The following is a 72,089-nucleotide window of genomic DNA, read 5'->3' as shown; positions in this document are numbered from 1 at the left end:
CCTAAAGGTAGTCTAGTGCGCTTTAGGTTGATTTATATTTTATGTTTAAGTGTAATTGTGTCACTTATAGTACAAAACAAGGCACACTAGAGGCTTTTACTGGTTATTATCCAAGGATTCTTAAAAGTAGACTAGTATTCTTTGCCGCTGCTTGGAGGTAAGTTAGAATAGGTTGATTTATATTTATGTTTTAGTGTAATTCTATCACTTCTATGTTTATTTACATTATTAGGATGAGAACCATCATTATTGTTTCTCACTAGCATTTTATGTAATTAGCGTAACTTTACATCTAGTAAGAAAAAGTTTGGTTAACTCCACAATCTTCTACAAATTTTATCCTCTCTTTCTTTTATTCTCCTTTTCTCGTTCTTCCTTCCTCTTCTTCCATATGAATTGCTTGTGGATGGATTATTAAAAACTCAACATGTTATCAGAACATGATTGATCTTGAACAAGATTTGAGAGGTAGGTTCATCAATCTTGTTAAAGTATAAAAGATAAATAACGCCTTTCTCCAATAGCTTAAGCTTTTGGAGAAGTTGGTAAGTTAACATGGTATCAGAGCCAAAGGTCTCGAGTTCAAACCTCCCAGATAGAAAAAAATCCACATGCGATGATCGTCCCAAAGTGGGACCACATGTGCCACGTGTTTGCTAAGTGGGCCACACGTGCGGGGGAGTGTTAAAGTATAAAAGATAAATAATGCCTTTCTCCAATAGCTTAAGCTTTTGGAGAAGTTGGTAAGTTAACAAATCTAAAACTCTAGTTTTCCATCCTCTATTATTCTATGCTTGAACAAGTCTTGGACTTATATTACAATATGTCTTGTATCTTGCATCTAATCCCTAAACCCTAGTGTCATTCGCATAATTCCTACCCTAAATCTCATCACAAAACCGTATATCTATCTTTCAACCATTCAACTACCTAACCCTAGCCATATCCACCTTCCAATCCCAAACCCTATATATAAACCTATTTGAAACCCTAGCTCTAATACTTGTAACTCTAGTTGGTCCCCATCTCAAATTAGAAACCCTAATTTTATTCTTCAAACCTTTTTCTTCTAGAAACCCTAGCTCTGTTCCGATTCGTAACCCTAAATTCTAATCCCATTCGTATGTGAATTCCAACCCTAGACATATTGTAATTTCTAACCTAACCTTCCATCACGGCTATTCAAAACCTTAATTTCTTATTTCTCTGATTCCATATCATTTTTGCTGCTTAAACCCATAGGGATTTCCTCTTCCTTTGTATGGACACCCCATGGGGTGCTTTGTGTTGGTTGTGCTCTAGTTTGTTTTGGTCAATCTCGTCCTCTTTAGGTGCTAATTCGGAAATGATATAATTTCTACGTAGATGTTTCAATGAAGATTGGACTATGGTGCTTCCGTGCATGAAGTGTGGACTGTTCTTTGTGTAGATTTATGTATGTAATTGTGGATTGCTGTATCTATGTGCCTACTAGTGAAGGGATCTTTTTCATATGGACTGCTATCTCTTCATATGGAAATTGGAATTATGTGCCCAAATGGGAATTGTTATGTCTTCATGATATGTGGATTGCTCTGGCTTTTTGAGGGCAGTTGTGCCTACTCGTGGACTGCTGTGTTTTCTTGGGGATAGTTGTGGCTTCATAAGGAATTAAGGACCGTGTTGCCTCGTGTTGACTCTCTTGCTTTAGTGAAGTAGTAGTGCCTCTCTGTGAAGACCGTTGTGTCTTCATGTGACTGCTATGGTCATTGTGTGAACTGCTGCTTCCTTTTTATGGGCTGCTGTACCTTGTGCAAGTTGCTGTCAATTTGCTTGATCTGTGGTGCTCTCTATCGTGAGCTCTAGTACCTGGTGAAAACTGTTATACACTTGATTGGACATTTGGACTGCTGCTCCTTAGTGCGGATTATGTTTCTTTTCCTACACTTGATTGGACTGCTGCCCCTTAGTGTGGATTCTGTGCTCTTTTCACGAGCCAATGTGCTTTGCTTGGACTATTTTGCTTTGTTTGGACTGCTACAATTGGTAGCAGCAGCTCGACCCTTGTGTGAAGGTTGTTGTACACTTTCATGACTTGATGTACGTCTATTGTGTATCCTTTCGTGGGTTATTGTGTAGTCTTACTGTACGCTGTTGTTGCTTTCGTGAGGACTAATGTGCCTTCATGTGGACTGCTGTGCAATCTTTGCATGGACTTGTGGATTCTGGTAGTACACTTGTTGTCTAGCTGCTTCGGGTCACCTATTGTGTAACCTTGGTGTGGATTCCTGCTTTATGTGAGTGGACTGTCTTGTACTGTGGTGCAATCTTTGTGTGGGCTGCAAACTCCATGGGAATTGCTGAGCAAGCTTGTGTGGACTATGGTTTTAAATTTCCATCGAAACCGAAACGAAATGACCGGATCATTTCCGTTTCCATCCCTATCGAAACGATACCGAAACCAAAATGCATACCGAAATCAAAATGGAAGTGCATTAGTTATATACTATATTGGCATGTATTACATAATAATTATATTTAGATGAATTGCATGTGAAGTGTGGTGCATCCATTATGTATACATGTTTATATAAATTACATGTGAAATGTGGTTAATACTGAATTATCAGACATTCACTTGGTGTTCAATGTTATTAAACTATTACAGATTTCTATCTTTCTTATGTGGTGGTTACACAGTGTGTATTTGTGCTTATTGTAGCATTTCTTTAATTTCCTTCCTAACATTCTATCAGTTGCATATGTTTTCATGTTTTTACATGTTTTCCATTGAAATTTTCATCCGAAACCGAAACATGTCCTTTCCCATGATGTTTGAAACTGAAACCGAAATCGAAATTTAAAACCTTGGTGTGGACTGAAGTTCTGGTTCGTGTGGATTCTTTTGCAATGTTCTATTTAGTTATCAAGGCTTGGAGAATGTCACTATGTCCGTGAGCAGAGTTGATTCTGGTAGAGGACTTGGTCGGGAGTTCAAAGAAGGTGATAGATGTAGAAGATGTGAAAAATATTGTCTGATGGCTTAGGGGCCGTTTGGATACGCGAATTTTTAGAATCTTGGATTTCCTCAAAATCGTAAGAAAACGATTCTTCCTTCCAATTTGAATCATTTTACCCACGATTCGCTTTGAATCGTACGATTCAAATCGTGTGAATCATACGATTTTAACAATATTGGTGGACATAACAAAGATTCTTCTTCTGGAATATCCCTTGCAAATGTCGAATTAGCCATCGCTCCTTCCGATGACGCTGCCTGTCTATATCTTCTGGTCGACAGCTCATGAGGTCTGATGCCCTTTGATTTTGTATTTCAAAAATACTATCTTGCGCCAACGCCTCTTTGGAATTTCTATCGCGTTCCCCCATCTGCAATGGTTTGCCAGAAAAAGATGTCAGAGCGGGCAACGCGCCGGCACCTCACTCTCATCCGATGACTCATCCTCCTTGTGCTCATCTTTTTCAGAATCACATTCCGACCCATTCTCGAAGAGTTCATCATCAACGGGATAGCCTCCCTTCCCACCACTGCTATTGGAATCTATTTTCTCCACTTTTACCCACAAAACTTCATCATTAATGGCCGCCGGAGCAGATAAAGACCTCGGCAATCTCCTTTTGAGATGATTTGCAACATCTCTTGTTTACTTCCTCTACCTGGCTTACAAGAAAATACCGTTGAAATACCCTTTCTGATTCTTATTCCAATTCTCAGGAAGTTCTCCTCACATGAGACTTGCCACCGTGATGACGGTTTTCGGCTAGAAACTTTTGAGCTCCATGGGATTAATTCCACGAATGGGGAATTAGTGGCATTCGCCCGTAAATGGCGAATCCTTTGAATGCTTTCTTTCCCCCGCCGGAGGGAAAACCATCACCTCCAACACGCCAACCTTATACAAGGAGCAGTTCTCAAGATCCACACCACTGCCTAAACCACCTTTCCAACGCCGAGAGATTTCCTGACCAGCCCTCTCGAATCTTTCCCCACAAGCTCTTGGTTTGCATTGCTAATCGAGATGTGAAACCGTTTCACTATTATTAGGCCTTCCTTCATCTATCTGATGGTAAGTCATCAGTCCTAGCTGGGCTTCTGCACCTCCTACCTCCGGTCCTTCCCAGCTCTCTATACCTCCTATGCCAACTTCCAGGCCTCCGACCCCCTTCCAAGGGATATTCAGATCTGTCCCTGATCATATCTTACCACATTTCCAGCATTCGACCCACCATTGGAAGTTCCAGAACAAGCATTTCTGGTATTTCCAATCGCCCATTCCTCCTCTTCTGCCCAAATCAAAGACCAGAAAAAAAAAGATTGAAGCTTCAATCAGCTTCAGTTGTTTACTAATAAATTTGGATATGGTGACACCCTTTTCATTTATGTTACCGTTTAATATTGCGGGGATGAGGAACATTTCAAGAAATAAATCTGGCTCTTTTTTATCCTGTGGCGACTCTTGTTTTTCTCTTAAGCTGGGCTAGAACCAGCATGAGCTCATGGTTGTGGAACAAAGCACCATCAGATTATGATCAGTGTAGCATGTGACATGACAGTTCATTTCAGTTTCAATTGATTTCTTAATCCATCTTTTATTGACCAATATGCTGGTAATTGTACTTGTTTGATGGCTTCATTACTTGTAAAAATGATTTTCATTTTTCTTATGACAGGTAATTTGTAGAAGATCTGTGAGTTGAAGGACTTATCTTTTACTGACCCGCATCGTGAAATGCCTCTCACGCTCATATGTGAAGAGTTTGATAGGCACACTGTATGCTGTGATAGTGGGATCATGATAAACTTAAGGGTGACTAGTAGTACTTTGTCATTTAAGGATCCGATTTAACTGTAATAACTTATTCTTGTATTTGCAGATTTCATACTACAAATCCTTCGTATTTTAGACCTTTATTTTTGCTATATACTGCTTTGATCCTCTACCTACGTTTTCAAATGCTACTTTCCGTGTTAACCGTGGCCAGGTTACTCTATCATGGTGAACTTGTACTAACACAACACACACACACACAGTTTTGCTACTCCCTTTTGTTGTCTTTTTCTAAAAAAGAGGAGAGGGAAAACAAGGGGATGGAAGTGCCGGAGAAGGTGGTGGAAATATCATTTACATACACATATATATAATCACCTTTATTGGCTATTTCACCCCTTTATTATCGCCTTTTCTATCTCTAAAATGTGTGTTTTAAAAAAAAAGAAGGATCAATTACCAATGGGGGCAAAAAATTAGGTGCAATTATCAACAGGACCTTTGCTTTTCAGAAATTATCAACGAGGGACAAAAGAGGTCTTGTCATTAAAAGCTGGACGAAAATGCCCTTTTCTTAAGCATCATGTTTTGCTTTTTCACTTTTCCCTCTTCTCGCGTTCCCTCTTTTTTTTTTTTACTTTTTCATTTTCAACTTTGTTTTTTTTACCTTACCATCCATCTTCTCCATCATTTAGCCACCATTGGAGGTGGGAAAACTCGAAACTTTGAAACGTGAGTTCATTCCCATCTATCTCTCAATATCTAGGTTTTGTTTTTCATTTGTTTTAGGGTTTTGCATTTCTCCTTCTCTCTTTCAATGGAGGATAAGGAAGATGAATCGTACGGTAGAAAGAAAAAAACGTGAAAATGAATGAATGAAAAAACACAGGAAATAAAAACGTGTTCATAAGGGACTTAATAAGCCTATTTGGAATTTGGTAACCCCATTTTGATACTGGATAACCCCAACCCCAGAGACTTGAAAACCCCCTTCCAAAACTCCAGTACACTTGGGCAATTTTAAGGGACTTGATAAGCCCATTCGTAAATTGGTAACCCCATTTTGATACTAGATAACCCCAATACCAAATACTTGAAAACCCCCTTCCAAAACTCTAGTACCCTCGGCCAATTTTCAGGGACTTGATCAGCCCATTCGGAAATTGGTAACCCCATTTTGATGCTTGATAACCCCAATCTCAAAGACTTGAAAACCCCCTTCCAAAACTCCAGTACCCTCGGCCAATTTTCAAGGACTTGATAAGCCCATTCAGAAATTGGTAACCCCATTTTTTATACTAGATAACTCCAATCTGAGAGACTTGAAAACCCCCTTCCAAAAGTCTAGTACCCTTGGCCAATTTTCAGGGACTTAATCACCCCATTCGGAAATTGGTAACCCCATTTTTTATACTAGATAACCCCAATACTAGGGACTTGAAAGCCAAGCACTTGATAAGCCCATTCAAAAATTGGTAACCCTACTTTTGAGAGTTACTAATCCCCTTCCAGAGAGTTGATAAACCCCCTCTGCTACAAAACCCCATGGCTATAGCAACTCTTCTAATGGCATTACAATTCTGCTCATGATAGAAATAACAAAAGAAATGGATGCTATTTTCATTAAATGTGCTTCATGTTTACATCCCAATTTGTGTATTACAAAAAAAAAGATTTTAGTAAATAAAAAAATGTGTAGCCATGTATTACATCAACTTTTTCTTATACAACCACTTGTCTTCCAAAAAAGTGAGTGAAGCCATCCATGCATTATCTCCAGAACTCACCCTAAAATACAAATCGCTTAAACCCTAAACAAGATAAATCAGAAACAGAGGAATGAAAAATAGTGCAAAACCCTAAAAAAAGAAAGAAAAGCAAAACTTAAATACAAAGATATAGATGGTAAGAACTCAACATTCAAGGTTTCAAGATTTGCCAGCAACAATGGTGGCTGAACAAGGAGTAAGATGACCAGTAGGGTAAAAAATCAAAAAACTGATAATGGAAAAGTAAAAGAAGAGAGAAGAAGGAAAAAAGAGAGGTCAAAACGTGTTGTAAATGTCAAAGGGCATTTTGGTCCAGCTTTTATTGACAAGGCCTCTTTTGTTCCTCATTGATAATTTTTGAAAAGCATGGGTCTGTTGGTAATTTTGCCTAATGTTTGTCCCCCATTGGTAATTGTTCCTTAAAAAAAAGGGGTTTTTGCAAAAAGAGTCTTCCACTATAGACTATTTGCAAATAGAGACGTGTAGTTTGATATTTTGCAAAACGAGTCATGGCATTTGGCAACATTTTGCAAATCACATAATGCTAATTGTATCTGGACGGAATAAAAACGGGAGACTATTTTAAATTAGAAAAGGACAAAACTACCCTTTATTCTCAAACCGTAAACACGCTAATTTATTTTATAAATCCAAGTACGAGAGGGAGACAAAGAGCGACAAAGAGACGCGGGAAGAGTGAGAGGGAGAGGCTTTTCCCATTTCCTTCGAGATTACACATTCATTTTTTGGATTTGCAACTGTAGTTCATTCTCAATTTCTTGAGATGAGTAGATTTTTTATTTTATGATCTGGTTTCCGTCAAATCAACCCAAGTTCTACTCCCAGAACTAACAACAAACAATACACATTATTTGGATGTGGGAGTTACAAAGAATTGGCAAGCAAATGAATGTTTTGGTTGTGTTGCATACGGGGTGCCACGTTACATCAAAGAATGCCTCTCAATGGGTGCCATTATAAGAACAAAGTGGGTCACATAAGTTAAGAATGACGAATGAGGAAGATGATTTTTACCCCCAAGGATTAGGACCGTCAATTGGGCCGAGCTTGGGCGGGCCTGAGGTGCACAAGCTCAGCCCATGTCTATACAACGGGCTTCGGGCCGAGTTCGGGCCTGACTAAATTAGAAATTTGCTTGTCCAAACTCAGCCCAAACTCCACAACGGGCTTCCGGCCGAGTTTGGGCTTGCCCATCACCTCTTATTTTCTGCCCGAGAAAAGACTAAGCCAAGCACAGAAAAGCTAATTTCATAGAAAGCTATTAAACTTGTTGGCTTTGGCATGTGAGAAAAGCCACACCGATTGATTTTTTGCCAGATTTTGTCTTATTCATTTAATAAATCTGAGGTGGAACTATAGCCTATAGGATATGATGATCCAAACCGTTCATATGGAGTGGGCTGAAGAGGGGCAAAATTAAGAAAGAAAAAAAACCTATTTAATGTCGAACTATAGCCTATAGGATAATAATGTTTAAGTAACCTATTTAATTAATATCTACTGATTTTTAAGGGCATAAAAAATCTTGAAAAATTATATAGTAAATATATTATCGGGCCCGGGCCTATAACGGACTGGACGACCCTTGATCAAGCTCAGCCCAAATTAGAGTTCGGGCTTCAACTTTTGACCAAGCTTAGTTTGGCTTGTTCTCATTTTAATTATGGGCGGGCTTGTAGCGGGCCGAAAGGGCGGGCTTCGAGCTTGCCCATCCTGATTGAAAGTCCTACCAAGGATGATGCGCCCCACTTTTAAGTGAATTGTTGGCAGACTTTAACGCTTTTTGACATCACATCACGTTGGGGTGGCAGGGGGATTTACACTTGATGGGGCCGGACTACTTTACACTTGCCTGAATTGATTACTGGGGGGCCCATGGCCACTAAGCATGGCATGGCATGTTACATGTAGAGGCGTAGAGCCACTAAACTAGCTAAGCATGCATGTAGGGCCATAAAAGGGATTTTGCAATTCATCGGGAGGCCATGGCCCGCTCATGCTATTTGTGTCTCCGCCCCTTTGGGTGAAAAAATCATCGCCCAAGAATGAGAACTCCCAACAGCAAAATGAAAACAGTACCTCAAGGGACAAAATTATATTAATGAAAGAAATGGATTGCTGTGGCTTTGTTTGGATTGAAAGAAAAACTTCTCTGATGGAAAATTATTTTCTAGAATTTTTTTTTCTTCCCACAATTTAGAGGGAAATAATATGATTATGGTTAATTTAGAGGAATATCATCATAAAAATTGAACAAGGTGGGTTCAAGTTATTTTTTCCATGAGTAAAAAGTAGGCAATTTTATATATTTTTTCCTTTCCAAAATTTTCCACAAGATTCCAAAAATCCAAAGGACGGGTGGGAAGATCATAATGCCACCCATAGGACATACTACTGTTTAAATAAAGGGTATTCTTGTCTTTTTCCAACTTAAATTATCTGCCGTTTCAATTCCGTGAAGTGACGGTAGAATTTACTCCATTTCCAAAGCATGGCCAAATGCCACGACTCGTTTTGCAAAATATCAAACTACATGACTCTATTTGCAAATAGTCCATAGTGGAAAACTCTTTTTGCAAAAACCCCCCAAAAAAATGCTGTGACCTTGATTGTTGGTAGTCATTACTCTCTAAGTGCATGTACCCAAGGTTTGAAATTTCGGCGGCAATTTTGGTTTTTGTGGAAATTTCGGTGAAAATCTTATAATTTCAGCGGAAATTTTTAAATTTCGGTCGAGGCTGAAATCCGGATTTCGGCCGAAATTTAAAACCAATGCTTGTATTTGCAGAAAATTATGAAGCGGAGCTGCATCGTTTGTGATATACAATGGTGGTGTTATCATCATACTTATTTGACTTGCTGGGTTCACTTGGGAGGAGGGATTCATAGCAGAGAAAGCTGAGGAATCATTACACTATCTTATGATTCAATTGCCATTATTCTCACAAGCATGGGGGATGCGACTTTAAATTCGTTCAGAATTTCCTTTTGAAGATGTGGGAAGTGATATTTGGAAGCTTGTTCCACGTGCTTTTATTTAGCATCTATGGGAAGAAAACTAAAATAGAACAATGTAGTTAATAACTTAATAATCGATCTAATCCATTGGTCAAAATCCAAGGCCCTGTTTTGGATTTTGAGAACCGCTTAAGAGACCAGAATTGATTATGGACTCAAATAATCAGACTCGCAATTAGTTTTCAAAGTCCAAAGAAAACAGGGTCCGAACGCAGTGTGCCCGGAAGGATGATCCTAACCTTCCATTCTGTAGAGGACGATGATCCTAGCCCTCCGATCTATAGAGGTTTTAATAATTTGTAGTCTTCTACAGATTGGAGTTTTAGGATCATTTCCATAATACAACTTATTTACGTGGTGGCTCAAACAAGTTAACGGTTTGGATCATCCTATGTAGTGGGCCCCACTGTACATTTTTTAAAGGGAAAAAAATACACTTAGACCCCCTGTGGTTTCTGACACATTCAACTTAACCCCTAATGTTTAAAAAGTTACAAGTAGACCCCCTATGGTTTCAATTTGTAAGGTAAACCCCCTCAGTTGACGGTTCGTCCACAGATTGAAGGGTTAGGATGATCCGATGAAGCTGATTTTTTAGGCACACCCTATCTATGTCAGGGCCCATCAAATGAACGCTTTGGATCATCCAAAAAATGTGGGCCCACTGTGTTTTTGGTGGTGTTTGGATTCGGGTATGGGCCTACATTGTTTGGATGATCCAAAGTGTTCATTTGATGGGTCCTGACAAAGATAGGGTGTGCCCAAAAAATCAGCTCCATCGGATCATCCTAACCCTTCAATCTATGGATGAACCATCAACTGAGGGGGCCTACCTTATACAAATTGAAACCAAATTGAAACCACGGGGGGTCTACTTGTAACTTTTTAAACATTAGGGGTTAAGTTGAATGTGTCAGAAACCACAGGGGGGTCTAAGTGTATTTTTCCCTTCTTTAAAATTACTGGACTTCTTGCACCCAACGTATAATATCTCGTCCAGAGGGAAGTTAGTAACCACTTGTCCCTGAATAGTTTGGAGGAGAGATCACGGATTTGGAAATGTGATGGTTTTCGCTCCACGACCTACACAACTAGGATTATAGCCAACATCCAGATTAATTTGATATTAGTTATCAGCACAAATATAGGAGGTACCATCAAATTTACTTACTACATAATGAGCAAAAACCACCATCAAAAGTAAGTTTAATAAAATGCATAGAGTGGCAAAATAGTTTCTTTCCACACCCAATCTATCTTGCCTTCTTTACATCCCAACTCATTGAAAATCAACTTCTCTATATAAAAACAAATGTTGCTTGGTATACAAAATAGGTATGGGACTAAGAAAATTTCTCTATAGACGAAGCATATGAGAAAAGAGGAGGAAACAAAGGTCAAACATAATTTCCAAAAAAAATTAATTTTCTAATGTTTTAAGATAAATGCACCCCCTATTTTAACCATGGCCACCATTATGACCTCTTTCCATAGTTATGAAATCACTAAGGCTCCGTTCACTTCTTTTTCCCGAAAAGGAAATGAAAGGATTTCGTTTTCCTTCCCTTTCCAGGTGACGTGGCAGAAGGAAAAAGAATCCAGGGAAACTGTCAAGGAAAATGTTTCGTTTTCCTTGGACAGCCTCTTTCTGATATATTTAATCGGAAACCAAATCTTGAGTAACAGGGAAAAAGTCAATTTCCACGTCATTTTCAGCTTTTAAATAAGAAATTCCACATCTGATAATATTTCTCCCTGGAAAAGAAGTGAACACAGAAATTCTATCTTGTCAAGGTCTTGTCAGGGAAACAAAAGGCTATTTTCCAGGGAAAACAACATCAAGGAAAAGAAGTGAACAGAGCCTAAGGTGAACGATGGCCCTGATAAATAAAAGTTTAAATTTAGGGAGATGATAAATTCACACCCCCTTAAGGATAATTCGCCCCTCTATAGTTAAAAAGCGTTAGAGTCTGCCACATACTTTAACCTTAAAGGGGTGCGACATACCACAGGAGGTGCGAATTTATCACCGCCCTAAATTTATCATCTCCCTATTAAAAAACCATCTTTTTTAGTGTAATTAAATGTAAAATAATTTTAAAAAACATATTATAAAAATCAATAAAAGCTGATGAGTCTAGGACAATAGATGATATTGGGCCAATAAATACATTGTAATCTCGCAGGATTAGGATTGGGCCTTTCAAGTGTGGCCCAAACCCAGCCCATTTAATCCCTAATAGGGCCATGCAGAGATAGAAAAAAGAATGAAAAATGATTCCTTTCGTAAGGTGATGGCAAAAACACATGCAATGAGAAAAGAGTAAAAGGGAAGCAATTATAAAGTGTTGCATCATATCACTCCAACCCAATTCTCCATCAACGGGGTTATGCTATATCAATCATCATATCTGCACATAAGTATGGTGTGCTATAATTTTCCTGCCATCCTAAGCAAACTACCTGTAACACTTCTCCTCCCCTGTTTGTTTGGATTGCAAGAAAAACATTTCCTGTGATTTCTTTTTCTTAGGATTTTTTTTTTGTTTCCACAATTTTAGAGGGAATTGATATGGTTATGAATTTTTAGAGGAATACCATTATAAATTGAAGGTCTCAATGTACAAAATGTTGAACTGTGCAGCTCACATCATAGGATGATCCGAACCGTCCATTTCATGGGCCACAACTAAATAGGCCATGCCCCAAAAATCATTTCCACAGGATGATCCTAACCCTCCGATCTATGGAGGTTTCCATAATAAGCAGTTCCTCTATAGATCGGAGGTCAAGGATCATCCTATGGAAATGATTTTTGGGCACAACCTATATACGTTATGGTCCATCAAATGGACGGTTTGGATCATCCTATGGTATGGGCCATACAGTACTTTGTGAAAAATACTAGACTATATGGGTTTACAGCAGATAACAATTCCATTTTTCATGTGTAATTAAGCAATGAAAACGCAAGACATTTTGGAAAAGTTTTTCTTTTCAAAACTTTTCTAGAAAATTCCTACAATCTAAACTGGGCCATTAGTATCTGTTTGGCACAACATAAATATAATCTCTCTCTCTCTCTCTCTCTCTCTCTCTCTCTCTCTCTCTCTCTCTCTCCTTAGGTTGGTAGAAACATGATACCAACTCCAATCTTTTCATTTCCACCTGTGAATCTGTGATTGCAGCTTCCCACCTTTCTCCTTTTCCCCATAAAACCCTCTCATTCCTCACCACTCCCATCCAAAAAACAACAAGAACTCAACAAGCAAAACCCAACAAAAACCACAACAAACCAACCTCATTCCCAACAAAATCCACCCCAAAACAAAACCCAACCACAATGAAATATCTCTTCTTCTTCTCATTCATCCTCCTCTTAAACTTCACCCCCACAACCCTAGCCCAATCCTCCCCTTCCCCTACCCCTACCCCATCAGGCCCTCTCAACATCAGCGCCGTCCTCGAAAAAGCCGGCCAATTCGGAACCTTAATCCGCCTCCTAAAATCCACCCATGTCTCAGACCAAATCAACACCCAACTCAACAACTCAAACCAAGGTCTCACCCTCTTTGCCCCTACAGACAATGCTTTCTCAACTCTCAAATCAGGCACTCTCAACTCCCTCTCAGACCAACAAAAAGTTTCCCTCGTCCAATTCCACATCATTCCCACTTTCCTCTCAGTTTCCAATTTCCAAACCGTTAGTGATCCTGTCCTTACTCAAGCGGGTAACGGTAACGGTCGGTACCCTCTCAATGTCACAACTACCGGTAACAGTGTTAATATAACGACAGGTATCGTAAATACGACTGTGGGTGGTACTATTTACACCGACGGACAGCTGGCGGTTTACCAGGTGGATAGTGTTTTGCTTCCTATTGATATCTTTGGACCGCCGGCTCCGGCTCCGGCTCCGGCGAAGGCGAAGAAGAAGTCTGGGTCTTCTACGGTGTCCGAGTCGCCGGATTCCGGCAAATCTGATGCGTCTGGTGGGGTGGGTTTGGTGAACAGGCGGGGCGTGGTGGTGGCCGGGTTTTTGGTGGCGGTTATCGGGTTTTTGTAACCGGCCGGTTCCGGAGGACAGACGGGTTTTGTTTTGAATAATGGAGTCAGAAAGCAAGTCGTTTTGAATGTTGGTTGTTTTCTTTTCTTTTTTACTTTCTGAGATTAGAGATTTTTTTTGTAGGTGTTTTCTTTTTGAGGCACGATTTGTTTTAAGAGGTTGGTTTTTTTTTTTTTGTATTCTTTTGATATAAATGTGGTCTCAATGAAATAAAAGAACATTTCTATGTTGTTAATTTTCAAAATCTATACTAAGATGTTAAATCTCACAAAAATGAGTGGTATTTGTTGTATCTATCTATAGAGATTTTATATGGTGCACGAGGGTCAAGTCCCTTGTGCGGTACCACCCTTGATGTTTGATCCAACAATAGATCACGTTTTAAGCTACCATATAATTTCTACTATCTATCTTCTATAAAAGGAGAAATTATTTCGTGGCCGCGCTTTACATATAAAGGGCGGAGAGAGAAAACATCAACCCCCTTAATTTTTGATCAAGGTAAAAGTCAAAAAGGGGGTTTGACCTGGATAAAATTCAAAGGGGAGAGTTTTTTCTCTCTCTGCCCTTGTTGGTGGATGGTCGACCACCATATAAAAACTCCTATAAAAGGGACTTGCCAAGGACCAACGCATTTCATGGATGGGACCCTAGATAAATTAAATAAATAAGACAAAATCTGAGCCTATGTGGCTGGTCTCTCCTGCAACAGCTGGTCCACGAAGTGTTGTGATGGTCCTTAGTATATCCCCTATTATAATAGGGAGCTGATATTTCCGCTCCCCTTTTAGACTGATCCGCTCCAAGTTACTTTTTCACCTTAGCAAATGACAAGAACACCCTTGTGGCATGTTCTGTTATCTTTACATGCCAAATTTGCCCCTGATTGCCAAAGCAACGCTTTTATACCCGAGATTATACATAATAAGCACTTCCCTCAATAGGTATTTGGTTAATCTAAGCCGTTCATTTGTTGGTCCCACCGAAGGTTAGGATCATCCTATGGAAATGATTTTTGGAGCATAACTTATTTAGGCTATGGCCCATCTAATGGACGGTTTGGATCATCCTATGGTGTGGGCCATACCATTCTTTTAATAAAGTGAGAGTGCCCTCGTAAGAAAACAGTAGTGTTGATAACATTTCCTTCTTATTTTTTTATAGGAATTTGCTAGCAAACTTCTCCTATGCCACTTCTCGGCATGTGACTATCCTTCGTGCAAAGATGCGCGCACATGTGACCATCCTTCGTGCAAAGATGCACACATGTCAAAGGTTGCTAGGAAAAGCAAAAATAAGAAAAAAAAAGTTGAACTGTACAGCTCACATCATAGGATGATCCAAACCGTCCATTTGATGGGCCACAACTAAATAGGCCATGCCCCAAAAATCATTTCCACAGGATGATCCTAACCCTCCGATCCATAATAAGCAGTTCCTCTATAGATCAGAGGTCAAGGATCATCCTATGAAAATGATTTTTTGGGCATAACCTATATATGTTGTGGGCCATTCAGTACTTTGTGAAAAATACTAGACTATATAATATGGGCTTACAGCAGATAACAATTCCATTTTTCATGTGTAATTAAGCAATGAAAACGCAAGAAATTTTGGAAAAGTTTTTCTTTTCAAAACTTTTCTAGAAAATTCCTACAATCTAAACTGGGCCATTAGAATCTGGTTGGCACAACATAATCTCTCTCTCTCTCCTTAGGTTGGTAGAAACATGATACCACTCCAAGTTTTCCATTTCCACCTGTGATTGAAGCTTCCCACCCTTCTCCTTTTCCCCATAAAACCCTCTCATTCCTCACCACTCCCATCCAAAAAACAACAAGAACCCAACAAGCAAAACCCAACAAACCAACCTCATTCCCAACAAAATCCACCCCAAAACAAAACCCAACCACAATGAAACATCTCTTCTTCTTCTCATTCATCCTCCTCTTAAACTTCACCCCCACAACCCTAGCCCAATCCTCCCCTTCCCCTACCCCATCAGGCCCTCTCAACATCACCGCCGTCCTCGAAAAAGCCGGCCAATTCGGAACTTTAATCCGCCTCCTAAAATCCACCCAAGTCTCAGACCGAATCAACGCCCAACTCAACAACTCAAACCAAGGTCTCACACTCTTTGCCCCTACAGACAATGCTTTCTCAACTCTCAAACCAGGCACTCTCAACTCCCTCTCAGACCAACAAAAAGTTTCCCTCGTCCAATTCCACGTCATCCCCACTTTCCTCTCAGTTTCCAATTTCCAAACCGTTAGTGATCCTGTCCTTACTCAAGCGGGTAACGGTAACGGTCGGTACCCTCTCAATGTCACAACTACCGGTAACAGTGTTAATATAACGACAGGTATCGTAAATACGACTGTGGGTGGTACTATTTACACCGACGGACAGCTGGCGGTTTACCAGGTGGATAGTGTTTTGCTTCCTATTGATATCTTTGGACCGCCGGCTCCGGCTGCGGCTCCGGCTCCGGCGAAGGCGAAGAAGAAGTCTGGGTCTTCTACGGTGTCCGAGTCGCCGGATTCCGGCAAATCTGATGCGTCTGGTGGGGTGGGTTTGGTGAACAGGCGGGGAGTGGTGGTGGCCGGGTTTTTGGTGGCGGTTATCGGGTTTTTGTAACCGGCCGGTACCGGAGGACAGACGGGTTGACCCGGTTTTGTTTTGAATAATGGAGTCAGAAAGCAAGTCGTTTTGAATGTTGGTTGTTTTGTTTTCTTTTTTACTTTCTGAGATGAGGGATTTTTTTTTGTAGGTGTTTTCTTTTTGAGGCACGATTTGTTTTAAGAGGTTGGTTTTTTTTTTTTGTATTCTTTTGATATAAATGTGGTCTCAATGAAATAAAAGAACATTTCCATGTTGTTAATTGTCAAAATCTATACTATGATGTTAAATCTCACGAAAATGAGTGGTATTTGTTGTATCTATCTATCTATCTATCTATCGAGATTTTATATGGTGCACGAGGGTCAAGTCCCTTGTGCGGTGCCACCCTTGATGTTTGATCCAACATCAGATCACTTTTTAAGGTACCATATAATTTCTACTATCTATCTTCTATAAAAGGAGAAATTATATGGTGGTGCGCTTTACATATAAAAAGGGCGGAGAGAGAAAACATCAACCCCCTTAATTTTTGATCAAGGTAAAAGTCGAAAAGGAGGTTTGACCTGGATAAAAATCGAAGGGGAGTGTTTTTTCTCTCTCTGCCCTTGTTGGTGGACGGTCAACCACCATATAAAAACTCCTATAAAAGGGATTTGCTAGGGACCAATGCATTTCATGGACGGGACCCTAGATAAATTAAATGAATAAGACAAAATCTGAGCCTATGTGTCTGGTCTCTCCTGCAACACCCGGTCCACGAAGTGTTGCGATGGTCCTCAGCATATCCCCTGTTATAATATAGTAATAAGCTAAGGGGATGACGTGGACAAGTGATTGATGAGGTGTACAACATCTATCCTACGTGGCAAATCACTCTTTCCCTAAAAATATCCCCTCTCTTCCATGGTTTCCATCTCTTTTCTCAATTAAATTTCCTTTATTAAATGCCCTCCTAAAATCTCTCTCTCCCTCTCTCAATTTCGTCCAAATCTCTCTCAATTAAATTTCCTTTATTAGATGGCCTCTTAAAATCTCTCTCTTAATTGAAATTCTTTTAAATAGCCTTCTAAAAACACACTCTCTTTGCCTCAATTGAATTTCTACGGGGCTAAATTTGTTTCCCCATTAAGCAAACAAAGTTTTGAACAATGAATCTATTATTTCCTACATAATAAGCAACGTTTTCACCCTTGGTAAGTCCCCATAATGCTATTCTGGTGGGGGTCCTTTCCTAACCCCCAACTTACCTATAAAAAAAAATCCCCATAATGCAATGTTTCCAAAACCGCACTCAACGCCTTTCCTTCCTCTAATGTAGTAATCAACTTCTAATTGTTTCGAATAAATCATCAACAAGTGCAGAATGTTTCCAATAATGAACTCATTAATTCCTATAAAACAATATTTCCCATTCAATACAATAAATTCAACTTTTGTACCAACACCATTGTCAAGTTAACTACCTGAGGCTTTGTCTGTTCCAAGGGAGTCAATAGAAGAAGGTAATATGCTGGGTACAGTGACAAAAATGGAAGTATTAAGTGGGAGGGTGCAGTGGACCATTAACAACTTCTCTACAATGAAGAACTCTGGGTACTACTCCAAAAAATTTCTCGTCGGCGACCGTCAATGGTACACAAATCTCCTTCGCCTCCTACTTTTACATTTTTTTAGCAAGCGCTCTAATCCATCTAACTGTTTTTTTTTTCTTTTAGATAATCAGTGTTGATTTGCTAGATTTGCTTAAACTTCAATTCTCTTATATTTTCCAATAGGAAATTGTTGATTTATCCTAAGGGGGCCAAGGCGGACAGTTTATCGTTATATTTACTTGTTGCTGATAAAGAGAGTTTGCCAGATGGGTGGTGTCGAGCCGTGAAATATAGCCTTTGTGTGATTGATCAATTCACCAACTTGCCTACCGTAAAAAGAAGTAACTCTCTCTCTCTCTCTCTCTCTCTCTCTCTCTCTCTATAGGGATGGTTGGGTGAAAATGTTGGGACTTGTGTAGAACTCATTCTTAAAAGCTAGTTGTTATGGGGAGGGTGCACAAGTCCTCATAAGCCGTCAATGTGGGATCTTTGCCTTTGTGTTGAATTCAAACAATTACCCCCATCACGCGGAAGAAGCAACGTGGGAACCAATTAAAGTGATCATTATCCCAAGAGATTTTCTTTACCTTGGCTCTGATATTACTTGGGACCCACATAGAACTCACTCTTAAAAGTTAGCCGTTAAGGGGAGGGTTCCCAAGTCCTTATAAACCGTCTGCATCAGGTTCTATCTCCAGATGTGAGATCTTTGATTTCGCATGGAACTGCAACATGAAATCTAATTAGATCGTCGGAACTTTCACACAAATAACACACACACACACAATCCACTAGATTTCTAACCCTAACATTTCCTACATTGAATCGGGATATATAGGAGATTTGGGTTGGTTACTCAAACTAATTTTGAGTATTTGTAATGTCTTAAATTGGTTGTGATGATTCTAACTTCTTTCCTATTTTATGTAGAAATCGGATTCGAATTCAATGATAAGGAGACTGGTCGAGGTTTCTCATCGTTCATGCCTCTCACTAAACTTCATGACCCAGCTACAGGGTTTATTGTTAGTGATACATGCATAGTCGAACTTAAATTTAATGTTGTTCCAAAGAAGCAAGGAGCATCCGTCCAGTTAGTGAATAATGACAAGGCCTTGCTCCGCAGTTGCAACCAAAAGAGCGTCATAAAAAAAAAGAGCCTAACAAAAAAAAGAATAGAAAAGAGCGTCATCAAGTTGAAATTGAAGTCAAGCAAGCTGAGAGGCTGCTTGTTTTTTTAGGGTCTGATTCCTGCTTAGATGCATGAAATATTGATTTGTTTATTTAAAAAAATTTCTTATAGTTATTATATCCCCCGTCAGACCTTTTCTTATTAATGATCAAAATTTTCTTTTACTTTTAAACTAAATATACAATCCTACTTAAATTTGCTTAAGTCTAAAGTATATTTACATTCATTTTCTCCAAATGATGATTGAGACGAGATTCAGCATTTTTGAACCACGAAACGCTTGGTTTCCATTTGGGTTGGTTTTGTGAAATCTTCTAGGATGTTAATTGGTAAAAGTATTGGAGTTGGTTGAATGTATTTACCAAAATAGCCCAATCCCTTTTTAGTAAGACCCGCATAGAAATATGCCACTGATCCTTTCGATGACCTATGTTGTGTTGAAGGGATATCTATATGATCCGATCGATTGCGCAAGGCCCGCGGTAGCAACGGAACGGGGCAAAGTAAATTTTTAATAGGAAGACTACTTTTTCAATGGAAATTTTTAGGGAAAATTATTCAAAAAATTTAAAGTTTATGCTAAATTGTGAACAAAGAGTGGACATTTCAAATCTATAAAAAAAGGGCTATCATGTACGAAAATAGACCATTTAGGAAGAAAATACCCCCCCTTTGCTTTTTCCCACCAACTACGTAGGATCTAATTCCTAAGCAATTTCACCTACTACCTTTTCTTTTCTTTCTTCTTCCCCAAGCAAGTTCCAACGTGAGAAACAGTGGGTTGATGAAAAACAGCCATTGCCAACGTAAAAAACCATTGTTCTTTGGAAAAAAAATGGGAAATGTTATCCGCACTACCGTATTTTGATGAGGACACTCCTCACTTTATTAAAAGTATTGTATGGCCTGCACCATAGGATGATCCAAACCGTCCATTAGATGGGCCACAGCCTAAATAGGTTGTGCCCCAAAAAGCATTTCCATAGGTTGATCCTAACCCTCCGATCTATAGAGGGTTAGGATCAACCCTCTAACATTGTGATCGGAGGGTTAGGATCCACCCATGGAAATGATTTTTGGGACACAACCCATTTAGGCTGTGGCCCATCTAATGGACGGTTTGGATCATCCTATGTGGGGGCGATACCGTACTTTTAATTAAGTGAGGAGTGCCCTCATCAAAATACAGTAGTGTAGACATCATTTCCCAAAAAAAATACCATTACTTACTAAACTACTTGGGTGATAAACATAGCTTCAAGTATGTCTAAATTATGGTTCCAAGAGTGATACTTGTGATGGGGACATTCTAATAGTATGAAATTGGTTTTGAAACTGATCATGAGTGTTTTAAACCTTTGGAACCATTACATAGGCCCCGGAACCACTAGGGAACCAAATTATAGTTGTTCCGATGTGTTAAGTGGTTCGAAGAGTCTAAATTATGGTTCCAAGAGTGCTACTTGTGATTGGGACATTATAATAGTATTTAATTTGTTTTGAAACTGATCATGAGTGTTTTAAACATTTTGAAAAAATTACAGTCTCCAAAACCACTTGGGAACCATATTATAGTTGTTCCGAGGTGTTAAGTGGTTCCAAGAGTCTAAATTATGGTTCCAAGAGTGCTACTTGTGATGGGGACATTCTAATAGTATGAAATTGGTTTTGAAACTGATCATGAGTGTTTTAAACCTTTTGGAACCATTACATAGGTTCCGGAACCACTTGGGAACCATATTATAGTTGTTCTGAGGTGTTAAGTGGTTCCAAGAGTCTAAATGATGGTTTCAAGAGTGCTACTTGTGATTGGAACATTCTAATAGTATTTTGAAACTGATCATGAGTGTTTTAAACCTTTTGGAACCATTACATAGGCCCTGGAACCACTTGGGAACCATATTATAGTTGTTCCGAGGTAAGTGGTTCCAAGAGTCTAAATTATGGTACCAAGAGTGCTACTTGTGATTGTGACATTCTAATAGTATTTTAAAACTGATCATGAATGTTTTAAACCTTTTAGAATTATTACATAGGCTCCAGAACCACTTGGGAACCATATTATAGTTGTTCCGAGGTGTTAAGTGGTTCAAAGAGTCTAAATGATGGTTCCAAGAGTGCTACTTGTGATTGAGATATTCTAATAGTATTTTGAAACTGATCATGAGTGTTTTAAACCTTTGGAACCATTACATAGGCTCCGGAACCACTTGGGAACCATATTATAGTTGTTCCAAGGTGTTAAGTGGTTCCAAGAATCTAAATGATGGTTCCAAGAGTGCTACTTGTTATTGGGACATTCTAATAATATTTTGAAACTGATCATGAGTGTTTTAAACCTTTTGGAACCATTACATAGAATTCAGAATCACTTGGGAACCATATTATAGTTGTTCCGAGGTGTTAAGTGGTTCCAAGAGTCTAAATTATGGTTCCAAGAGTGCTACTTGTGATGGGAACATTCTAATAGTATGAAATTGGTCATGGGTGTTTTAAACCTTTTGGAACCATTGCATAGGTTCCGGAACCAGTTGGGAACCATATTATAGTTGATCCGAGGTGTTAAGTGGTTCCAAGAGTCTAAATGATGGTTTCAAGAGTGCTACTTGGGATTGGAACATTCTAATAGTATTTTGAAATTGATCATTAGTGTTTTAAACCTTTTGGAACTATTACATAGGCTTCGGAACCACTTGGGAACCATATTATAGTTGTTCCGAGGTGTTAAGTGGTTCCAAGAGTGGTTCCGAGTAGTTCCGAGGTATTAAATGTGGTTCCCTAGTGGTTCCAAGGTATAAAATGTGGTTCCGTAGTGGTTCCGGGGTATAAAATGTGGTTCCCTAGTGGTTCCAAGGTATAAAATGTGGTTCCCTAGTGGTTCCGAGGTACACAGTGGGCCCACATTGTTTGGATCATCCAAGGCGTTCATTTGATGGGCCCTCACATATATAGGGTGTGCCGAAAAAATCAGCTCCATCAGATCACCCTAACCCTTCAATTTGAGGACGTACCATCGGCTGCTAGCCCTACTCGGAAGTCCGAACAAAATTTTGGACTTCCGAATGGAGTCCAGTACAATCCCCATTCTACTGGACTCCATTCGGAAGTCTGAAACTTTTTTCGGACTTTCGACCAAATTTTCGGACTTCCGAATGGAGTCCAGTAGAATGGGCGTTCTATATATGTGAAGGCCCATCAAATAAACGCTTTGGATGATCCAAACAATGTGGGCCCACTATGTTTTTTGTAGTGTTTGGATTCGGGTATGGGGTTTGGAGGGTTGTATGGGGTCTTCATTAGCATTGACAGTGTTTCAAAAGAGGGGGCCTACCTTATACAAATTGAACCACAGGGGGTTTACTTGTAACTTTTTAAACATTAGGGGTTAAGTTGGATGTGTATAGTCCTTGTACAAAATGGAGGGTTAGGATCTTCATATGGAGATATGCGGGTACATCCTATATACGTCATGGTCCAACAAATGAACGGTTTGGATCATCCTTTGAAGTGAGCCCCACTGTTTGCAACATATAAAATTCCTGTAGAGAGAGAGAGAGAGAGAGAGAGAGAGAGATGGGTGAAAAGAAGGTTTTTAAAAGACAAGGGTATTCGTGTGACCCGACAAGAGAGAGATGGGTAAAAAGATGGTTTTTAAAAGAGAAGGGTATTCTTGTCATTTCCCATCCCTGACAAGACCTGACAGCCCCTCTTTCATTATTTTGAAATGTCTACCCCTGAACCACTACGGAACCACATTTTATACCTCGGAACCACTGGGGAACTACATTTTATACCCCGGAACCACTAGGGAAACACATTTTATACCCCGCAACCACTACGGAACCACATTTTATACCTCGTAACCACTAGGGAACCACATTTTATACCCCGGAACCACTAGGGAACCACATTTAATACTCCGCAACCATTACGGAACCACATTTTATACCTCGTAACCACTAGGGAAGCACATTTTATACCCTGGAATCACTAGGGAACCACATTTTCAACCTCGGAACCACTTGGGAACCACATTTTATACGCCGAAACCACTAGGGAATCACATTTCATACCCTAGAACCACTAGGGAACCACATTTTATACCCTTGAACCTAGTACGGAACCAAATTTTATACCTCGGAACCACTGGGGAACCACATTTTATATGCCAGAACCAGTACGGAGCGACATTTTCTACCCTGGAACCAGTACGAACCAAATTTGGTAGAAACAAGTAATAGTCTTTTTCTAACAGAGAAAATGGTGGTTCTAACTTTTTTTTTAAAACCCAAGAAAACAATGAAAACAATTATACAACCAACATAGAACAACTTGGGTAATTTCTCTATTTTTTCCAACACAAAACAATGAAAACAATGAAAACCTTCATAAAATGTTAAAACCCAACAAAACATGAAAACCTTCATAAAATGTTAAAACCCAACAAAATATGAAAACCTTCATAAAATGTTAAACCCTATTCAAGTAGAGGAGCATGGACCTACTTGGAGCTATGTTTATCACGCAAGTTCAAATTTGTCACAAGTCATGGTGTTTTTTTTTAAACAAAATACAATGGGATTGGAGCTTCCAAAGGATGACAATGGTTGCACTGGGTGTTTTTCACGTTGGATGGGTGGGGAAGAAGAAAGAAAAACGTGAAGTGGGTAGCTGAAAAAAACACAGGGATTAGAGCATAAAAAATGGTGGGAAAATGAAAGTGGGGGTATATTTGTCCTAAAACTCATATTCTCTCACCTGACAGCCATTTTTTTTACAAAATTTAAATATCTACCTTTTATTCACAATTTAGCATAAACTTTGCATTTTTTTAATAATTTTTCCAAAATTTTATTCCATACATAATAAATTTTCTAGTGCATACTCTAGAAAATTACACTGGATCCCATCTTGTATTATATAGGGGATTTGCTCACGTTTCAACAGATTTTGTCTTATTAATTTTAATCATCTGAGGTGGTGCTCTGACATGCAACAACCAGCTGCGAAATGCCTTTCTATGAAAGTTCTAAGCAAATCCTATATAAAACTAGTAAGGGTCGCAAAGAAAAAAGCATGTCTCCAAATAAAAAGGTCAAAGAAAGGGGAATATTGAGTAGACGGAAATGTTTTGCAAGATAGAAACTTTCTGGTGATTAGTGAGAGTTTGATTAGAAATTACTTAGGTTAGTATTTATTAAAGAGAAATGAGAGTAAGAGTATAATTAGAAAGTGAGAGAGAGAGAGAGGGGGAAAGGGAGAGATAATTTAATTAGAAAAAGAAAATCCGATTAAAGGGGAATTGAGAGGAAAAGAAAAAATCATTGTAGCATATTTTTATTTTGTGTGATTTAGTCTGTTTATGGTATAGAAAACAATTTGGATGCAAATTCATGGTATAGAAAACAATGTTGATGAAAAGAAAAGGGAAAGAATTAGGAATGAAGGGGAGGAATTTCTATTAGCATGAATAGAGTTCATAACTTCATATTGTAAACTATTAGTTTCCACTTTCCAAACGGGTTTATTGGGGTTTTGAGGAGAGAAACAGAATTCTAATTAAAGAATCGAAGAGTACTTGCTAATTATAAGAGATCTAAGTGGCAAATATTTAGGAATACAAAGGAATTTCTGTTTTTTTTTTTTTTTTTATAAATTTCAAAATACTTTTGCCACATAATGCCAACATAGTGGGCTTGGGGATTGTACGTATCAAACACTGGGTTGTCCATATAACCCAAATGGCTTATTGCTATATTGTAATAGGGGATTTGCAGGTCATCGCAAAAGGCATTTTGCAGCTGGTCCGTCGCATGTCAGACCAGCCACCTCGTGAATGGAGACAAAAGCTCTATTGCGATGGACCCTAGCAATTCCCTTATGATAGATAGATATCCTCCAGAAGGGATATGCTACCGTCCATCGCAAAAGGCATTTTGCAGATGCTCTGTCATCATGTCAAAGTAGCCACGGAGGCTCACTTTTCAGCAGATTTTCTCATCATTCACGACTGGGGCGGAGGCACATATAGCATGAGCCCCCCCCCCCAAGTGTAAATTCCTGGCTCTGCCCCTGATTCACGAGGTGGCTGCTCTACGACAGAGCATGTAATGACTGACATTTTCTTTCCTTAGAAAAAGTTTCATTTTGGACCATTGGATCATCTGATCATCTGATCAAGGGTTGAGATCATTTAGATCAACCTTCGATTAAAGAGAATTTACCATGTGTTAGTGTTAAACTAATTTAGATTCTCTGATCTTCAAATCAAGGGTTATTAGTGTAGTTAGAAAACTTTCCTCGAAATTTTATTTCATGGAATATTTCACTTAAAATATGGAAAATACATTTTTGAGGGAGATCCACGATTTCCTCTTCTTGGAAAAACGTGCACACACTTCTATACGAAGTGTGGGCCCACTTTTTATAAAAAAAAATCTGATTTTTATCCATAGTAATCTTGTGAAACAACACAACACAAAAAGATAACTAACTTATCTTATAGATAAGATCAACTACAACTCTACCCTTTATCTTTTAGTTGAGAAAATAACTCAACTAACTAATTTAAATTTCAAAAAAACACTATTCACATTTTTGTTTTTAGGGTATATATATAACCCTTCCCACAGTTGCACGCCCACGGGTGTGGTTAAAAATTGGTTTTTTTTGTTGGAGTTTTAAAACAGAACAAATAGAAGGTGAAGAAAAGTGAGATTAGATCCAATTTTCATCTGTGCTACCCTATCAAAACAAGTAAGTACTCCTTTACCATCTTGTTAATATGTGTACGTAAGGTTTTTAAAACCATGATCTTCATCAGTTCTAGGGCGTGAGTTTCACTTACATAAATGGCCTACTCACGATTTTTTTTAAAATATATGTGTGTGAGTGTGTGTGTGTGTGTGTGTCTATATATATATATGAGGAAAATGATTGTACGCTCGAGTGTACCAAGCTTATGGTACACTCGAGTGCCCAATCACATGTGGGCCCACTTTGTTAGGATGATCCAAAGCATTCATTTGAAAGGCCCTTACATAGATGGGGTGTGTACCAAAAATCAGCTCCATAGGATCATCCTAACCCATCCATTTGTGGAGGTCAAAATGGACAGACACTGTTTGTCCACAAATCTGCCCATTTTTGCCCTCCACTTTAGGAGGGGTTAGGATGATTCAATGGAGCTGATTTTTGGTACACACCCTATCTATGATAGGGCCTTGCAAATGAATGCTTTGGATCACCACAAAAAATGTGGGATCCATGTGATTGGGCACTCGGGCGTACCATAAGCTTGGTACGCTCGAGCGTACAATCCTTTTCCTCTCTCTCTCTCTCTCTCTCTCTCTCTCTCTCTATATATATATATATATATATATATATATATATATATCAAAGATTTTCGATAGTTAGTGATGCACTAAAAAAAAATGAAACTTCGTATGATTGTACTGTTGATTTTTGGCGTACCTATTCATATTGGTATTAACTAAAAGATTTCATCAGTTAATGTGCATCCCTTTAAAAGAAATGATATTGTATATACGGTTGATTTCAGTATGTATATACGCATTTTTATCTAAAATTTAGCAGTTAAAGGGGTATGCAGAAAACCAATGATTTTTATGTTCACCGCTGATTTAAAAATTTTATATATATATATATATATATATATATATATATTTATTCTCATAAATCCAAAAATTTGATAGTGTATAATATTTACAAAATCAAAGATTTCTATGTATGTAAGTGTACATTGGTGTATTTGTGTTAAGCAAATATATATATATATATATATATATATATATATATATATATATATATATATATAATTTTCATGGATGTGTACTATTGATTTCAAAAGTGTGTTTATGTATACCTTATTAATCCAAAATTTGGCAGTATTAGTATACTTAGAAAAAGTCAACAATTTTTTTGTGCACTGTTGATTTCGAAGTATATGTATGAATATTTTTATTAATAAGAAATGCAATAGTTAAAGTATATAAAAAAAATGATGATACTTATATATGCGTATCTGTGTATTTAGGTCTATAGTGGACAAAGTTAAGTCTGCACATGTGTGCGTTTGAGACCAAAATAGGAGAGTGTTGAGACTCTCACATGAGTGAATTTTAGGTCCCGAATATGGTCAGATCTGGGACTATTTCTGCATGTATTCTGGAGGCACGAAATTGTCCAGATTTGGGACCATTTTTGTGATGGTATCGGGAACATTAAACAGGGCAGCGTAATAATGTTTTGTCATGTATTTTCCGTCCCAAAACAGGACAGCAACATAATGGTTTGTAGTGTGTCTTTTGTGTTTCAAAGCGGGACAGCAATATAGTGTTTGTTTTGTGTATTTTCCTGCCCAAAAACAGGGGAGCAATAGTGTTTTCATGTGTGCGTCTTCCTGCCCACAACAGGGCAGCCATAGTGAGTGTTTGTGTCGCTATCGTTGTGCCTAAACAGGGCAGCAGCAGTGGCATATAATGCATGTGTGTTTGGTGCCCAAATCCGGGCAACAGTATAGTGTTATGATGTAGGTGATTTTGTACCCCAAAAACCAAGGCAGCAGCATAATGATTGGGTGAGTATTTTATGCCCAAAACAGGGCAGCTTGAGTAGTGTTAAGAGTTAGTAGTGAGGACACCCAAAAACAGGGTAAACATAGGACTTGTCGTGTGCGACTTTGAAACCTGAACCTTGGCTAATTTAGCATTGTTTTACTTCAGGATTATCACACTTCATTTCATTGTAAAGGCTGTTCTATCCCCCGCTGTTCGTAAGTTCAAAGGCAGGTGATAGCTAACTGTGCTTGTATGATTTTCAGTTTCTGCAATAATAAGGATGGTGAAGTATTCTAAATTTTATTGTTTTCTAATTAAATGAATTTTAATTTCCTATATCATATGCTTGGAACGACATCTGATTTCCATTGGAGAATTATCAAGTTATTTGCATTTTTCAATCACATGGAATAAATTGGAAGCTGTATGGAAATATAGAAACTATCCAAAAAGGAAATAGGGAAGGGTGATGGGAAGCCATTGAGTTATCCCCGTAATTAAAGATATACAACTTGGGAGAATCGCGCAACCCCTAGTTGATGTCGAAATCCTACGGAGATCAAGAGTCCCTAGGCGGTATGATCTACCGTAATAAGTCCACGAGGAATCGGTCATGTCAGCAAAGGGTAAGAAGCTAGTTGGGAGCTGGAGTGCCCTGAGTTAAAAGAAAATTTTAATGATTAAAAATGTAATTGGACTATACTCACTCATATTTTGTTGGTTCTTTTCATGGATAGAGTCCCTAGGCGGTATGATCTACCGTAATAAGTCTACGAGGAATCGGCCGTGTCGGCAAAGGGTAACAGGCTAGTTGGGAGCTGGAGTGCCCTGAGTTAAAAGAAAATTTTAATGATTAAAAATATAATTGGACTATACCAGCCACTTTCCCAAAAGGTGGCTTGTATGTTGGCATATGTTGATGAAGATAAAAGGGAAAAAATTGCGAATGAAGGGGAGGAATTTCTATTAGCATGGATAGAGTTCATAACTTCATATTGTAAACGATTAGTTTCCACTTTCTAAACAGGTTTATTGGGGTTTTGAGGAGAGAAAGAGAATTCTAATTAAAGAATCCAAGAGTACTTGCTAATTATAAGAGATCTAAGTGGCAAATATTTAGGAATACAAAGGAATTTCTATTTTTTTTATTAATTTCAAAATACTTTTGCCACATGGATTTACTGTCAACATACCAGCCACGTTTTGTCTCCATTAACGAGGTGGATGGTCTGACATGCAGCAGACCAGCCGCGAAATGCCTTTTGCGATGGACCTAGCAATTCCCTTATATTAGATAGATATCCTCCAAAAGGGATATGCTAGCGTCCATTGCAAAAGGCATTCTACAGATGCTTTGTCACATGTCAAAGTAGTCAAAGAGGCTCACTTTTCAGAATACTTTGTCGTCATTCACGAGGTGGCTGCTCTGACATGCGACGGAGCATCTGTGAAATGCCTTCTGCAAAGGACGCTAGCAAATCCCCTTCCAAAATTCTGCACGGATCACTTGTCGAGTAGGATCTAAGACATTGTGATGGATGGTCCAATTTGAGATCGATAATAAAAATCTGAATCGATCGTGATCATGACAAAGGGAACCAAATCTGAAGGAGATCCAAAGGAAGGCCTTTGGAATAAACAGTTCAGATCAATCAACTGCGGGCCCACGTGCTCTAATGGTGATTCTTCCCACAGGCATTCCTCTCAAATCATAACCTAGAATGTCATAAAAAGAAAACAATAAGAAGAAAAACAAGTCAGCTGGTGATTTTATATGATTTGTGGTCATTTAAACTGTTATTTTTCAAAAAGTGCGGTATGGTCCACTCCATAGGATGATTCATAGCATCCAACGGTGGGCTACACTTTGTGCCCCAAAAATCATTTTCATAGGTTGATCCTAACCCTTTGATCTATAAAGGGACTACACATTATGGAAACTTCTATAGATTAGTGGCCGTATAAACCCGTATTTTTCAAAAGGTATGTTATGTCCATAGGATGATCTAAACCGTCCATTTGTTGGGCCGCACTTCGTGCCCCAAAAATCATTTCCATAGGATGATCCCAAACCTTTGATCTATAAAAGGTCTTGAAAACAAATGGATAGTTTGGATCATCCTATAGAGTGGGCCGCACTTTTTTGCTTGCTCAAAGACTCAGTCACTCATTGGAACTTCAAATGCCAATGAATGCAGATTTCTTATTCGTGGATGGGCTGTTGCATGTGAGAGCAGCCACACCGGCTCACTTTTCAGCAGATTTTGTCTTCAGTCATGATGTGCTGCTCTTACATGCAACATGCCATCTGTGAAATGCCTTTTGCGATGGACGCTAGCAAATCCTTTAAATCTTTTTGTAGAAGAAGAGTGGTAGGGTCTTTTCTCTCCGCTCTCTTTTTTTTTTGGTAATGACACTCCTACTTCCACTAGTCTCCAAGAGAACTGCCCTGTTCTAACTTTTAAATACTACTATAAAACCTCCATTGCAACTTTGCAAGTATCTCCCTCTTTCATTCTATCTGAAAACCAAAATCCATGGCTTCTTCATCTCTCATCCTCTCTCCACCCTATCCACCTCCTCTCCTCTCCTCCCTCTTCTTCCCCCCCTCAAAACCCCCCACCAAGACCAACCTCCCCTTCATTTCATGCGGCCCTAGAAACAACCGAGGCCCTCTAGTCCGAGGCCGAACCCTAAGCACCGAAGCCATACTCGCCATCCAAACCCTAAAACGCGCATCCAAATCACCAAACCCCTCCTCGTCAATCCACCTCACTCTCTCCAAAACCCTATCCCGCCTCATCAAACCCGACCTCCTCGCCTCCCTCCGCGAACTCCTCCGCCAAAACCAATGCCACCTCGCCCTCCACGTATTCTCCGCCGTCCGTCTCGAATCCTGGTACAAGACCGATTACTCTCTCTATGCTGAGATAATCTCTGCCCTAGCCAGGAACAAATTGATGGCTGAGATTGATGAGTTGGTGTCTGATTTGGTGGAGGAGGGATTCTATGGTGGTGATAATTATGGGCTGGGTAGGCTTATCAAGGCGTTGATTGCGGCCGACCGTGGGAAGGGGGTGGCTGAGATTTATGGGTTGATGAAGAGAGGGAGTTGTGTTATGGATGAGTTTATGTTTAGGGTTTTGAACAGAGGGCTTAGAAGGTTAGGAGAAGTGGATGTTGCTGATGAGGTTGAGAGGGATTTTGCAACATTTTCATGACCGAGGGAAATGTATATTCTGATTTTCTTCTTGGGGCGCCCTTATACATGAATTGATTACTTGAGGAGAGTTGGGTAAGCTCTTCTTGCTAATTCGTGTTTTGATGATTATGGTTAAGTTCAAATAGGTTTCCTACTAGTGGATTTTTTGCGAATTCCTGGTCTGATATATTCTCAATACAATTATTATAAGTATTTGAGTTCGGATATAGAAATACTTGAATGGAAAAAAAAAAAATCTCTTGGCTATCCAAATAATTTCAGGATAGATGTTATTGCACTGTCCTATTGTAACTTCTCTGAGATTCAGCAATAAAACTAACTGTTTGCCTCTTTATGCCAGATTGTCTCTTTTGTGCTTATGAGCTTAGCCTTCCTTCTTGTACTTGCTTTGTAGGTTTGACCCTTACAACCTTGCTAGGCTTACTTGCTTTTCGCGAGACCACGCAAGTGCCGCACGGACTTCGTCCTTAGACTGAAGGCCCATGACACTAGGCAATAGTAGCCTTGTGGGATATCCTTGGAGAAAGAATGAGTTTAATGTTGCATTAGGTAGTTATTCCACAACCTATTCTTGTATTATCTTTTCACTTTTGTAGAGGATGTAAAAACGTTAGCATGGTGGAGAAAACAATCTCTCTCCTTCGGAGGTAGACTAATGCTTATAAAGGCAACATTGTCTAATTTGCCTATTTATTTTCTTTATTTAGGATTTATAAGGAGATTGCAAATAGATTGGAGAGATTGCGAAGGCATTTTTATAGGAAGGTAGGTGGAAGGAAATTTTTTAAACACTTAGTGAATTAGGAGGAGGTTTGTAGATCTAAAAAAAGGGGTCCATCTTGGGAAATCTGGTGCTTGCGAATAAGGTGCTTTTGGGAAAGTGGTGTGCATGTATGCGAATAAATGATAAGGTCTTTGGGGGAAGATTATGGGGAGTGGGGTTGGGGGGAGGGTTATGGAAAGGTATAGGTCAAATCTCGTGGCCTTCAAAGTCCATTTGTCAAGTCAGAGATGAGTTCAATTCAGGTTTTGGTTTAAGATGGGAGGGGAGGAGGGCACAATGTTATGGGAAGATGTTTGGTTAGTAACGTCCGAGTTTGCCATGCCCGTATAGGACTCCAAGACAAAGGTTTGAGTCTTGGAATGCTATGAGTGAGTTGGAGCATAGGAGCCATAGGGTATGTTTGGAAACTATGCAAATGTATTCCATGGAATAGGCCAGTTGCGAGAAAGGGGCAGGAGAGGGAGAGACTTAAGAGGGGGGAGTGAAGGCGGCGTGAGAATTCTCTAAAAAATAGAGACAAAAGTACGCAACTTTGATGAATTTTTTACCCAATTTCCAGCCCTCATGCCTTCCTCTCTCCATCTTAAATCCTTCCCCCACCCTTCCTATCCCTCTCACGATTAGATAAAGGAAGATTCCATGATTTTTTTCAATGTTGCCAAAAATGCCCTTAAGGATGATGAATTCTATGATGTTCTTAATCTTCTCGCTCTTTTGGAGGACTACTATGTGTCAGAAGTAGAAGTCGAGAAAAGATTTTAGGCAGCAAAAGGTCCAAGGTACCTTCACTGGTGAAATCTTTATTTAATTTTTTTTTTTTTCGGAAAGAGGACACATCTAGGTGGAATTCGGTTTAGATCTTAAAGGCTCTTGTCATCCCAAGGATCCCAGGCTTCTATTGGATGGCTCTGTTGTCAAGACCAAAATGTTTGGTTGACTCAAAAAAAGAAAGAAAGCACGCCTTGTTGATGGATTGTGCTTTGCAAAGAGGAGGGTAAATCAATTGATCATGTTTTTATACACTAAGAGGTCTCACAGAATTAGTGTTCCTCAAATGTTTTGGGGTTCTATGGATTTTGCCTAAGTCAATTGGTAATCCTCTATAAGGTAGAGTTATAGAAACCTTGGGAACAATGGCAGAGTGCTTTAGGATGTATAAGTCCATTTGCGGTGAGGCCATTTGGATCCAATAAATCTTTGAAACAAGTTGGAGACCTTTAATATCACCCTTAATATTAAGGTCCTACTAGTTGATTGGCCTCTTGAACGAAAAGTTTTTTTTTGGGGATACCTAGTCAAGATTTCTGTTGAAATTGGAAGGTGGTCATCAAGGAATGTTGAGAAGAAGGCAAGATGGATTCATCCACTAGCTCAAGTTATTAAATTTAACTTCGATGGTTGTCCCTTGGAACCCTGGTACAACAACTATTGGAGGGGAAGTTTGGAGATGAACTAGGTGAGATATCTTGGCTTGGGTCTGATCGACATCTCCAACTCTAATGAGGCAGAAGGTAGAGCTTTAATCATTATGGGTGGATTTGGGCAGCTAAGCTTTGGGTAGAAGGTGACTTAATGAATGCGATTGGTTGGGCAGTACGAAAGATTGATGACCCTAGGAGATTTCTACATTAGTGAGCTAAAGCTCTGTTTAGTTGCTAACGGGGGAAGATTAGCAGCGTTTCAAACGTCGTTGATCGTCCCGACATCTACCCAAAGCACGTTTGGCCCTTTGACCACAAGACAACTTCCAGACATCATTATTAGCTTTTTTTTCTATGTGGCGGCAATGTTTCCCCCTCTTTCTCCTTTTTGGTGGAATTTGGGGAGAAGATTGGGAGAGGATTCTTGTCTTATTTTTGTGAAACAGAGGATTCTTGTCTTATTATCTTTTCTCTCTTTCTCTCTATTCCTTTTCTCTCTCTCTTCAACCCTCTATTTTGGTAATGACACTCCTACATCTTCCGCTAATCTTCTCACGGATTGCCACGCAACCAAACACTACTTACCAACGAAAACAAAAATCAGAATGAGGAATCTTCCTGTAATCTTCTCCCCATCTCCATGCTTGTCTAGTTCCCTTCCCTTTGACTTTTTCTTCTCCTAATCTCCCAGCCAACTCCAAGCAACCAAACAGAGCATAAGGGAAAGTTTAGGAACGTTGATGTATCTTCGTTTCATATTCCTCATTCTTTTGTTTTAGATGAAGGTTTTCTCATATTCCTATCATAGGTAATGATGTGACAGATGCCCTAGCTATGGGGGCGCCTAGTTATGAGTTGTTCGTGGGGTAATCTCTATCTTGATGTTCTTCCTGTTTATTTTTTGTTTCTTTTAATGACATTGTTTTTTATTTGCTCATAAACAAGACAAGGCATGATGCTTGTTCTTCTCATCTTTTTCTACTTTTTGTTCCAATTTTGAAGCTTTGAATTTCTTTATTGTTTTGTCACGCCTTTTCCAAAATGGAATGCCAGAATAGGTGGGACACCAAAATGTTTCAATCCAGAAGAAGAACCGATTTGACAAGTTATGTTCTTATTCTTTAGATGGTCATATGTTTTTAGGGCCATGCTTGGCCACCGTGAATTCTTTTTTTCATGATAAATTAGTTTTTCAAGTGGTAAGAGAGGGGTAGTGCGGATGGGAGAAGGAGAGAGTTGAGAGGGTACCAGCGATTAGAGGGTGAGACGTGGCTAGAAAACAAGGAAAAAAATCGATCATATTTTGGGTAGATATTTGTTTCCTTATTTTTCAGGTTTTCTTACCCTCTCCTTACTCAGTCACTCTCATGTCTATCCCTCTCCCACCCTCCCTCACCATTGGGTAAGCTAATATTCGAGGAAAAAAAAAAAATTCATGGTAGCCAAACGTGCCCTTACTTGCATGGACCATAACTGAACATCAAAATACTTTTTTGTTGTGATGATCCTTGCTTTTTCCTCATGCAGTTTCATCTGTGGTATGTAATCTATCATTGAGTATAATATGCTTAATCTATCATTGAGTTTGATATGCTTATTTGGTTTTAACCTACGATTAACTGCTTATTTATCATATTTTTGGTAGGTAATGATGAAATTTGAATTCCTGACACCACTGCTGCATGCTTGAGGGCATCACTACTTGAGCAGAGGCTCAACTTCAATACTTATGATGTGTGCCTAAGGGAACTCATATAATGAAGAGTTTGACTTTTCTATTGTTTCATCTTGCTTACAGGGTAGAAGAGCAACCTTGCAACCTAATCCCGAGCCCATGGACTATAGTGTAGCAAGTGTTATAAGTATTCCAGGATATGCTGGTTGTGTTCAATTCACGGCGAGTTAAGTGGCGTTTCTCGGAGCTAAATCTCCAGTCATGTAATCTATGTAATCATGTATCATGTTTATGAACTCAATATGTAATTTAATTGCAAATGGTGTTTCTTCTCGTTTGGTTGGCTCTTCTTAACACATTTTGTTAACTAATGAGTACTACTAAGCTTTTTCAAGCAGTAGTATATCCCTCGCATGGGAGGAGTCATGAACTTAACATCCAAGGTGGCAAGTTAGACGGAGCTATTCCCTTTGATATTTATATCCATCTGGATAGGCAAACACCAATGCCTTCAAGTTCTTCAGGTCCTTATGTTGATGCCCAATCTTTTATCCCTAGCCCAATGGACTGAAACCAAGCAAATTACTCATCCCATCTGTCCAAGGTCTCCTGCCAACGTTATCCCCAATCTATTCATCATTCAGACTAGTTTCCCCCCAGCTCAAGGAATCATTCATCTTCCCCAACACATGAGCTTCGTATTATTGATTCATTTGGTTGCTATTTTATATGAAGAGCTCTTTACAGAGATGCAACAGATACCAAACGATTGCAATTGGAGAAGGTGACGTGACTCGTGAGATATTTTTACTGTAATTTATTGCTGTGGCTTGTCTTTCTACAAACTCTACTGTTAGGCTTTTTACGTTGCAATTGATTAGTTTTTGTAATGGAGAGATCTATTTTTCTTCTTATTGGCACGAGTGTTTGCAGATATAATTGAGTTAAGCCAAGTTTGGCTATTAGTCCATCTTCCCCACCTCTTGGAGGTAGTTTTTCTTCTTTGAATGAATTGTCTTTTTTTTTTTTCAGAGAAGAAATTCATAGGTGATACAGTAATGTCAACTTTTAAAATTCCTGGCGAATCTCAGAAACAACCAATATACTTGAAACCGTTTCCTGCCTTTCCAAAAAATACTAACACCATGTTTGTCCCCAATGAATCTTTTTCCATGGAATTTTAGTTTATCAAATGGTGAGAGGGCCAGGGAGACAGCGAGGGTGGTGGGAGAGATTAGAGGGGATGATTGAGAGGGTGAGAAAAGGAAGAAAAAACGAGGAAAACAAAACTCTAATCAAAATGCAATTTGGTTTCCCCTGCTTTTAGTCGCGTCTTCTCTTCTCCTCTCCTCTCCTCTCCTCTCCTCTCCCATTCGATCTCAAGTCTCTTAATATCCCCCACTCTGCCAAACATGGCCTTTAAGGCGTGTTTGACAACCATGAAAATAAAGTTCATGGAATCTTTTGTTTACCCAACATGAGAGGGGTTTAGTGAGGGAAGGAGACATGAGGACAAGAGTGATGAGAGTCAACAGGGAAAACAAAACTGATTTAGATTTAGATAGGGTTTTTCTTTTCCCTGTTTTTAGCCCCCTCTCCTCACTCTCATCCTCCAAAGCCTCTCCTGCCCTTCTCCCAAGATAGGTAAACAGAAGATTCCATGAAATCTTTTTTCATGGTTGCCAAACATGCCCTAAAATTAATGATGTGTCAGAAACTTTCAATGGGACTTGTCCTCATCCCATTTCTGGTAACTATATATACCCACATATTGTGGCTGTTCTCGACATGAACGAAGGATGGTAAGCCAAACCAAGGATCAGGTTGCTATCTCCATGAAGAACAGTCATTAAGCAGGTCAGAAAATGTAGTTTGAAAGTAATATGAAGATGTATATTCACTCAACAGCAACAATGTCCGGACTTTCAAAGAGTTGGGCCAGTATCTGAGTCAGACAGCACTGTATGCTCCAAGTTTGAGGTTGAGAGTTTGATAACAAAACAAAAAAAACAAAAAAGATTTCAGTTTTTTTTTAAATTGACAAATATATTCATACCAGCAAAATTTATAGTGGGGACCAGTAGTCTCATTAGATTTACATACTATGAATTGCCTATGAGCATTCTCTTTGGTCCAAAAGAAAAATCCACGACCCTTTATTACCCAATAGCCTCAATTGAATCGAATCCAGCAAAAAGTGCCATATTTGTGGGGCCCACCAAGTGAAGATCGTGACCTGCCATGTCACACCGATTTCTCCACCAAAATCCAGCTGGCGAATTTGATTTTCAAAAATCCTGCTCCAATGCTCAGAGCTATTGTGTCCCTCCTAACCGTGCACGATAGCCAACCACCAAACATCATCATCCGATCTCCAGTGGCCTCATTTTTAATGGGGAGCCGCCGGTGTTCGGTGGTGGTTGTTGGTGGAGGCCATTAAAAATATATCAAATCCATCCACCATCCTCTCCAAAACCTACTTCCACTAACCCAAAAATCAGAATCCTCCTCCCCACTAGAATCAAATTATTCAGATCCCGTCCGAAAGTATACTCCAAGCCTTAACCATAACTATAATACTCCCATCACCCTTCCCCCTTCAAACTCTAATCTCCAAACCCTAACCCTCCTCATCCTTCCCCATTCAAACCCTAATCTCCACACCCTAGCCCTAACGACTATGATACTCCCCTCATCCTTCCCCCTTCAAACCCTAATCTCCAAACCGATACTCCCCTCCTTCCCTCTTCAACCTTAACCCTAACAACCTAATACTCCCCTCCTCCTCCTCCTTCAAACCCTAACCCTACATGGCTACTAATGCGTCTCATTGCCGCCGTCCACAACCTCCCTCACCTCTACATCCAACCTCCTCCTTTTTTCCTGAATCCGGCCGCCCTTTTTTGTTACTTCGGCTCCTTCCACAGCCTCCGACGACTCCCCCACCCACTTTCTCCATCAACCCTAACCAGATCCGGCCCTTTCAACATTAAATCCAGCCTTCTTGAGCCCAGATCTGGCCATTCCGCCCCTCCAGCCACCGTCTTTGCAATTCTTGCGAGATCTGCCCATCTCTGGGCAACATCCGGCCACCATCTTCTCCCTTGCCCATCAAGAGAGAGAGAGAGAGAGAGAGAGAGAGAGAGAGAGAGAGAGAGAGAGAGAGAGAGAGAGATGAAGCCGCCTCCCTCCCTAGGGATTCCGTCGACCTAGAGAGGGAGGGGGAGAGCCGGAAGGGCTTTCGCCTAGTTCTCATTAGAGTTAAAAGGAAGAGCCACACCAAAAAGAGTTGTTAGTTTGATCCAAGCTACCTACTGAATTAATGGAAAAAAAACATTTGATTCCGAATCCCATATGCGAACTTTGAAGCATACACAGCAATATTCCAAAAGAAGCCAGTGGAACACTGACTGAACAATCTTACATGTGATTGAAATGGATACCAGAATAAAAGGAAACCAAGAAGAAAAATTAAGGGTATCTTTTGATACCACCAAGATCATTATTTGGAAATAAGATATTTTATGGCAACTTTGGAAGCCATTACCTAAGTTAATTTTTTCAGCAGAGGATGCAACGATGTGATCCTTGCAACTGTCCATCATCTCAGCTGCTGGCAATCTGAACTTTGGATTCTTCTCGAGTTTGGAGCATGGGTGGGAGGGATGCAGTGATTTCAATTACCTGTAAAAGAGTAACACCATATAAATGCGTATCTTGAAGTGACAATACAAATTTCTTCAGGGGCATATCCAACTGTATCAGGGGACTAAAAGAACCTCCCATCAAAACAGTATCAAAAGTTTTATATTACATTAAGTACGATCGATGCAAAAACAACTACACAAAAGCATGAATAAGGGGTTAGTTAATGGATTATCTTTGTTTTTTTTATGACGAAGGGTGTCCCCACCCTTCGTTAATAACACAAACATGAAAACAGTATCTTAGTTCGTCTATTTTGATACTACTTTACAAAGAGTGATTTCTCTATAAGTTACTTTGATTTAAACTCTATTAATTCCACTATTATATATGCTTGCATTGGTATAAAATCATCATGTTTGCCACAGTGTAACCATAACTACTTGTATCCACTTGAATATTTACGTAGTATACATTACTAAAATAAACAAATCTTGTTTCAAAATAGGCTTATAGAGAGGCCTAGAATGATGGTTAACAAATATTAAGCTACTGAAGAAGGTACTTATGCTGTGGTTTAGTTACCTCACTCTTTGTAGGGTGACAGAGAACCAGTTGGTGGGCATGCAAGTGATAGCCACAGTCGCCAGGAACAGGTTGCGTAGGTCTCTGATAACCACTACAAATAAAAGTGGCAGAATAAAAGCCAAGTCATCTAAGGAGCTGAATATCGACTAGAAGATTAGCAGTTAAGAATAAAAAGGATCTGACGATTAGCAGTTAAGAATAAAATCATGCAGTGGTTGCATAATTGAACTAAAGACGGCAAACCTGCCCTCCATGGACACCCGCCGAAACGCATACCGAAATCAAAATTGTACTGGTATTAGTAGTATTCTTATACTATATCAGTATGTATTACCTAATTATATTTAGATGATTTGCATATAAAATATGATGTATGTATTATGTATAACTATTTATATAGTGAAATATGGTATGTACTAAATTATCAGACATGCGTGACAATTCATCTCACTATGTGGTCGAGGTTGTTAAACCCTTATGGATGGTTGTCTTGCTTATGCGATGGTTTCTAAGTGTTTATTTGTGCTTATTCTAGCATTTCCAGAAATTTCATTTTAAAATTCCATCATTTGCGTATGTGCCCATATATTTAGTGATTTTACAGTATTTTCACTGAATTTCATACCGAAACCGAAACATTTCTGTTTCCTTGACGACCAAAACCGAAACTGAATACCTTGGATGTAATTAGCATTAGAAGCTTGCTTGTGGAGTGGAATTGGATCTCTGTTCAATTCGTTAGTCATGAGATCAGATTCAATGTTCTCTAGTTCAAGTTTTTTTCACATACAGTTAACCATCCGCATATGAAATAATAGTCCCACTCAATCACCTTAGCATACTAGATTTGACACCATGAGGAAAGCTGTTTGATTGACACAATAACAAGCGACTGGGTTGATGATATTATGGTGGTCTTTGTGGACTTGCCTGGAGTAAATTATCTACATCCGATGATTCCAAGGCACAAGACTTCTACATGTGCTCTTGCTAAGTGTCGCTTCTCAGCTCTTCATGAGCTATGATTATCTGCTTAAAATACATTACTTCACTGAAATATCCAAACCAAGCCTCATTTGAATAGCAAGTCAAGTTTCAGCGTTCTTTTGTGTACAATAGATGATCACAATTCCTTGTTGTATCTAAGAAATCTTTCTACTTCAACATAATTACTGCAACTTTCAGGATGTGACATGATTGTTTGAAATTGTCAGGACCCTCTGGTAGTTGTGTTACATAAAAGGTTCTATCAGTAATTCCCTGTACCGAGAAAACTTTGCATTTTCATTTCCATGGACTGAGATCTGACTGAGAAAATAAGGGAACTGATAGCACCTTTTATGTCTCCAGTCATTGGCAAACTGCTTGAGGACGTACATCTCAAAAATTCAAGAAGAGCAAAATACTTCTCCAGATATCAGAACTTCTCCAGGTAAAAGGTGCCACATGGTACAGACACATTGTGACATGCTGGAACCTCAGGGAGATGCTAGAGTCAAATTTGTAAGTTACATCATAAGATTTCCAATGGGTTGCAAGCTACAGTACAGTCCTCATAAGTAAAAATCCCAAAGAAGTGCATGGCTTTGGATTGCAGGGCTGAAAACAAGATAAGGATTTTCTGTAGGACAGTAGGAGTCATGAATTTTGCCTCAGTCCCGTCTAGAGATCTTTATTGGAAAATTAGTCATCAAGGGATCAAAATACCATATATTTCTAATAAGAAATCCAAAAGATATTGGAGACTGGGTATTAATACTCAAAGTTGAACAACTTAATAGCTCTTGGTAAGTGACCCAAATCATAAATAACCAAAACTTTGGACTCTACCCGCACCATGCATAAGGAATAGATCACCTTGATGGTGAATTGACCATAACCAGTAGAGGTCCATATGATCATGTTCTGGGCCTCACTAGAGGAAGTAAAGAATACATGGAGTTTGGCTTATAGCTAAATGACTTCATTAATCCCCAAGGAATAGCCCTTACCTTAATAATGTGGAATAACCATCGGAGAACCTTTCCACTAAATATAATCTGCTACCTTAGCCAGATTAAAGTCCCCGCAACACACAGGTCTAACCATAATAGGGTGCCCTAACCATTAGCTCTGTCAATTCTTATGTTACAAATGAAGTAGATGAAAAGAGGCTTCTTGATTTCCCGTAAAATCAAGTTCTCAACATTCCATTTAACTATAAGAAAATTTTATCTTTCAAGAAAAATAATAATTCTTGGGCATAGGATTTAGTGAATATTATTTTGGCCCAAAGATCCTTGGGGCTGGAGAAAAGTCTCCACCACCAATTTGCATGCAAAGCCTATTCTGGATTCCCACACACTTAACACCTAGGCCCCTGGCCTTTTTTGCAATACAAACTTGCTGCCAGTTTATTAGGTGTTCCTTCTCCCACATTCAGCATGACGGAAACTCTCAAGAAAATAGCTTAGCCAACTGTAGGGTTATTTGTGGAGACGTGGTGAGGCACAAAATGTCCGAGTTGTAACTTTCCTTTGTTTCTTTTCTTTTGTGTTTTGTTTTGTTTTTTTTTTTTTTTTTTTGTTGTTGTTGTTGTTGTATGGTCATGTTGCCTTTTGTTTTCTAATGTGTCACTTCTTCAAAAAAGAAAAAAAGTTGCTTATGTAACAAGGGGACTCTAGATGATGCCATCAATGCATAGAAGGTTGTGTCTATAAATTATGGTTAAGAGTTGACGTTCTCAAAGGAGAAAAACTAAATAATTGAATTTGATAAGCAGAAAGTTGGCAATTGATGGATATATTAGGGAGGGAGAGCGGATTACTAGAAATCTATAGGGAACCTTGAAAAAGAGAGGGTTACAGGATGAACGCTTTACGAGATGGATGACTAGGGGAGAATGGGTTATAGGAGAGTCGATGCGATAAAGTAGGAAAACAATATGGGCGGAGTCAGTTTTCAGGATGAGTTAAAGGAGGAGAGTTGATAGCTAGTGAGGAAGTTACATGCAAGAGAAACAAACAAAGTGAGCGAGAGAGACTTCGATAGAGAAATACAAAATTAATGGGTATGGAGTCATGAATGGAAAAGAGTTAGGGGAAAAAGAGTTCAAGAGTTACTACTGGGAAAATGAATGGAAATAGAGTTTAGGTGATAGAAAACGTATAAACTGAGATAATGGGGAGAGATAAAACTGAGGGAAGATGATAAAAAAATAGGAACAAAGAACGTGTGAGTGAAAAATGGGAATCAAGAAATCGGGGAGATGAAAAAGGGAGAGAGGTCGGAGTAAAAGGAATAAAAGAGAAAATACTGGAGATAAATCGGTAAAAGGAAAAGTGAGAAGAAGTGGCGATACCGTAGGAGATAAAAGGGATTGCTAACTTTGGATGTTTGACCGACAAGACACTAGGTTTGGGCTGCTCTAATGCTGTTTAAAGTAATGAAATGCTTTCCGACCCTTGAAGAGAGCGAACAAAAGTACTCTCCCAATATGTATGCACAAATACAAGTCATAAAGAAAACATCACATATGAATGGAGGGGTGGTAGAATGTACCCTTAATTATAGAAAACAGAGATACAATTTATTGTTTATTGGTTAATGCTATTGATAGAGGTTCTCTTTATAGTCTACATGCTCATAATGAATTGATAGATTTTTGTTTATGAACAAGCATGAACATATAAATCATCAATCGAAACTACAAAGTTAGTCCAAAACTATAAAATAATAGCTCAAAGAAGGGTAATATTAAGCACCATTAAAAATATATATATATATATATATATATATATATATATATATATATATATATATATATATTAAGCAAATAAGAGTAGGCAGTTACAGAGTTTTTGTGGTGCCCACAAGTATGTGCAAGTACTTTTAAAAAAATTATGATGGGGCTCACATGGTTGGATGGCTCCTGACTTGTATAGGTCGTGTCCCAAAAATCATCTCCATAAGATGATTCTAACCCTTCGATCTATAGAGGGAAGGCACTTAGAAACCTCTACAGATCAGAGGGTTAGGATCATCCTATGGAGATGATTTTTGGGGTGCAACCTATCTAAGTCGGGGCCCAATAAATGAATAGTTTGGATTATCCAATCATGACACCATGTAAAAACTTGCAATTGTAATACTAGAAAAGCTACGACTACACACAATTACATGCTTATACAAAATATTGGATATTATAACATGTAAGAACCATCATATTTTCCATACCCATCTTCTGCAAAACTGTCATCTCTAAATCCCGAGTCAATGCATTTAGGATGACCACCGATAACATATAGAGGATCCCCTGTTAAGAGACATTCCAAAAGCAATATTCATCAAGATTTAGTCATCAATTGTCGAAACATAGATGTTAAATGGGAATCAAAATAGAAAATAAACATTGAGCTGGGAAATATGTACATTAAGATTCAAGAAAATATGCACATTTAGTAACACAATCATTTATGATAAGTGGCCCCAAATTGAGTGAACGGGTATCTTAAATTTTTGGAAGCAATATGACAGATTGTTACAAGAAAGATGAAGTTTGAGAGAAAAATTGGGATCTGAGAAACGAGAAACCCTTATGATTAGATTTTATTCAAATAAAGATAATTAATCAAATTATATCGTCTACCCCTAATTAGTCAACTACTTACAGGTGAAACAGAGAACTAAAAATAGTGAAAAAGGCAACAATGCCCTCAAATCAACCAACACTCTCCAGATAAAATGTAGATGCCATTCTTTTAATGCTCTGTTGTCAATAATGTCCTTTGAACTATTGTGCCGGAGTTTTGTGAGGTATCCGAAAATTGAAGAACAAACCTGACAAATAGAGTATCTCTTTGCCATTCAAAAAAATAAAAAATCTTGAGTATCTCGTTTGATGTCATCGTCTCCCTTCAATCTGAGAATGCCACACCATACTACACCTTTATTACCAACTGAGAACAAAATTAAGCAACAACTAGTAATAAGTACCTCACGTCCCTCTTGGAACCATTTGATCTTGTACTCTTAGGGATGCTGTTCATTAAATTTCAATTTGCACACCATCTGATGCCAATAAGAGGAAGATTTGCCTATTAGGATTTATTTCCATGTTCTTTAGTTTCTAGGATTTTATTTCCATGTTTTTAGTTTTTAGGGCTTTTATTTTCCATGTTATTTAGAGTTAGGGAAGTTATTTACTTTCCATGGAATTTTATTTTAATTGCCTATATATAGGTTTCATGTATTGGGGATTTTCAGTTTTGATGATTAATTGATTGGAATACAGATTTTCCCCCTCTAATTCTTCTCTTCTTCTGTTTCTAGTTCTCTTCCTCTTCTTCCCTCTTCTCTTATTCCCCTATTCTTCTTCTCCTTCTCTTTCTTCTTCTTCTAAATTCTCTTCCCCAGCCTACATCAAATTTGGTATCAGAGCAAAGATCCTTGGTCCTACATCCTTGAAACAATATTCGAGCTCCATCCTATATTGGTGGATGATATTACATAGCTTTCCTCTTGAGGTACACCTTGTTTGGAATATTTTGATCACAGCTTTCCTCTTGAGGTACACTTTTTTTGGAAAATTTTGATCACAGCCATGCTTCTTCATTGATGGCCTTTGGAAATGATATAGAAAAAAAATGTGATTATAGAGTGATTTGATTACATACTTTAACTTACATGTTCTTGATTGCTGACATAGTCTGGTTAACTGCAACTATAAAGTTCAAAACAAAGCAGTCTAAACTTAAATTTGCAACTATATACGGCTTGGTATTTTTCTTAGTTAACAATGAATCCACAACATCGAAAGTTTATACTTGTATTTTGAAATCCAACACATGATAACAGGATATGCAAAATTCACTTATAAATGCAAGATAATACCAAAATACTTTGTATCATGCTACATAACATCACAAAAATTTATAAATGAGATCAAAGAACAGATGCAAAAAAGTCATGTTTGAGTATATGTGAACCCCTTGCAATATAAGGTTTCCTATCAAACACCGTTTCGTTTCGTCACGCCTTGTACCGTTTAAGAAAAAAAAACACCAACCCGCTGTATCCACTCGTACCAGATCATACAATATGAAATAGGGCAAAACGCCCTGTTTCATCCGAAAACGCTTTTTTTTTTTTTGAAAAATCAGAGCAATGCACTTAAAAAACTTTTTTTTTAATTGTTTTGCCCTTATTTTTTTGTCCATTCTTACTGTTTTATAGTTGTTTGAAGGGTAGTTTGCCTCTTTTTGCCTCCCCAAACATAAAAAAAGCCTCTAAAAACCCCATCCGATCTCCCATTTTCTTCACTTCTTCCACCCTTTCTCTTTCTCAAATCCTTCTACTCAGATCTACTCTCATTATAATAGATTAAATATCAATCTTTTTATGTTTTATTTAAATGATTTTCTACTTCCAAAGGATTCTAATTCTAATTCTAAACGAAGGGGAGACTAGGAAGTGGAGTATTTGCCTTTCTTCAAAATGGTATATTCGAAAGAAGTACCACTTATACACTCAACATACTACCTTTTAGGTTTTATTTGTATTCTTTCGAATTTATTTTAGTTGTATTTCATTTTCTTTTCTATTTAATTAAATTTAAAGAACGAGATGAGCACAAAAGTCAACAATGCTTGTCTAAGGATGTAACACTGAAGCTTTTTTTCAGCCATTACAACAACTTATTACAAGTGAAACTTTCCTTTCCCATGCAGCGACTGCAGTACAACATACACCACAATGATATTTATTTATTCCTATTTTTCTACTTTATATTTTTATGGAGGGGACTGATATCACCTTGTTTTACACTTATCTAATTCGCATTTTGGGAAACATAATAGCTTTTGACACCTGGCCTGGGTAAAAAAATGTAAAACAAGGTGTTTCGTCCTATTATCAAAACATGGCCGTGCGGATATCAGTCCCCTTATGGATACATGGAAAGAGGCAAGTAGACTACTACACTCTTTTTTGTGTTGAATAGCGATAAATAGAATTGAAGAACTTAGATGCACTGTGAAAAGGTGAGAAAATGAATTCTCACTTGTCAACGAGAGATATACGAATGATCGTCAATATAAACATATGTAATGTCCCAACTAGTTTGGGACAAAGGCTTAGTTGAGTTGAGTTGAGTTATGTATAAACATATGTAATGTCGCTTACAGAAAGATGATAATACACAGGACTTGCCTAATGTAAAAAGGAAAGATAATACCCATCGCTTGTAAAGGACCAGAATCCATTAGGTAAAATACATGTAATGAGAACATAAGGGCTTAATGCCCAGGTTACTGTAGTTCTCAGTAATTTTCATGAAATCCCTGATGTGATATTAGAAGGCAAAGCTAATATTATCTTACAGTGTCAAATAACTAGTTAAACGTCCTGTTTACTCTTCAAAGATGGCAAGAGGGACTCGAATACTTTCTCTCTTGCAAAATAGTCTTCTAAAATGATCAGTAAGGCGAAAGAAACAGCAAAACATGCTTGAGATGATATAATGATAATTGAATATGTTTCCTCCTACTAAAAAATCATCAAATAATTTCCAACAGAATGTATAGCACTCGCATGAACCATTAAGTTCAGCCAAAACCAATAGGAGTAGAGAACACTCGAACTTACCTACAAGCGGATGCCCCAAGAAAGAAAGATGAATGCGTATTTGGTGAGGTCTCCCCGAGTGGATCTCCACCTATTACAGATCAGAAGAAAGCAGAATACAGAATTACATAGACTTAGATAATAGAATGGAAGTAGTAAGTTCTGCCGATGGCATTGACTATATAAGGTGCATGTATTATTTAAAGTGGACATAATGGATTACACAAACAAACTGCCTCTAGCGATAATCGTGTGCAGGATGTGTGCGTGCTAGAATAGCAAGGCATAACTTTTTATATTAAATCTTAAGTGGACAGAGACTTAGGCCATGTTTGGTAACCATGAAAAATTATTCCATGTAACATTCGTGGGGCCCAACTGTGTGAGAGGGGCTGATAAGGAAGGAGAGGGAGAGAATTTAGAGGGTGGGAGCAGAGATTGTATCAAAATTTCCTAAAAACTAGTGAAGAGAAAATACATATAATATAGAATTCATTTTTTGTTTTCCTGATGTATAGGAGCTTTTCATGCTCCCCTTACACACTCTCAAGTCTCTCCATCTCCCGCCCATCACTCACAACTGGCCCCACAGATATTCCATGGAATATTTTTCATGGTGCCTAAACATGGCCTTCCCAAAGATCGAAATTCTTGATCAACGGAGGAATAATATCATCATTTTTGGTCAATAAGATACCGAAGTGGAGGATTGACTAATTCCATACTAGAAATAATCGCAGGTCCATAGGCATAGTATATAATATATAGGCCGTACCTATTTCTTCATATTTGGGCTCCGAAGAAGTCTTTTTCTTTGATAGAGCTGATAAAACTTGTTGCTTTGAATGATGCATTTGTTAGAGAGCCTTGGGAATGTGTGGATGTATGGATTCTAGTTTCTCGAAAAAAAAACTTTTCCTGGAAAAGGAGTTTCCCACTGTTTGGCTAACTCATTTACAAGGGATTTTTTTTATTCTTGAGTTTCAATTTTTTTTTCAAAAGGCCAGTCATAGCTCTTATTTTCTTCTCCAAGAAAATGCCCATATCTCCTTAAACACAATCATTTGCGTATCCACAATATGTTTGAGAAAAAATAAAAAGGGGAAAAAAGAAAAAAAAATCCTATACACCCCTATTTATAGGAAATGACCAAAATACCCCTCTCTCATAGAAACTCAATTCAACTCAACTCAACTAAGCCTTTGTCCCAAACCAGTTGGGGTCGGCTAATGAAAATACCCCTCTCTCATAAAAAATGACCAAAATACCGCTTTCTCATAGAAAATAACCAGAATATCCTTATCTCATAGAAAATTGGCTAAAATAGCTCTATCTCATAAAATAACCATAATACCTCGATCTTGTAGAAAATGACCAGAATACCCCGTCTTTTATTTACCCCTAACTCATAGGGATTATGGGTATTTTGGTCATTTTCTATGTGAGAAGCATTTTTTCATTTTCATGGGTTAGGGAATTTTGGTCATTTTCATGATATAAGGGCATTTTGACTATTTTCTATGAGATAGGGGCAAGTTTGGTAATTTTTTGTGAGCAGAATTCCCTTGGTTGTAGTGAGTGATATGGATCTAATGAGGACAGCATCAACAACTTACTAGTTTCTTAAAATGATATTTGTCATGTGATGTTTGTGTCTCTGAGAATTAATGACATCTAATATGCATGTGTTTGATAGGAAATAGAAGATTAATGTGACAATTTTTTTAGCAAACACTTTGGGGCCGTTTGGATACGCAGATTTTAGAATCCAGGTTTTTAGTTTGAAAACAGTGTAAAAGAGGGTTCATGATCAAGCTGTTGTATGATGTCCTGACAGCGTTTCTTGGATTTTAAGTGAGAAATTCAGGTTTTAAAAATCTCTCCCGCATCCTGCGATTTCTAAAACCTGGAAATATGGGAGGATCTGCTATTCTCTTGCTGACGGAAAGAAGGGCGAGAAGTCAAAAACGACGGCTGGTCCTCTTCTTCTCTTGTCTCTTACCTACAATTTTGAAGAAATCCTGGATTCTAAAATCCGCATATCCAAACGGCCCCTTAGTATTATGATGTTGAATAACTTTTTTGTTTTTTGAAAATGTATGATGATGAATAACTAATCATGGTAGTTTCAATTTAAATTAATGAAGAATGAAAAATAAATAATTAACTATTTCATTATTCTCTTATTTGTGTGTATAAGTCTGAAGAATCTTACAGTTTACAATACAATTTAAGATCCGATACAAGATTCAACCCTTTTACGTTTTACGATTCGATTCTAATTTTCAAAACATTGATGTCAATAACTATGTGAGCTACTTGCTGTAGCAAGGCTCGTGAAGCAGTCCATGTTCAACCTACAAGAAAAGAAAATGGAAGAAAGAGCTGCACAATAAGACTAGAGATGCCAGATTAGGATGAAAATTGGAAGGTGGCATTATTTTAATTTATTTGAGCTTAGTAACACTTTTTTGTTCAGAGGTTTTTGCTAGCCTTGCCATGTTAAAATGTGAACAGTGTTTAGAGGCATATTTGTTCCCAACTTTTGAAATTGGGACATGAGGAGTTTCTATTTACATTTCAAAACAGAATTTGATTCTTTTGGGTAGAGATGTGTGCAATCTAATTCAATTAAGAGATAGAAGTCTAGAGTTTTCTCAATCAGATTACAAGATTGCTTGTTTTTCGAGAGAGTTTATGACTGAAAGTATAAAACTTTATAGTTTAACTTCAGAGGAATGGAAAAACTAGAATGTCTTTAAGATCATTGCAGCAAATATTTAGGACAAAGCAACAAAAATAGAAAAAAAATCTTATCTCAAACTATTGAATGATTTATATATAATTTTGTAATTTTTTACTATCATAACATTGTGACACTTGGTAAATCTTTCTTTTTACTAATTTGAGACAAAAACATTAAAGGGATAATACAAGGATAAAAAACAATTCAAGGGAACCAAGTACTTTTCCTAGTGAGAACCCGAGAAAAACCTCAAAATTTAGAATCTCCTAATAAATACCCTCAACAAGAAGGTCCGTGACTATGTGAAGCATTGCTTTGACGTGACAAGTGTAAAACGCTATCGTTTTGATTACTACTGAGAATAGAGTTTTAATGTTTTCGTTGTGTTTTCTTTTCGAAAATAACACAAAACATATATTATTCTCTCCCTTTTTTTTTGAATGGTATATTATTCTCTCCTTCGTTGTGTTTTCTTAAAAGTCTCAACCATGCCATGCATTGAAGCTAGTCACAATAATGTTAGCCATTTAAGCAGACTAAAAAAATGTTATAACTAAAGAAGGAAAATAATTTAACTCAACCAAGAAATTTTTTTTATGGAAGCATGAACAAAGGAGAGTATACCAATTACTAACTCAATGCCAGATAAGGTGATGGAAAAAAATGATCAGTTAAAAACAAGTATAACAAGTCATGCATGTGTATAGACTATAGATCAGTTAAATGGAGAACCTGGACCAATGTGCAGTTTCTTCGTACATCTCTCTCAACAACGCTAACTTTGCTTAAAGCTGGCTTCCCTATTAGTGACAAAGGACGCAAGACAAAAGCATTAAATACAAATTAAAAATGTTAGAAATTGAGAATCTATTTTTTTTTAAAGTAGAAATTGAGAATCTATTCCTATATTCATATGTCCTTCTATTTTGTACAGAAGAATAGAATTGTCTTCCATATTGATTAATTATGAGTGGCATTTCTAATTCTTTTTACTTATGAATAAAATAGCTTAAGTGATGATAAATCATTATTTTTTTGCTATTCCAATTCCATCTTGGTATCATAAGACCCTATAACTTGCTTCCCTTCTCTTCCAGCCACAACAAGAAAGATCGATGAACATTCAAAGGACTTTATTATCACAGAAAAGAGAAAGGGCTGACACAATTATGGTGATATCATCCATATGACTGACATCAGTAGCCCATACAACCGCCTTCACCGGTTCGCTGCGGGGGCTTACGATTGTTTGGAATGCTCTCATTTATAGATAGTTGCCGTTTTCGTAACTTTTTACGACCCCTAGAGAGGGGGTACATAGGGAGAGAGTGGAGCTTTTCGATTTTCTCCCTCCATAGCTGCTAGCGTTTTTTGCCTTTACTTTTTCTGTAGTTTTTTGGCTCTATTTGCCCTCCTTGGTCTTCTATTTTTCAATGAATTGATCCTTACCATTCAAAAAAAAAAAAAAAAAAATTTTTACAACACCTTTTTGTATCAGAACTAACAGTATGTGAATGTTTTCTTGATACAGGTGCACCTATGATGGGATATTTTTCCATGAGCAATATGATGGTTATCTTGTTTGAACCATTAAGATTTGAACGCATGTCGTTTATTTCATTGGGGCCTATCTAACTCGATATTTGATGATCAATACAATACTTGATATTTGTTTGAACCATTAAAATTCCTGAATTCATTCAAACTTCGCTTTGTGTTTTTGTGGTTAATTCAAGTAGATAGTAATAAATATGGTCATTCAACCCATAATCCTAGAGAAAATAATCTACGAGTAAACAATGGTCGAAGAAGTTGTCAAATTTTTTATGTCACAGGGTACCATATCATTACCTTACCTAAGCAATGTAATCGATACACACCAGATACTGGTTCAATTTTTTGCAGATACCAAAACAATAGGTCAATGCTATATATGACCCCTTGAAATCAATGCATATCGTATCAACTGGTAATTCAAGTGTGCTACTTAATAATGATATGATGATTGGGGTTTAAAGAAGTATTTTTTTTATCATGTGTAGTTTGTAAAAAGAGCCAGGGTAAAGAAAGTGTTTATGTTAACAATCAATATTTGGTTGTGGAGGCATATTGCAATGTAGACTTGGTAGGGTCTAAAATGGATAGGAGGTCTATATCAAGGTAATCTTTCTAGAGGCAACTTAATCACAAACAAAAGCAATATATAGTTTGTGGCAGAAAGACCTAGCAGAAGAATGGTGCACGGTACATGCAAATTGAATTGGCTCAAGATCAAAGTAAAGAGTTCTGGCTAAACTTGCAGTGAAACTTCATTGTGACAACCAGATCACCATACACATCTTGTCTAATCTTGTTTTCCATGAGAGAACAAAGTACTTTGATGTTTGCTATTACTTTGTTACAGAGAAGGTGCCACAGAATGTGATTAGTTTCACATATATTAGATCAGTAGAGAAGAATGTTTCATATAAGCAATTCAAAAGGAAGTTCTCATCATATTCTTTCCAAGTTGGGCATCATTGATATCAATGCTCCAACTACCGGGAAATGTTGAGAATTTATTCTTATATCCACGTGTCTTGTTCTTTTGTGCAGAACAGCAGAATTGATATTTTTTATTTAATCACTTAATGACTGGAATTTATGTAACTAAAAAGTTACATAGTTAGAAAGGGCTATAGTGAGAAAGGGGACATGCACTTCCTCTACATAGCACAATTTTCTCTCAACTCAAATTTAGCAGATCACGAAATATTCTATATTTTTTATTTAATCACTTACTGATTGGCATTTATGTAACTTTTTTTTAACATAGTAAGAAAGGGCTTTAAGTGAGAAAAAGGAGGAACACTTCCTCTATATAATACTATTTTCTGGTGTTTAAAAACTCTCTGACTCGACTCGCAATTCGCCCGAGTTGACTCCCTTTTACCTTGGCCGCGTTCCGCATTGCACTGCATCTGCATTCCTCGTTTTGCCCTACGGAGTCAATAAAAACTCCTATAACTCTCCCGAGTTATGACTGGGTCAACTGTGTTCTTGGCCGCGTCCGAGCCGAGTCGACAAGGATTTTTCTTGGCCGCATTCCTCATCACATCCGCGTTTTTAGTATTTTCTCTCAACTCAAATTTAGCAGATCACAAAACGTACAAAACAAAGATGACATTACATTAACTAATCCTAATAACATGCTTGGGAAGGAATTGTTGAACAGATTTCGTTAAGTCCCACTACAAGTTCTTAATTTTTTATCGTTTAGTTATTTATGTTTATTTGATAGGACCCATCATTGGATGGCCCTAATGGTTCTTAGAAGTTGGACATTATAAATAAATTGGAATTGTGGGGTGGTAGTTAACAAAACCCATACAAACTCTTTCTCCTCCTCCTCCTCCCCACTACTTTTTCTATCTTTGACTTACATGGATGAAGATTCTAAAGCTTATTTGGTATCAAAGTGATGATACTATAGAACAAGAAGAGTAAACATTTCTTTTCATTTCTTCTTTGGTCTCCTCCTTCAATAGGGATTGCATCCAAGAAGAAACATTAGATCTGATCTTACTTTCCACCTTATTGGCGATTGCACTTTTTTCTTTTCTTATGCCGCGTTCTCTGGCATCCGCCTTTATTGGGGATAGCATCCAAGATAAAGAAGTAAGAACTAAGAACGCATAGTGGGCCCTATCTAAATTAATATCCTCAACAAGAAGTATAACTATGAATGTGATACAATTATGTAGCATTTGGATATAACCTAAAAACAAGATCAAAGAACAATATCCAGAAAGCTGAGATAAGAACCTGATGAGGAAGCAACGTAAAGCCCTTTTGCCACCCCAGGATATCGCATCATTCCAATCGGATGGTTGATCACAATCTGTAACATATAAATTATCTACAAATTATGTAAAAAATATTTGGAATGATTTCCTAATTTGATAACAAAATTTATACAACCAATTAAGAACTAAGAGAAAATTGATTAGCCCTACCAACCAGACAAAGTGGTTAGAATGCACAATCAAAAGAAACCTAGAAAATTATAACAATAGTCGCTCAGTTAATATAATATATAATGACAGAATCTGTTCCGAGGAGACCGCGTTCAGAGATCCAGTAGCAACAGAAAAGCATTACAATCTAGTTATATATACAGAGAGAGAGAGAGAGAGAGAGAGAGAACGGTGTTGTATCATGATAGCATGATAGCATTTTACCTCATCCTTGTCAATTATCCCTGTGGCCAATGCTCGGTATATTTTTGAAATTCTTCGTGTTACACTAAGCTCCGTATCAGTATTTCTGCACATCTGAAGAATGAGTTTTGATAGAGAAAGTGATCATGCATGAAAATCACTACACTATGAGTGTATCGTGTGTATCACCAAAAGAAGCCAAGATGATATGCTCAAACCTCTACGAACAACATCAATAAAAGAAACCACGGCATTGAAAATCACACTATGAGAAAGTGATCATGCATGAAAACCACACTAAGAGAAAGGGATGATTCAAGAACTTAGAAGATACTGGATTATTGCTTTGGCTTATTAACTGAATGTGGGAGATTAACTGATCATTTCTTGCTTTGGATTGTTATAGATCAGCCCCTCTAGTGATCCTTGTAATTTGTTATGGGAACCTCTTGTCCCCGTTTTTGTAATTACTGGATTGTTGGAATAAATCTTTGTTATCTTTCAAAAAATACAGAGTCCATAATTGATCGATCCAAGTATTTTGATCATTTTAATTTTGCTAGAAACCATGGCATGAATCGTCAAAATTCAGTTTTACTAGAAACCACAGAGTGAACCATCAAACTTCTTGAATCTAAGATGAAAATTAGGCTCTGCTGAAATAAGTAGTCACATATTTTAGAAAAGCTACAAATGAATGCCAATAGGAATACATGTAAGTTGGATGTGATTTGTTTCACCTATTTTCCTTAATGATCATTGCACCGTCAGCAAAACATGAAGCAAGGCGAGCTTTGGCAACCTTTGTCTTAGCACAAAGTAATATTCCTAAATTCCAAGTATCAATCAGTGAGAGACCAATCCAAGAACAGAATATCAAATAATAAGTTGCATCCCCCACAATGAATTACTGGAAAACAACAAAGATTTGCGCTACCACATTGATAATAACCAGAAAAAAGAATTGAACAGTAGAGGTAAAAAAAAGTTGAAGGAAGAGATGATAAATCAAGGAAAACAAAAAGAAAGAGAGAAATGATTTTTTTATAAAATAAAGCATCTAGACCCGGATCCCTTACATCTCTACTTTCATCAGACATACAACTGATTTTGAGAGCACTTGTACTTTAATAGGGGAGTCACCAATCCCGAAAATGGAACATATAATATACTTTGCATGTTGGGTAACAAGCGGGTAATCGTTCATCCAATGGAGAGAGAGCTTGGGTTCCACAATGTGGACTTCTTCCCCATCCTTTCAAAGATCGACCCCAATAGAGATTTCAACAATGTTCTAGTGCCAAGGGGAAGACCAAGATAAGTGATTGGAGGCTTCCCGGATTTACGCCTCAAGATTCCAACACTGTAGATTCGAAGTTGAGGGCATATTTCTCCTCTCTTTAATAGTTTTCGCATAACTATGAAGATGGTTGAAAATTTCCCATACCAAGATAAAAAGAAAGAGAGGGTCACCTTTACTAACCCCTTCAGGCTACAAGAAAAGATCCACCAGGCTCCCCTTACTGAGAATTAAAAACCTAGCCATTGAGATGCATTTGCAGGCCGACTGTTGTCATGTTATTCCAAACTACATCTTTCTCATCATAGAAATTCATATTACATGTGTTCAGAAGCCTTTTACATGTCCAATTTACATATCATACTCAAGTCTCATTTCGTGGCTTCTATAATAAACATATCCATTTGCTATAAGCACTCATAGGATTTGCTTAGCTTTAACAAAAGCATCATGACTTGGAAAAATCACTTCTAACAGTCTTTTTTAATTGAGACAAGGGGAATAAACTGAGGTCATTAACCAAGAGAAAAGTTCAAGAACATTTTAACAGAAATGAGAAACTTTGCGCTTCAATCTGGATGGGGACATCGATCTAGATCCATAGGCAGCGATGACAACCGCCTTGGCTGCATTCTAGACTTATGTCACAGGTGTCGTTATCGGGAATTTCTCAGCAAGGGAAAATCTCCGGATATAATAATTTTTTTAAAATTTTTTCGGCTTTATATTGGGAAAAAATGACAAAAATAAAATTATTTAAAAAACATGTAAACATATTAAATTTAAGAAAAATATAAAATAAAAATATTGAGATAATATCGGGATATTATCGGAATATTTTATGATAAAAACAAAAAATATCTCTATATTTTTAAAATCTCATGATTAGTTCGGGATTTTGTCGTTTTATCAAAATGTTACGATAAAAACACAATATTTTTAAAATATCAGAGATATTTGTGACATAGTTCTAGACCAATATTTTACCTATTTTTTACTGATCTCTTCAGTTTTGTTTAAACATTTTTTTCCAGAGGTGTCTCAAATCTTGAAGTGCAAGACTCCAACACTCAAAAAGAATAATTATTGGATGTTCTCGACCTTTATTTTGGATCACCGTTTTATTAACTACAAGAAATTATTTTGGCATTTTGGCAAAATAGGGTGTCTGCGCAGATGACGTCTTTAAAGTTAAATGTCAATGACATTGATCTCAAAGCAAATCTAATGATCAAATTAAAGTGTGTTGGAGGAACCGTGCCATACTGCCATGAAAATAGGACCACTGTGTCTCAGACTCTCAGTATGTAGAGGTCCTTTCCACTATTCCAGTGAATGATGAATCTCCATGCTCACAATTGCAAGTAGATTCTTCTTATTGTTAGGACTGGAGGAGCACTGTTCAAGGACTTCGGAGAGAGAGAGAGAGAGAGAGAGAGAGAGAGAGAGAGAAAGAGGCAAATAGAAAATAGAGCGTAAAATAAATGACAAATGAGTACAGACTGTGGAGATAGAGAAGAGAGGTAATCTATAAAGAGGAAAAGGTCAAGAGATTGAAGAAGAGGGAGGGAGGGAGGGAAAGAAAAAGTAAAGAAATACAGAAGAATGATAAAAAAAAAAAAAAAAAAAGAGGGTGAGGAAGAGGGAGGGAGGAAAAGAAAAAGAAAAGTAAAACAGAAGGATGATAAAAGAAAAAAGTCGAGTGAAAGATGATCATTTTCAAACAAAAAGAGAATAATAAAATGCAGAAAGTATAAAGACGAGATAAAGGGACAAGATGAAAAAAAAAGAAAGATAAAAGATAAAAAAAGGATTAATAAGACAAGATCAAGATGAAGAGAAAATGAGATGTTCCATTGCACCTTGTAGATCATTAGTGAGCTTCTCCAAGAAGAGGGTTTTGATAGCATGTAAGTTGAAAAGTGCTAACACAATTAGCTGATATGCATGTCAAGATTCATCGCATACATAAAATAAGAATATGAATATGAATAACACAAAAGATGCAAATTCAATTTTCATCTCTTTACAAGAGACAGATAAGGAGAGAAAAAAACAGGTAGAGAGAGATATTGTTATAGGATAAGAGAGAAGGAAAAAAGGGAGAGAGATAGAGAGGGGTTGCATGTACCTTGCATAGAGAATGAGATGCCCTAATAAGTTTGAGAAAGAAAAGAAATAGAGAGAAGAGGTTGTGAGAGGATAAGAGAGAAGGAAAATAAGAGGAGGAGAGACAAAGGGATTGCAGGTACCTTGCTTTGAAAATGAGATGCCATAGGAAGCTTGATCGTTAATGAGGCCCTCTTAAAACATTGCAGGGGTTACACACACCTTGTTTAGAGAATGAGATGCCCGAAGAAGTTTGAGAGAGAAAATAAATTGAGAGAAGAGATCGTGGGAAGATAAGAGAGAACAAAAATATGAGGGAGAGAGACAATGCTTTGAGAATGAGATGCCATAGGAAGCTTGATCATTAATGAGATCGCACATACACATGTCCATCTATCTCTCTATCTCTCTCTCTCTCTCTCTCTCTCTCTCTACATATATATATATATATATATATATATATATATATATATATATATATATATATATAGATATATATATATATATATGATAAATAGATTGGATTATAGGCATTATAATTAAAGAACAAGAACGATGAAAATAATAGATTATGTCTTAACAACTATTTGCTCGGATAATATTTGCAGTTTGTAGTTCTTAATACCTATCCACTAAAATCAAACCTGAAGTGCCTCTTCCCAAGCGATGAACAGGAACATAATGTGGTTCTTGAGCAATCATTGATCCAGAAAACCCCAAGGAAGAGCTTGGCTTTTGTGCCCGCCATTGGAGTTGGGTCAAAACAGTTCGTTGTTGGAAAAGTCCACCAGGTAAAACTTGCAGGCCAGAAGGTTTATTTACTGCAACCTGAACCCATAAAACATTGTAATATTATCCACAAATCTAATAAGTTAACAAAGAGGGAACCATTTAATTTTAGATTATTGAACGATTCTTGAACTGCCTAGAACAATCGTAACAATAGGGTATATTCAAATACGACAGCAACCCTACACAAGATTAACATGCCATATTTGACCTTCACAAAAAATTTCATAATGACTCCATCAATTTTCTCATCATATGCAAATTCCCATGAAGAAAAATTAAATTTAAGTATTTAAAAAACAATTCTAATGATTAAAAGAACTAGTCTGATTATTTAAAGCAATAAAAATCTTTACCATATGATCATCCTCAAAGAGAACTTCAAGCATATATGGTGCATAAGGCTCTTTCCATGGCAAACGACAATACAGCAATTCAGAACCAACTCTAAACAATAAAAGGATGGATGTTGTCAATAATAAATTGCTTAATTTAGTGACCAGAATTACAAAGTAACATTACCAACAAACAAAAATTCTAAATATCATTCATATAAAGAAATGACCTTTGCAACAGAAAATATTTAATTTGCATGAAATCTTGTAGCTAATTATATCATTACTCAATAATTGGCAAATCACAAATAGGGGGCTGTAATCATAACCAGGCACTAAATAAAAGAGTAACAGCAAAGAAATAAAGATGATCAACTGACCATCAAACAAGATAAAAGCCTTATCAGTAATGAATCATTTGCGACAATAAAAGAATAATCTCAATTCCTAATTGAAATCACTTGCGACAATATTATAACTGAAACCAACTGAGAAAAGACAATTCATTTAAACACATGAAAAATCCAATGTGCTCTAGCAAACATATCAAAAATATCTAATCATCCAAGTAAAATGCGAAGATTTTCTGGTAAAAACCTGAGAGCTGTGTCTGGATCTGTTACAACTTGACCGTCAATTGTTATCTGCAGGGTAACAAACATCTAGGTGATAAAATTCCATACCATGCAAGAGAGAAGTCGTTAAATTCCACCCCTCACATCCATAACCATTGAGTAACCAACCTGCCCATTCCGGATCCGCTGAATCCAACTGCGATTGGATCAAATCAACATCAGAACCATCAACACAATCCAAAATCACATCAAATTTGAAGTGTTTTGGCAACCAAATGACCAATAAACCATACTCACAAATATTTGTCACAGGAATTTTTTTCGGGATGTTTTAAATTTGTTTGCTATTTTCAGGTTTACATCAGGAAAAAACTGAAAAAATAAAATATATAAAAATATAAAATTTAAGAACGAGATTAGGACAACAAATAATATCGTGATATTTTAGCGATATTTTGAAGTAAAAATAAAATATGAAGACGTCTCAATGATTTTTCAAAATCTCGAGAAAATATCAGGATTTTGCCGTTTTATAAAAAAATTGCAAAATATCCCAATACTTTAAAAAATATAGGAGATATTTGTGACTATGCAATAAACATCATATCCATGCATAGCGCATCCGATGTTTCTTTCTATGCACATATATTCAAGAGTATGCATGCATACATTATGTGTGCATGCAATGTACGAGAATGTACATGTGAATGTTTGCATTCAGATTTCCACAGGAGTGTATGAACATGTTTATGCACAATGCCATCATAGGATAATCACAAAGAAAAATGCTGCTTGGAAAACAGATAGTGGCTCTACAGTTCGATGATCTGGAGCATTCCTTTACAGCGAGCTCTAACATGCACAGGCAAATGCCATAATAAAGAACACAGAGACAAATGGACAGTTAAAAACAAAATGGTACACAGTCCACATTCACAGGCAAATGTATATTGGTAAGAAGGCAAGCATTTTTTTTATGGCATGACTTCTGAATTGTTTGATGGCATAACGTGCACTATAATAGTGTGTAGTTTTTCCAAACTCTCTGATTGATCCATATCATCCAATTTCCAGACCACCTCAGACTTCCCATTAACTGTCGATCAGGCAAACCTAACCCCTAGAGAAATGACATTTGCACCCTTGTGCTTCAATAATAACACTCAACTCTTTTCTGGAGACTTTTCTAACTAGCTTTTTAAGACTTATAATTCCAAAAATTCTCTCAACAGCCAATAAGAAACGTGGTTAATACAGTATTGACTTCCCTGATCAAAACAAGAGAGTTTAGGTCGCATTTCCCATTATATAGTATAATCGAAGGTGGAGCCCTTGCAAAGTTGCCAAGGTGAGAAATGGGAAACGGAAACGGGAAACACAGGGAAAAAGATAGAGGGGAAACGAGAAATGGGTAAACAATAAAAAATCGTACGAGAAACGTCTTGGGAAACACATTAGAAATGTTTCAAAAACGATAGAGAAAAGGTAATGTAAACGCATGTGAAACACAAGGAAAACATGACATATATGGTTTTGTAGATTTAAAATTTCTTCAGTTCAAAATTATATTTGGATATTACTTACTTTTAGTTTTTATTACGGTATCTGCTGTTGTTTTCCTTTTTAATATCTATCCCACAAATTTTTTGTGTGTGTTTTTTTTTTTAAATAATTTTCTTAAGTTTCACACATATTTCCCACACATTTCACATACGTTTTCTACAAGTTTTCCATACGTTTCTCACGTGTTTCATATAAGTTTCTTATATGTTTCTCATGCATTTCGGAAATGAGTTTCCCACCTTTTCAGGGAAACAAGTTTCCCACCCTTCTGAAACGCTTTTTAAGGGAAACGAGTTTCCCACCAGCCTAAGGAGTTTCCGGCTACTATGAACGCTTGAGCTAGACAGTCTGGATTAATCGAAGGCGAACATAGACCATTTCCTATTATATATATATAAGTGTTTCTGGTTGACCAACCAGATAACTTATCTGGTCCGTCAACCAGAAATAGAGTGGGGCCCACATTGTTTGGGTGATCCAAACCATTCATTTGTTGGGCCCTGGCGTCGATAGGAAGAGCCAAAAAATCTTCTCAATAGGATGATCCTAACCCTCTGATCCGTGGAGGTATCTATACTGTGCTGTGAATTTTAAAACTCCGTAAGCCAAGTCGGCCCGGTTCTAGTCCTATCGGGTCAATCATGAACTCCTTTGACTGGTATGACGCAACGAAAAACTCGATATGCCAAGCATTGAATCACCTTAGTGACTTAGTCGACCCAGTTTTGCCCTAGGTGAGTTATCGTCAGATTTTTCATAGAATGTTGGGTCACCAAGAAGCAGCATGTGCATAATATGAGTGTAGGGAGATGCGAATGCTTAGATGGATGTGCGGCCACAAAAGGTCAGATCGAATTAAAAATGAAGACATCCATAAAAAGGTGGGGATGGCATCAATTGAGGAGAAGATGAGAGAGCACCACTTAAGGTAGTTTGGGCATATCCAACGTAGGCCTTTGGATGCTCCAGTGAGAAGAAGTGACCTGTGCCAAGTTGATGGAGTAAAACGAGGTAGGGGCAGATCGAAAATATCGAAAACAACTTGGGTAGAACAGTGAGGAAAGACTTGAGGGCTAGGAACATAACAGAGAACATGAGCTTGGATAGGATAGAATGGAAGAAAATGATCCATGTAGACGAACCCAACTAGTGTCAGGAGTAGACTTAGTCATTTTGAGCCGGGTAGATCCTTTCACCTTCTTCATGAAAATTTTCTAAAGGATTCATTAGCCGACCCCAACCAGTTTGGGACAAAGGCTTAGTTGAGTTGAGTTGAGTTATCGTCAGAGTATGAGTTTTTAAACATGCAATGGCCAATTGAACATGGGATCCACCAGGTAGGCAGTCTGGATTAATAAAACAGAACGTGCCACACATAATTGAAAAGGAAAAGGTAGAGAACAACAAGTAGTACAATGTGTCTAGTTTCTTACCCTTCTAAAGGGGCCGAATTGTTGTACTTGGAAGCGTAGAATCGGATCAGAGTCCAACCTGTGATGTGAGGCACCATATAAACTCACTAGTTAATCAAAACTCAAACCCTTCAGATTACTTGAAGTAAGTTAGTTAGAAGAGAAGAAAACGAGAGAGAGAGAGAGAGAGAGAGAGACCAGTGTTTGTGGAATGAACGAGGTCAGAGTAGGTTAGGCCATCGTTGAGATCGGGCCAGGGCAGTCCGAAAGCTGGTGCTGGTGGTGGGTCCGCCTTTTGCTGCTCTTCTTCTTCTTTGTCACTCGCCATATCAAAGTTATGAAAACCAAAACTAAATATACACCCAATTTCGCTTCCCAAGGAGTTCCATTGTAATTTGTAAATAGGGGGAAAGGGTTACAACTTACAACTTTCTTTAGGTGGGCCCGCCTTTTGATCAATCTTGACCGTTAATTTTGCTTGCTCATCTTGGGTACCCGTTGCCTACCAACTCCCACTGGTTGGATGTCTCCATAAGGGCCCGTTTGGATACCTCATGCATTTGTATTTTGATTTGGATTTGAGTTGTGGATACAAAATACATCAATCACATTCATGATCCTGTTTTAAGAGAGAGAGAGATAGAGGAAGGGAGGGAGAGATGTATCGCTGCCGCCGGTGCAACATCGAGGAGCAGCGACGGGGAAGGAAGTTGCCACAAACATTGATTTCCAAATAACGTCTTGCAGAACGGATTTGAAAATCGGAATTTTTTGCACTATTGTAGCTGATTTAAAAATCTAAGGATCTGATCCAGTTCAAGATATCAACTAAATCCAAATCTAAATCTTGTGGGTATCCAAACGTGGCCTAAATGCATTACTGACTTGTATCTATTTTTTCTTAGGCCCTCCATTTCTACGTTTGATCCAATGGTTAGGATTATCCAGAAAGAATGATTTATGGGCATATATGATATCGAAGATAGTTCATCTCGATTGATTATGTTAAATGACTCTGATTCATTGCCCCCCCCACCCCCCCCACAAATAGCCTAGTTTACCCGTCTTAACTCATCCCTGTTCTTCTTTGCCCTTCTTTCTCCCTGTCCCTCGTCAGGGACAATGAAGTGGATGTTCTTCAATGTTTCTCATTCTGTTTCTTTTAAAAGTCAGGGTTAGAGTTGAAAATATCATAAAGTTGACAGGGTGTAACTGTATTTTTCCCTTTTATTAATGATAAATTGGTGTCTCCAAGTGGGGATGAGGTGAGGTGGATAAAAACCAGGAAACAAAAAGGACAGTGATAAATCGACTCCCAAACATGGTTTAAAATTTCGGTTTCGGTACCGGTTTCGGACCCATGAAATTTCGAAATTTCGACTGAAATTTGGTAATAATTAAAAAGCTCATTTAATTCATTTCGAAATTTCGGACGAAAATTTGTAACATTTTTTTTTTTTTTTTTAAATTGCATTTTCTCGAAATTTCGGACCGAAATTCCAAAATTTCGAACGGCTGAAATTCAACAATTAGCACGACCTAGCTTAGTCTATAAGAAACCTAATCCAATGTTTCATATCCGGGAGGCCCATGTATAATAAAGGGCCCCACGCCTCGAGCGACTCGACTCGACTCGCTCACCCTGTAGTATCATATTCGCAACCATACCATTGAACTGATCCGCTCTAGTCTCAAGGTTCTCTAGGCGTTCTTTGTTAGTCCACCTGCCGGAAGCTTAAGCGGAAATGAAGAGTAGGAAGAAAAACGGCGCACGGACCGTACTCGAGCCTCAGAAGTACTTACTTTTTCTTGGATTTAGTTCATAGTGGTGGTTTGGGGCCTTCATCTTGGTAGCGTGATGTTACCGGTTATATAATAGGGTTCCATCCTTTCTGTATTCGCGCTCTGAATCTGGCTGATTTTCCAGTTCTGACCGGTTTCGGTCCCCACCGAAATTTCGGATTTCGGTCGAAATTTAAAACCATGCTCCCAAATAGTTGGGCATTGCTAGCGTCCATCGCAAAAGGCTTTTCGCGACTGGTCTATCTGAATTCAGACCAGCCACCTTGTGAATGGCGACAAGTGTGTCTCCATCACCAATAATAATAATAATAAAAAAGTGTGTCTCCATTCACAAGGTGGCTCCGCGAAAAGCCTTTTGCAAAGGAGCTTAGCAAATCCCTATCTTAAATCAACCCCAATGTGTCTTTCTCTCTCCTCTTTCTAACCCAGAGGAGAGAGAAAGACACATGGGTCATGGGGAGTCGATTTAAGATATATGGGGGTTTTAGTCAATAAGAAGTGGCAAAAAATCAGAGAAGAGATCGGCTATTTCCTGACTTTTAGCCACTTTGACACTAGTTTTATGATTTTTGTTTCCTGATTTTTAGGCACCTCACCGGCCCTGCCCCTTTCTCTCACCACTTGGAGAAACCGATTTATCATGAAAAAATCTCCTAGCTGCAGTGCCCTTAGTTGTTGATTTAGAAAAAAACGTAAATGGCAAAGAACACTGTTCCCCAACCTTTTCCTATTCCTTCATTCTTTGAGATGAAGTAAGTGCATAAGCTTCGTTTTTTTTCTTTCGTTCCCACAAACAAGAAAAATAATAAAATGATGATGCCAGCCATTTCGATCTGGTACACAAAGTAATATGAATTTATTCATATACTAATTTCTTCTATTTTCTTGGAGTAGAAGCGTAGGGAGTAGGAGAGGGGAAGGGCAGTGTGGATAATTGCGTAGAGGGATTATTTACTTTGGTTAAGCTTAAGACAATGCCTTCTTCTGAGGTTATTACCACCGATTGTGAACCCCCAACCGATTATTGGAGGCTAGGAGGCATACAATCGGCTGTCACAATCTCAAAGGAACAGGGCTGTCCAATTGAAATCGGTGTGATATACGTCTGGATGTATACCCAAATTGCAATATGGAAAACAGTTGATGCACCATCATTTTTTTCATATGAGCGTGCCCAGAAGATCCAATAATATTAAGGCTTCTTTTTATACCTCTCAAATTATTTGCACATGATCATATATGAAAACGATTATATGGTTTCCCGTTGTCCAGCCAAACAATGGATCATTTTCATAGAAGTTCAAGGAATACTGCGGTCAATTGGGTCTCACCAGAAAACATATAGAAGCACAGCAGGGCCCATCCTGCCACAAATCAATCTGTCTTCTATTTGTTTTTCAGTCAGATGAATCTGATCATATCCTGCCACAAAAGAATACAACTATAAGCAACGTCCGAGCAACAGTCAATGGAACAGATAAGCCCCCTCTTGCATGACTCTCAGCTCAGTCCAGTCATCCTCCACGGACCATGACCATTACACCCCTAACTCAGGCAATTGATCAGCGCCAAAATCAATAGCCATGCAGCTTATCTAAGAGTAAAGCACAGCTAAACAATTCCAATCTTACACGATTTTCCAATCACAGAAAACCTACATTATGAAATTTGAACAATAAACAAGCATGTTGCACAGTAGCCTATTATCAGTTCATCTAAAAATTCACAATCATGTAGATCAAAAAAGGGAAATCTCAAGGTAGCATCCCATCCATCTGAAAGAAATGACAACATCATCAGAGGAGGAAATGACATTAGATTTTGCTGCTTATCTTGTCTTAGTGGTGCCGGACGCCGAAAAGAGCTTAGGATTTATTCTCCTGGTGCTGAAACTCCTTGCTTGAGCCTCTCTCTCTTCATCTTCTTTTTGGAAACGGGCTTCTTCTTCCTTGGCGGCAGAGTTTTCTGTGCATACATGTAGAGAACATAATTTCCAACAAGGAAGGCCAGCAGCACTCCCACCACAACAAGCAAGACTATCAAACCTGGGTTGAAACCTTTCACTTCATCGTTCATCATATTTCCCTGTATTCATCGCACTGTAGTTTAATGCTTATGGTACAGGGAAAAGAGCACACTGTTTGGAATGGAGGAATTTTCTAGAAAAGTTTGGAAAGGAAAAATATTCTGAAAGTTCATACTGTTTTAACACACAAAAAAAGATAACTTGAACCAACCCTATTCAATTTTTATTCAGAGGGACCTTCAATTAATGATGATATCCCTCTAAATTAACCATAACAATATCATTTCCCTCTAAATTGTGGAAAGAAAAAAAAATTCCCTGCGGAAAAATTTCCATTAGAAATATTTTTCTAGCAATCCAAACATGGCCTGAAGGCCCATAAGAAGTTATCAAGATCGATACAACAGAATCCAAACCAAATGAGAGTATCTCCCGCCTTCCTCACCATTGAGCGAATATTCCATGGGGGAAAAAAATCATGGTTGCCAAACATGGCCTTGATGCTTTAAAGGCATTTGTCTTCAAATCAAATTTCAACAGTTTAGAATAATTATGTCCCCTTTATTTTTTTTCTTTATGTATTTTTATAAAGAACCTGACTGCACACCAACAGTGATGGGGAGATAATCTACCTTAAGGGTGGCATTAAGCCAGTAACGTGCCTCTACCACTCAAAATTTCTTTTAATTTCTAGCATATTTGGTTTGGATTTTGCATATGAATTTGTGGATTATATACACTCATCGACGCTGATTTCGTGTTCTTCATAACAGCTACATGAACTATATCACTTAGATTGTTGAATTGATTTACATGATTGTTGAATTGATTTACATACCCTCAAATTCTCCAACATTCTTAAGATATATTATTAGATTTTTTTTTTTTTGGAATGGTAACAGACAGATTATTAGATTATTTCAACATGTTTGGTGAAGACTACACATGTACCGAGAAGTTTGACGGATTAAACTTCTTCACGTGTTGGCAACAACGCTTCTTTTGATTAACACTAAAACTGGCATATGTCTTGAACACATCCCAACTACTTCCTAAAGAACATGAACCCGCTCAATCTGAGCTTAAATAAAGGTGGAAATTGACAACTATTCTGCATCGTAGTTATATACTTAGTGTCATGACAAATTAGTTATACGATGTCTATTGTGAAAAGAAAACCGCTAGAGAAATGTGGGAACCTTAGATAAAAAATACAAGGTCGAAGATGCGGGAGCGAGAAAGTATGCTGTTGGAAACTATATCTTAAATACAAGATGGTAGATGGAAAACGCATCTTAGGACAAGTTCACGAGCTTCAACTCATATTGAATGAAATTTTAGCTGAAGGATAATCGTTTTCATTCATTTGCAATCATTCATAAACTTTCACCATTGTGGAAAGCACTAAAAAAGGCCGTAAGCATCGAAAAGAGTTGTCGTATTTAGAAGATCTCCTAGTGACTCCTCGGATTGAAGAAGAAAATAGGACTCGTGATCAGAATGACAAAGAATCATAATTTTATCCAAGGCCAGACTAATGAAAAGATAATAACTAAAAACTTTGGATCTAACCAAAATACGAAGAATATGGAAAACAAAAACCTTTCCAAGAGTAAGAAAAAGATAGAAAAGAACAAGAAGAATGAGATTCTTTCAACTGTGAAAAACTTGAACGCTATGTCAGACAATGTTGATATTGCAAGAGAAAAGACAAGTCCCAGTATGTCGAAAAGCTCTCGCAAAAAACCCGCTCAACGGTTGAAAGAATCTCATTCTGCCATTTCAAAAAAAAAAAAAAAAAAAAAAACCCGCTCATCGGGCCAACATGGTGGAATCCAACACCGTTATTCATGAAACCCAAGTGAAGAAGATTGTTACCATAGGCTCAAAAGTAAACATGGTTTGCAACGTGAGTGATTGGTAGGTAGACACCAGAGCCACTGTACACGTTTGTTGTGACAAAAATGTGTTTGCCACCTACTATCAAGCGGATGAAAGCAAGAAGCTATTCATGGATAACTCCTTAATGACTAAGGTCATGGGAAAGAGAAGGTTGATCTCAAAGTCACTTCTAGCAAGGTTCTTACTCTCTATCAAGTTCTATACGTTTAAGAAGTCAGAAAGAACATAATCTCTGGCTATTTGTTGAATAAGCACAGTAAAAAACTCGTATACGAATCCGGCAAGTTCATCCTCACCGAGGGTTTTGTAAGGAGGAGTTATGCTTGTGAGGGTTTATTCAAACTTAATGTATACACAAATGTTAATATCTGACATGGTAAATTAGGACATGCAAACTCTAAATCAATTAAAAGAATGATGAACTTAGGTATGATTACAAACATTTTATTTGAACATAAACCAAAATGCCAAATATATATTCAATGAAATTCAACAAAAATATCTTTCAAATCAACAGAGCAAAACTCGAAAAATCTTAAAACTTGTACATGGTTATGTGATCTAAAGAATACGCATACTCAAGGAAGAAATAAATACTTTATATCTTTCATCGATGATAAGTCAAAACATGCAACAGTATCTACTTCAAACAAAAAATGAAGCATTAGAAAAATTTTCATTGGTGATAAGTCAAAATATGCAAAGGTATAGCTTCTTATAACAAAAAATTAAGTGTTAGAAAAATTTATAACATTCATTTTCGAAAAAAATAAAATTATAACATATAAAACTGAAGTAGAAAATCAATTAGACAGAAGGATTAAAATAATTAAGGTTTGAATATTGTAGAAAAAAAATGGAATCATACGAGGTCACAACCAAGGTTACCTGGAACGTGGTTCGTTCCGGTAAGCGGTATGGGAACGGGTATTTTGGCCTCCACAAATGGATGGGTTAGGATGATTCAATGGTACTGATTTTTGGTATGCACCCTATCTATGATGGGGCCTTGCAAATGAATGGTTTAAACGCCCACCAAAAATGTGGGACCTATGTGATTTGGCACTCTACCGTACCTAACTTTAGGTACGGTCGAGCGTACAATCCTTTTCCTCATATATATATATATATATATATATATATATATATATATATATATATATATATCCCTTTCCCGCGGGTCCCCATTTTTGGCGATCCGGATCGTAAACGACAACTTTTGGGGTCGACGATCCTAGATCGTGGGTCGCAGGGTGGGACTTGGGAGGGCGATCTCGGCAACATTGGTCACAACACCTAATACACCTCAAATGATTTTTTTGAATATTGTAGGAAACATGGAATCATACGAGGTCACAGTCACAACACATTATGCTTCATAAGAAAATTGATGTTATCCAGGTCACTTGAGTTGATTAACTCACTTTATGAGCGGATTTCATTTCATATGAGAGACTTGATTAGATTATGTTTTATCTCTATTTTAGCAACAATTTATTTAAGATTTGTTACTATTTTTAGGCACCCTGGCCCATACAAACCCCTTATTCATACACTTACCATGACCCCCGCACACCACTTATTCACTCACTTAAGTCACCATGAGCCATACATAAACTTAAGTCAATCACCATGGCCCCCGCACACCACTTGTTCATTCACTTAAGTCACCATGAGCCATTCATGGATAACTCCTTAATGACTAAGGTCATGGGAAAGAGAAGGTTGATCTCAAAGTCACTTCTAGCAAGGTTCTTACTCTCTATCAAGTTCTATACGTTTAAGAAGTCAGAAAGAACATAATCTCTGGCTATTTGTTGAATAAGCACAGTAAAAAACTCGTATACGAATCCGGCAAGTTCATCCTCACCGAGGGTTTTGTAAGGAGGAGTTATGCTTGTGAGGGTTTATTCAAACTTAATGTATACACAAATGTTAATATCTGACATGGTAAATTAGGACATGCAAACTCTAAATCAATTAAAAGAATGATGAACTTAGGTATGATTACAAACATTTTATTTGAACATAAACCAAAATGCCAAATATATATTCAATGAAATTCAACAAAAATATCTTTCAAATCAACAGAGCAAAACTCGAAAAATCTTAAAACTTGTACATGGTTATGTGATCTAAAGAATACGCATACTCAAGGAAGAAATAAATACTTTATATCTTTCATCGATGATAAGTCAAAACATGCAACAGTATCTACTTCAAACAAAAAATGAAGCATTAGAAAAATTTTCATTGGTGATAAGTCAAAATATGCAAAGGTATAGCTTCTTATAACAAAAAATTAAGTGTTAGAAAAATTTATAACATTCATTTTCGAAAAAAATAAAATTATAACATATAAAACTGAAGTAGAAAATCAATTAGACAGAAGGATTAAAATAATTAAGGTTTGAATATTGTAGAAAAAAAATGGAATCATACGAGGTCACAACCAAGGTTACCTGGAACGTGGTTCGTTCCGGTACGCGGTATGGGAACGGGTATTTTGGCTTCTACAAATGGATGGGTTAGGATGATTCAATGGTACTGATTTTTGGTATGCACCCTATCTATGATGGGGCCTTGCAAATGAATGGTTTAAACGCCCACCAAAAATGTGGGACCCATGTGATTTGGCACTCTACCGTACCTAACTTTAGGTACGGTCGAGCGTACAATCCTTTTCCTCATATATATATATATATATATATATATATATATATATATATATATATATATATCCCTTTCCCGCGGGTCCCCATTTTTGGCGATCCGAATCGTAAACGACAACTTTTGGGGTCGACGATCCTAGATCGTGGGTCGCAGGGTGGGACTTGGGAGGGCGATCTCGGCAACATTGGTCACAACACCTAATACACCTCAAATGATTTTTTTGAATATTGTAGGAAACATGGAATCATACGAGGTCACAGTCACAACACATTATGCTTCATAAGAAAATTGATGTTATCCAGGTCACTTGAGTTGATTAACTCACTTTATGAGCGGATTTCATTTCATATGAGAGACTTGATTAGATTATGTTTTATCTCTATTTTAGCAACAATTTATTTAAGATTTGTTACTATTTTTAGGCACCCTGGCCCATACAAACCCCTTATTCATACACTTACCATGACCCCCGCACACCACTTATTCACTCACTTAAGTCACCATGAGCCATACATAAACTTAAGTCAATCACCATGGCCCCCGCACACCACTTGTTCATTCACTTAAGTCACCATGAGCCATAACCCCCCCCCCCCCCCCCCCTCTCCCTCCCATTCATTCACTTAAGTCACTCACCATGGCCCACAAACGCCTCTTGTTCATTCACATAAGCTACTTCTTTTATCTCATTGGATGCTTAATAGGGCAAACCACTGAAAACCTAGGCCCCTAATACCCCCCCCCCCCCTCTCTCTTTCTCATCTTCCTCCTCTTCTTTCTCCTCCTTCCCTCCTCTCTCCCTCTCATTCTTTGTTTCCTCTCTCCTCACTTTAGCCCAGTCAACAGTCGCAGGACTGAAGCTCCCTTTCAGCCCATCTTCCACCCTCCCTTCCCGCTCACCTCTTCTTCCCCTCTCATATTTTCCCAAGGCTGAAACATTCACCCACCTATTTTCCCCTACCTTTCTTCCCTATATTTCAATCCTTTTGTGCTGTTTTCAACTGCTGATTACATTTTCAGTTCTTTATTTTTCTGCTGCTGTTGCAGCCACACTCTATGCCCTTTCTTTTCCCCTTTTCTCTCCTCTAGCTCGATGTCTTGCATTCTTGCTACCCCTTCTCTTTTTCCACTCCCCCCTCCCCCCCCCACCTCTCCTTCAAGATATCCCCTCAACCCAACTTTATCTTTCCCGGGTGGCTGGTACATCGCATTGACAAACCGTGACTACTGTTAATTTTCAAAAAAAAAAAAAAAACCGTGACTACTGTTATTGCTCCATCATCTTTTGGAAGCTCCCATCTAATCAGTTGCATTATAAAGCCTTTCGCTCCCTTCTTTGAGCCTCACAATTATAATTGCAGCCCTATTTCTTTGACCAACCCCGTGCATCTACCCTACCTTCGCATCTTGATTTCTCTACCCTTACCCTAGCTTCTTTGGGCTCTACATTGACATTATTACATCATTTCAGCTTGTAGGCATATACTTATATATTATTGTTTCTCCTTTATTATGTTCTTGTTTCTCCTTACTTATGGATCTGATTTTGTCAGACTTATCTGATTGTTTGCAAAACTACTTTGACAGATTTCATCCTTAATGAACTGCTCAGAGGCTTTAATTCCTTGCACAAGCTTGATTGCATTTTGATTGTTCTTGGGTATTTAATCCGTTCCTGGAATGCAGTGATGTTTTATTGAAGTTTTTTTTTTTTTTTTTTTGAATAATTGATGTTTTAAAATTACGATACATTTATGCTCCAAAAAAGAAATGCTACAAGAAAATAAGAATCTAATTGACATGGTAACTATCAAGTTACCTAGTCCAGGATTACCACATAATACATGAGACGAAGCTTTACTATCCGCATGCCATATCTTAAAGTGTGGGGCTGTTAAGCTAAAGTAGGCCTACCTCCCTCTAAGAAAACAAAGTTAGTACCTAAAAAAATAAATCGTCAATTCATTGGGTATGCACAGAACAATGCAATTTATAGATTTGTCGTGGTGAAATATGAAAATAACTTCATATATGCAAACAATGCACAATTTTTTTGAGAATGTGTTTCCTATCAAACCATCATGTGTGAAT

At 37.8% G+C, this 72,089-nt stretch overlaps 6 protein-coding genes across 14 annotated transcripts in view; 4 read left to right on the top strand and 2 right to left on the bottom strand.

Moving 5' to 3' along the window:
- LPPGAMMA (Phosphatidic acid phosphatase (PAP2) family protein) overlaps positions 1-4,941 on the top strand; it is a 14,295-nt gene extending 9,354 nt beyond the window's left edge. Inside the window, exon 2 of the mRNA XM_077380914.1 lies at positions 4,672-4,941. The gene's annotated coding sequence lies outside the window, so the exon portion shown is untranslated. The remainder of the gene's footprint in view (positions 1-4,671) is intronic.
- A 7,887-nt stretch (positions 4,942-12,828) lies between these two features.
- On the top strand, positions 12,829-13,878 carry LOC143878653 (fasciclin-like arabinogalactan protein 12). The gene has a single exon (XM_077380913.1). It carries the CDS (start codon positions 12,921-12,923, stop codon positions 13,641-13,643), a length of 723 nt encoding a protein of 240 aa, XP_077237028.1. The 5' UTR covers positions 12,829-12,920; the 3' UTR covers positions 13,644-13,878.
- A 1,582-nt stretch (positions 13,879-15,460) lies between these two features.
- Positions 15,461-16,516, top strand: LOC143878652 (fasciclin-like arabinogalactan protein 11). The gene has a single exon (XM_077380912.1). It carries the CDS (start codon positions 15,558-15,560, stop codon positions 16,278-16,280), a length of 723 nt encoding a protein of 240 aa, XP_077237027.1. The 5' UTR covers positions 15,461-15,557; the 3' UTR covers positions 16,281-16,516.
- A 13,585-nt stretch (positions 16,517-30,101) lies between these two features.
- EMB3123 (PPR containing protein) lies at positions 30,102-35,068 on the top strand. 4 transcript variants are annotated; one of them, XM_077383389.1, is made up of 3 exons: positions 30,102-30,923; positions 31,246-31,400; positions 34,855-35,068. In XM_077383389.1, exon 1 carries the CDS (start codon positions 30,166-30,168, stop codon positions 30,847-30,849), a length of 684 nt encoding a protein of 227 aa, XP_077239504.1. In that variant the 5' UTR covers positions 30,102-30,165; the 3' UTR covers positions 30,850-30,923; positions 31,246-31,400; positions 34,855-35,068. The 4 variants fall into 4 exon arrangements, with proteins under 4 accessions (XP_077239504.1, XP_077239503.1, XP_077239502.1 ...); XM_077383388.1 differs by lacking the exon at positions 34,855-35,068 and adding an exon at positions 34,702-34,847; XM_077383387.1 differs by lacking the exon at positions 31,246-31,400.
- Positions 35,069-38,050: 2,982 nt separating this feature from the next.
- Positions 38,051-61,991, bottom strand: LOC143880407 (Pseudouridine synthase family protein). Of its 3 annotated transcripts, none has more exons than XM_077383384.1 (14): positions 61,793-61,991; positions 61,616-61,673; positions 58,788-58,815; positions 58,642-58,688; positions 58,066-58,156; positions 57,564-57,748; positions 54,252-54,314; positions 53,533-53,617; positions 53,117-53,192; positions 50,045-50,112; positions 46,588-46,657; positions 43,180-43,258; positions 38,962-39,055; positions 38,051-38,415 (listed from the first exon to the last, which is right to left on the bottom strand). In XM_077383384.1, the coding sequence occupies exons 1-14, from the start codon at positions 61,920-61,922 to the stop codon at positions 38,338-38,340; spliced, it is 1,152 nt and encodes a 383-aa protein (XP_077239499.1). In that variant the 5' UTR covers positions 61,923-61,991; the 3' UTR covers positions 38,051-38,337. The 3 variants fall into 3 exon arrangements, with proteins under 3 accessions (XP_077239499.1, XP_077239498.1, XP_077239500.1); XM_077383383.1 differs by having other exon boundaries at positions 54,252-54,339; positions 57,565-57,748; XM_077383385.1 differs by lacking the exon at positions 46,588-46,657 and having other exon boundaries at positions 54,252-54,339; positions 57,565-57,748.
- A 3,041-nt stretch (positions 61,992-65,032) lies between these two features.
- The window catches only part of LOC143880406 (DNA-binding protein S1FA-like), a 14,699-nt gene continuing 7,642 nt past the window's right edge, over positions 65,033-72,089 (bottom strand). For all 4 annotated transcript variants that reach the window (XM_077383382.1, XM_077383378.1, XM_077383381.1 and 1 more), the window contains one exon: positions 65,033-65,482. In XM_077383382.1, the coding sequence (XP_077239497.1) occupies positions 65,270-65,476 (207 nt within the window). In that variant the 5' untranslated portion in view covers positions 65,477-65,482 and the 3' untranslated portion in view covers positions 65,033-65,269. The remainder of the gene's footprint in view (positions 65,483-72,089) is intronic.

Source organism: Tasmannia lanceolata, unplaced genomic scaffold, assembly GCF_043159265.1.
Source record: "Tasmannia lanceolata isolate RefF3 unplaced genomic scaffold, GAP_Taslan_0.1 ptg000006l, whole genome shotgun sequence".
Lineage (NCBI taxonomy): Eukaryota > Viridiplantae > Streptophyta > Magnoliopsida > Canellales > Winteraceae > Tasmannia > Tasmannia lanceolata.
The sequence above is the reverse complement of the archived record's forward strand: the minus strand, read 5'-3'. Positions and strand labels throughout refer to the sequence as shown.

Coding starts and splice junctions, on each gene's coding strand:
- LOC143878653 (XM_077380913.1), top strand. CDS start 12,921: ATGAAATATCTCTTCTTCTTCTCATTCATCCTCCTCTTAAACTTCACC.
- LOC143878652 (XM_077380912.1), top strand. CDS start 15,558: ATGAAACATCTCTTCTTCTTCTCATTCATCCTCCTCTTAAACTTCACC.
- EMB3123 (XM_077383387.1), top strand. CDS start 30,166: ATGGCTTCTTCATCTCTCATCCTCTCTCCACCCTATCCACCTCCTCTC.
- LOC143880407 (XM_077383383.1), bottom strand. CDS start 61,922: ATGGCGAGTGACAAAGAAGAAGAAGAGCAGCAAAAGGCGGACCCACCA. Junction 61,674..61,792: donor CGTTCATTCCACAAACACTG/GTCTCTCTCTCT, acceptor CTCACATCACAG/GTTGGACTCTGATCCGATTC. Junction 43,259..46,587: donor CTTGGGGCATCCGCTTGTAG/GTAAGTTCGAGT, acceptor GTCTCTTAACAG/GGGATCCTCTATATGTTATC.